This window comes from Misgurnus anguillicaudatus, chromosome 9 (assembly GCF_027580225.2).
Source record: "Misgurnus anguillicaudatus chromosome 9, ASM2758022v2, whole genome shotgun sequence".
Lineage (NCBI taxonomy): Eukaryota > Metazoa > Chordata > Actinopteri > Cypriniformes > Cobitidae > Misgurnus > Misgurnus anguillicaudatus.
The window spans coordinates 31169052-31241140 of NC_073345.2; the positions used below are offsets into that span (position 1 = coordinate 31169052).

Sequence of the window (72089 nt, forward strand, 5' to 3'; positions counted from 1 at the left end):
CCTGGGTCATCTTAGTGCAGACAAAAAAATCAGATCTGTGTTATGGAGTTGTCTTAGATGCAAACTGCATCATTGAATACTCTCACAACACCATTGAATAATCAAATCTGCATGTTTTTCCTGGAGATGCAACATCCAGTAATTATGAGTAACGCTATAGGCTAATAGTTTTCACCAGAATTAAGTTTGAAAGCCATTCGAAATACATTGTTAATCATATAAATTGCAATTACTGTCAGTAATTTAACAAATTAAAATTCATGCATGGATTTTATTCACTGAAAGTTTTATTCTCTCTGTTGGTGTGGCAAATCCCCTATTAAAGCATCTTGTTTCTTATGGGTTAAAGGAATAGTCTACTCATTTTCAATATTAAAATATGTTATTACCTTAACTAAGATTTGTTAAAACATCCCTCTATCATCTGTGTGCGTGCACGTAAGTACTTCGACTCGGCGCAGTAACACCCTCCCTCTCCCATTATGAGAGTAAGAAGGGGAGCGGACTTTTCAGGCGAGTCGAAGTACTCCCAAAAGTGCTATTACGCCATAAAATATAGTCCCTTTTTTAAATCCGCTTAGAAAAGCGCTACGTTTTATTTTGTACCACCAAACTTGCTCGTATAACTACTCGTCTTAAATAGGAAAAACGTTGATGTGTTTGGTCACTTCTAACTTTATCTCTAAATGGTACAATTGAATGAATGGGGCTAAGCTAAATGCTATCGAAGCGTCGCAGCGCACTCCAGCGCTTACGTGCACGCACACAGATGATAGAGGGATGTATCAACAATTCTTAGTTAAGGTAATAACATATTTTAATATTGAAAATGAGTAGACTATTCCTTTAATAGCACATGGATACTAAGCGTCCAGTGACGTTACCACACTTAAAATCACATCCTGCATCTTCTCACAACAGTTGCACTCAGTAAAGGAGTCAAAGAGCTTTGCACTTCTGTCTATAATCAGTTGTGATGGAGTTCAAAACTTTTTTGCTATCAGTTTTAGTTGCATGCACGTGCGCTCAAACTTTTAATGGTAAGTACATACAAATTATGCATGAAAAACTGTGACTTTGTAATTTTACTTTGTCTCGCTGGTGCATTTTAACCTCCTAAGACCCGAGCTTTGGTTTGTCTTTTTTCAGATTTCTTCTAGCTATTTGGGGGCTAGGAAGAACCAGTAAATATAATAACCAAATATTTTTCTTTGAACATGAAGCAGTGTAATTGTCCACGTTTGTGTACAACAGGTTCCAGTTACACAGATTCAAGAATTATGGTGCAAACAACAAAATGAGGGATAAAATGAATAAATGAAAATTCTGTGTTCATTTACTCTCATGTTGTTACAGAGTAAATGATGACAAAATTTTCCTTTTTAGGTGAACTATCCCTTTCAGATTGTGTTTAAAAGCAATGCTTACTTGCTGGTTAGAATGTTGGTATAAACAGCCATCAATTGTTTAAATGGTTTTAAAAAAGCAGCTTTCTCAGTTGTATATCTTGATGACTTGAATGTTTGCTATTGTAGTAGCACAATGTAACAGCTGTTGTATCAGACCGTAATAGACAAACACTCTTAGGAAAAAAATTATCAAAATTTGTACCCCGGCTGCCTGTCACTGGGGCAATTCCTTCAATAATGTACCTCTGGGGTACTAAACTCTCAAGGCCAAAGGTGTACTTTTTGAAGTGCAGCTGCACATAAAATAAGCATTTTTTCTGTTAGTGTTTCATAAAGATAAATGCATGTATGTTTTCCTGCAAGGTTGCTGTAGGGATCCACATTAAGAGTAGTACTGTTGTTTTTAACAAACCACAAGGCAATGAGCTGCTGTCCTACTCACTGATTGGTTACATTGCTCTCTGTTTACTTTCATTCGACTCAAGAAACTGGATCGCCAAATCTAACTGTAACTATTTGTGTGCATACTCAAAGCATTGTAAATTACTGAACAAAATCATGTTAGATAAGGTTTTAAGAAAAGAGGGACATTTAATAACTTATAAATTTTCATACTGTTATAAAAAATACAGTTCCTAAATTTCCAAATACTATGTCTTTCTTTTGAAGAAAAGGGCATATATGATCATAGGTAATCATATAATGCACTTTATGTTTAAATGTTTTGAATGAATGAATAAATAAATAAATAAAATATTTGATGGTGGTGAGGTTGCAACAATTTTTTTCAACCAACTGGTTATCAAAACAACAAATAAATATGCCAAACAAATGTATGAATTAATATTTCATTTCATTCATTTCATTCAACAGATTTTCTCCATGCATCACTGCAGCAAATGTAAATATATTATATATACAAAGCATACAAATCAGGCCAAATATACATGTTGTGGGCAATTCTAGTGTTATGGATGTGACATGCATTCAAAACTTATAATTTCTCAGATAATGCATAGTATTTGCCAATGTATGGTAACCCATACAGCCTGCCAACCGTGAGACTCGAACCAGCAACTCTCACGTTACAAGCCCAACTCTCTAAACCACTAGACGACTGCCTATATTCTGTTTATATTTTTTATAAACCCCTGACAAGTCCAGACAGAAAAATATCAGATTTTTTATTTTAGACGAGGGAGACTTGCATCCGTTATGCCTGTGAGAAAAAAGGACACACGTTTTTTGTGAGACAAGCATTATGTGAATTAAACTGCACAAACCGGAAACAATATTACCCAACAAATGGAGAAGGGGCAACTCTTGAAAAAACCTTTATTTATTTTATTTTAAGTTTAGTATGCACATGTGAGAAGGAAACAGAATTATAGATGTGACTAGTCTCTGTTAAGGACGTGATATTTTTGAAATTTGCACTTACTTAACTATGAAACATAATAAAAAAAATGCTTTAAAATCTTTATTAAAGACTTTGCATGGGTATTTAAACCACCAAATATTTACATCTGAGATATCAGTACAGTTAAAAACTTTGGGTAAAAACTTTTTTGGGTAATGTTACTTTGACACTTGCATAAAATTGCCAAAAGTCTTTATATTACCATGCTAAAATATAAATAATTGTATAAAAATAATACAAATATACAGATTTAAGCATTTAAGATTAGTTAAATATTACTTTTATATAGGGCTTTAATATAGGATATGTTTTGTCTTATATAAATATATGTCTTACAGATGGTTATTGTGTGCCAACAGATAGTGTTTCCCCTCCAGACAAGGAGCTCCAAACTGTTTTACAAACTGGAGGTACTGTAACCATACTTTAAGAGGTGGAAAACTTGTTGAAAAGACTGTTGAATATCATCACTTTTAGTCTATAAAGTATATATATGCATCCCTGCCTATTACTTGACTGTTTAGATGATTTTGAGTCTCTACGAGTATTCATTAATGATTGACATAAAGCACACACAAGCTTTTAAAAGACTTTTTATATTCACATTATATTTATACTGTAAAAAATTATATTCTTTTTATATTTACTGTTAAACATCTAGCTAATGTTCTTTAGTTATTGCTTTTATTTATGCCACTGCGTTCTTGTTTGATTGGTTTGATTCAACAGCGGTTGCCGTCATCCAAGAGGACTCATGGCCTGCACGTCCAACTAAAAGCAATAATGCAGTGCCATACAACCAAACTACACAGACGTTTCCAATCTCTAAGGATGCTGTGCTCTTCCTCAAAGGCCTGCTGGTCATACGTGTCATGCCTTCTTTCTACATCCTCCTCTTCCTCATTAGTTTGCCTCTTAATGCATTGGCCCTGGTGACGTTCACCTGTAGGATTAAAGCAAAGAAACCGGCTGTGATCTACATGTCAAACCTGGCGTGTGTGGATCTGCTCTTCACCCTGCTGCTTCCTCTGAAGATCCACTATCATCTGAATGAATCTGATTGGGTGTTTGGTGAGGTGGCGTGTCGTGTGCTAAGCGCTGCTTTCTACTGCTACATGTACTGCTCCATACTGCTGATGATGTGTATAAGTGTGGACAGACTGGTAGCTGTGGTTTTCCCCATCACCTCTCTGACTTGGAGGACAACGAGGAGTTCTGCTTACATTTGTGTGTTGGTCTGGTTACTGTCAATTGCTGGCACGGTCCCAATTCTCTCTATAACGCAAACGTTCAACATTAAGGATTTGGGCATCACCTGCCATGATGTGCTGTACCATATAAAGCTGTATTACTACCTGTTTTCCATTCTGTCCTGCCTTTACTTCTTCCTGCCGCTGGTCATCACTTTGGCGTGTTACTTTACTATTATATATGAACTCAGTGCCCAAACACGTCGCTTAGCAACATCATCATCAACCTCAGATAATAAAAAGAGAGCTGTGATTATGGCGATCTCCGTGCTGATAGAGTTTGTGGTTTGCTTCGCAGCATCAAATGCAATTCTGTTGTATCATTGTGTTCGTCTGGGCACAGGAGGTCACACCGATGAGGGGAAATATTACATGTTAGCTGTGTGTGCAGGAAGCTCAAGTGTTTTTCTGGATCCTCTGCTGTACTACTATGGATCGTCACAGTGCCGGGAGAAAATAAACTCTGTGTTTTGGTGGAGAAAAACAGAAACTTCATTATCAAACACTCAGTCAAGCTCAAATGTGTGAACCGTTCAGTTGATGAAATCATCATTTTCTTTCTAAGTTTGTATAGACATGATTATGTATCAGTATGCAATATGCATTAATATAATAATTCAAACAAAACTAAAATGTAAATGTATTGTCTATTTTTATGCAGGGCTTTGAACCAGATTTTTTTCCCAATTGGTTTGTTTCGAGCAGAAACAGTATTGTAACGTTTCCGGTTTTCGGTTCAACCCTAAAATGATGTTTCTGAACCGGTTAGAACAAAAAATAAAGTTCCTGAACCAATTAATAACGTTCCACGTCAGCTGTGGGACATACAAACAAGTAGGCTGATCATTAGGTCATTAAACAAAATATTAGTCTACATAATTTTCCTTAAAGCAACACTAAAGAGTTTTTGCTCTTTGCTTCCCCTACAGGTTGGAAGCGGAATTGTCCATTACCACTGTCGTAAATAATTTAGCCTACTTCAGCAAAGCTGGCTCTGATTGGATTGTAACTTGGCATAAAGCAAGTTTTTGTAGTTTTCACTCGAACTACAGGACCGCGACCCGACGGTTGGAAACTTCTTTAGTGCGGTTTTGGACGATAGAGGGCTGCAAAGCGAATGTAATAGTGCCGTTCACCCTGTTTGGAGTGGATGAACGACTGAAACTTTTTTGGAAAGGTTATTTTAAGGTTAAAAAAATCTTTGGTGTTGCTTTAAGTCTCTATCTTGTCATCAAACATTAAAAACGGCTACATTATGTAAGTAACATAACTGTAATTCTGACATATTAGACAGAAATCTTAAAATTATATTATAAAACGGTTACCATTATTTTAAATAAACATTTCTGTTCCGGATCATATATTTTTTGTTAATAAGTTTCTGGTTTTGTTTCTGTTCCTCGCAAAATATCAAAGTTTCTGGTTTTCGTTCCTTAAACCGGTTCAAAGCCTTGATTTTATGTTAAAGCTAATGTATTGTTATTATAACATATTATAACGTTAAACACTGCATAATGTATTTGTGAATAGGTTTTTAAACGTATAGTTTTAAAATGTAGATCTTTTCATCCTAATCACAATTGTAAGGTTTTTCTCCGGTGTGAAGTCACATGTGAATATCAAGTACAGACTATGAGCGAAGGTCTTCCCACCACAGACACATCTGTAAGGCTTTTCACCAGTGTATAAACGCATGTGCACATTATGGGCTCTATCTTACACCGCAGCGCAGTGCACGACGCAAGTGTCTTTTGCTAGTTTCCACCCTGCGCAATTAAAATTTTCATGTTTAGCGCCTCATTGTTTAAATAGCAAATGCATTTGCGCCCCTTTTGCGCCCATGGGCGTTCTGGTCTGAAAACGAGGTGTGTTCAGGCGCATTGTTGGCGCTTTGCTATTTTGAGGCAACTAAAATAGACTACGCCATTGACCAATAAAATCCTAGTCTAAAGTCAATGGCGCAATATGTTTTTTTGTTATTTAAAGAGCGCATTAGTAATATGCACCTATAAACGGGTTAACGCGGGTTTGCTTATCAGACACTTGAATGCTGATCAGCACAAAAACGCTTTTTAATATAATAGATTTAATGATTGAATTTAATAGATTATTATGGAGTCTCTTGGACATAAATGAGTACTAATTATGAGACGTTAGAAGGCGCGAAGAGCTGCTTCACCTGCAGCCTGGTAAGTAAATAAATGCTTTGCTTTAAACAAATGCATCATTTTTAAATGTTTTTGTAATGCTACCTCGCGGATTTATTGTATATGATGACTCTGTACCTGGTGAGATGAGAAACATTTTAAGTAATGCTTAAAAAAACTTGTGACGCTGTCCAAGTGCTGAAATGTGAAGAGAGCCGTTTGTAAATTCTCCTGTTTGTAACAAATAAAGTATTTTTAGGGTATAAACCTTTTCTTACATACTTGTAAATAATTTTTTTATGATATTGGATAGCCATACATTTAAAGCAATTAAAAGCCTGATTTTTTACTTCCATGACTAAATGAAAATGGGTTTTAAAGGTTTTAATGAAAAAATAACAATTTCTATACAAGTGAAAAACAACACAATTATTTAACATTATTCTTAAACTGGGGATCGTCTTCCTCCACTTAGTTTTTCAGTTTACAAAGTCTGTCATCTAAATAGGGATTAGACATAGCGGCAGCGCAACTGGCTTTTAAAGGGGATGAGACTCTCGTTGGTTTATTGCACGTTATGCCCAAAATACTCCCATTAATCATTAAAAAATTAGGACCAACCCTTTTAGACCATGCACTCAGCGCACAAACCATTTTTCCCGTCGTTAAATTAGCAAAAGTGGATTCGGACACACCCATATAGACGTTGTGCTGTGCGCTTTGGACAATGCGCTTAGATCGTTAAAATAGGGCCCAATATGTATTTATATGAGACTTTTTATGCAACTTACTTAAGTTTCGAAGAAAAAAATACACATTAAACGCAAACCATAAACAGACGTAACTCAGTCTGAAAACATTTTTATCATCTCAAGATTTCAAAGCATCCATTAAACAGCAAATCAAAATTACAAAGACGTTTTTTTTTTATTGAAGCTTTTACAACAAATCACCTAAAATAAAAGCATTTGCTAAACAAATAAATATTAATGTCTATGACACACTTCTTGTGGAAGCTGTGGTTTGTGTAATAGTAGCCAAATGGGTTTACTGGAGCCTAAAAGGATGAGTGATGTCACATTAACACTGTCATATTAACCCAGATCAGACTGAATACAGACTTAAACATTCACTCTGTATGTGTCTGTCTGAAGACTCTGTAGTTTCATGATTTGAAGATGTTTTTGTTAAATACTTTCTCTAGGTCACTCATGGGGTTGAAAACTCTCTTGCTTTTAATGATAGTTGTGCATACATGCACTGAAGAGAGCGGTAAGTACATCTTATGATTTTAAGAGCTGTGAATTTAATCATTTTCAGATTCATGCTGCCTGATCAGAAAGTGATTGTTTGTTTTGCTGGACTTATCAAAGCCTCAGATGTGTTTTGTTTGTCTCATATGTGTTCAGTAGGGAGAACATTCACTGATATTGTGTTTTTGTATATTTGGTTACAGGTAGTGGTTATTCTTCGACTGAGGATAGGCAAGATAATCACAATGGTAACATATATTTACATTTTTAGATTTTAAAGCAATAATGGAAAATGTTTTTACACAGTTTTGAAAAGATAAAGTCCATGTGTATGTTTTTTGAGTTTTTTCTCAAGGGGGAGATGGGAGGACAGATGATTTGCATTTCCCTTAACAAATAGCAGCTTTAGCCCTGCTTACCAGGCTGTGCAAGTTATTAATTATACCTTATCAACATTATAGTTGCATATAAATTATTTTTATACATTGCTCTTCACTCATAATTGTCTCTGTAAACATTTTCTTCAATCTCCAAACTGATGAAAGTATCAAAAAGTAACATAAAAGTAGTTCATACTATTAATTTTTACAGAATATGTTCAGTAAAATCTAAAGCTCTGTGTGTGCAGTATAATTTAATGGGAATAGAGTCCCTAAGAATGCAGGAATGTGAGTCCTCTAAAGAAGCATAAAGGCTGAAATAAAGTTCAATGATCGTTTAGAGAAGAATGTTTTTGATATTGTACTTCTGTTTATTTACAGTAAAAACAAATATCCCAACAGGAACGATAACCCCCCTCTCATTTGCTGTATATGACATCACTGATCAGGGTGCGGTGAATTGCAACCAAACTATACAGAACCCGAAGACATTTTTCATCTCAAAGGATGCTGTGCTCTTCCTCAAAGGCCTGTGGGTTACACGTGTCATGCCCTCTTTCTACATCCTCCTCTTCCTCATTAGTTTGCCCCTAAATGCATTGGCCCTGGTGACGTTCACCTGTAAGATTAAAGGAAAGAAACCGGCTGTGATCTACATGTCAAACCTGGCGTGTGTGGATCTGCTCTTCACCCTGCTGCTTCCTCTGAAGATCCACTACCATCTGAATGGATCTGTTTGGGTGTTTGGTGAGGTGGCGTGTCGCGTGCTAAGCGCTGCTTTCTACTGCTACATGTACTGCTCCATACTGCTGATGATGTGCATGAGTGTGGACAGACTGCTGGCTGTGGTTTTCCCCGTCGCCTCTCTGACCTGGAGGACAACGAGGAATTCTGCTTACATTTGTGCGCTGGTCTGGTTGCTGGCACTCGCTGGCACAGTGCCACTTCTCTCTATAACACAAACATTAAACATCAAGGATGTGGGCATCACCTGCCACGATGCATTGTGTTACAACGACCCAGATCAGATGTACATGAACCTGTTTTCCATTCTGTCCTGTCTTTACTTCTTTCTGCCGCTGGTCATCACTTTGGTGTGTTATTCTAGTTTAATATATTCACTCAGTGTCAAATCTGGTCGTTTAGCAACATCATCATCAACCTCAAACAAACGAATGAGAGCCGTGATTATGACTATTGCCACAATGATAGAGTTTGTGGTTTGCTTTGCAGCAAGTAATGCAATCCTGTTGTATCACTGTGTTGTTTTGATCACTAGAGGCATCAGCGGGGAGGCAAACGCATCATATATGGCTTACATGTTAGCTGTGTGTGCAGGGAGCTCAAGTGTTTTTCTGGATCCTCTGCTGTATTATTATGGGTCGTCTCAGTGCAGACAGCAGATCAGATCTGTCTTTTGGTGGAAGAAAACACAACTACAAAGCTACAGAACTACAAAGTTTTCAACCACTACTGAGCTTAGCCTACGTACAGAATAATGTTAAGGTCTAAAGGTATAATTACAATGTAATCCTCATTATAATGAATGCTTTCTAGCTTGATGCTAACCTGAACATCTAAAGATTGGAGCAGTTAAAAAACAGCAATTGTTATTATACTGTATGTGTACCCTGTAAAGCAAGGTTTATAAAAGATAAAGCATGTTTATAGTTATTATGCAGAATGTCAGAAAACATTCACATTGTGTAAGCCAAATAATATTTCATGTTTATTCTTTAAAAACCAAATATGACATATATCACAAAATGTAATTGTCGTTGGCCTACTTAAAGCAACAATAAAGAAATTATGTTAAAAAGGTATTGTCCCTGATTGTTGTTGTTGTTGTTAAATACGTGTCACGTAAATATTACCTCACTTGCATGGAAAAAAACTGTTATCGTGTTTCTGATTCTCAACCTGTGGATGTTTTTCATCGCTAAAAGGGAGTTTGGAAACTTACAGTACAGCACATATGATAACAGGTTTACTAGAGAGAGCGCAAGCTAGCATGAAGGTAAAGCTAATCTTTTACATTATAGCGATGACGCTGGTAGTGACAATTCTCAGACCAATCAGTGATCTACAGTGTTTTTGCATCACGTTTTGAGGATCAGCTTGGGTCGCTTGGAAACCCGACCGAGGTGGTACTAAAAAAATTATTGGGTACTACGTACTGCACCCAGTGGAAAAGACCCCAAAAGAAAGCCGACACGACCTAAACCAAACTGTGGGGTACTATGCAATGGAAAAGCGCCATAAGTCTCTGTGTCTCTTGGTTTACTTACCTAACATTTATTGTACAAAAGCTAACATTTAGTGTATTTTCATGGGTAATGTTATTTTAACTGTGTATTTCACTCATAAAACAACAGGCCTATCAGAAGAGAGGCTCATGAATATTACTTATTGCAGGCCAAAACGACCTGATGTTCTTAGCAGAGCTCCTGAAAGAGGTGATTTAAAAATATATATACTTTGGTACTTATGCTGCAAATATATGAAGAGTTTGGTTCCAAAACGCAATAAATCCATTTTGACAAATTTCGGTAAAAACGTGTTTTCTATACCAAGAACGTGACAAGATGAAAACGTCTCAGGTTACATATGTTACCCTAGTTCCCTGAGAAGGGAACGAGACGCTGCGTCGCCATAGCAACGCTTTGGGGAACGCCTCGGCGTGACTAATCTGAAGCACGTGTAAAACAGAAACAATGATAATTGTATACTGACCGTGATGCCGTGCGGACCAGGGGTAAGGCATCCTACACAAACACACTCGCTACCAAGAGCCGAAGCAAGTGCCTGCAGGGATGCAGGGAGTATGGCATGGAGACGCAGCATCTCATTCCCTTCTCCCTTCTCATTTTTCAAAAATGGCATTTATTGCGTTTTGGAACCAAACTCTTCATATATTCTTAAGGACATCATAGCCTAAAATAAAACTCTGAAATATGCGACCTTTAAATTCTCATGTATATTGTTTTTAATTTTATTGTATGTGTTCCTGTGTAGCTTAGTGGTAGAGCATTGCATTTGCAATGCAAAAGTTCATGGGTTTGAACCCAGGGAACACACATACTATTAAAACCTATAGTGTATATTGTAATGCACTGTAAGTCACTTTGGATAAAAGCATCTGCATAAATATATTGTGTACTTATTTTTACATATTTTTTTCTCTTAGATTGTTTTCTCATTTCTATGTAAATCACTTTGAATTACCTCTGGGTATGAAATGTGCAATACAAATAAACTTGCCTTGCCTATGCATTGTGACGAAAAATACAAGCAATAACAAGACTTGCAAGAACAAATAGAGTGCCACAGGGATGAAACATGTTTGTAGGCAAAACCCAAAAGCACACTTTAGCACTTTAGCACTTCATGTTCCATCGATCTGAAGTCAAGATGTTTTTGAATGAGGTTCGGGTAAAACGCCTTAAATAAGATCTTGGGTTATCACAAGCTCAAGATATTTATACGTTTCATTATACGACATAAAACACATCAGTAACACCCCCACTCATGTTTTTAAAGCTTTAACATGTCTTTAAAAGAGTGGTTGTTAACCAGTGTTGGGCGTGTTGACTTGATGCCCTCAATATTATGTTAAATGAATGAAATGGGCACTAAAGAGAAACCAATAATTGTGTGGTGGCAGGTGACGATGTGAAGTGCTTCATTAGATTATAATTACTTGCCATAGGCGTGGAGAGGCTCTTTCTTCCCAGGCATTACATAAACATTCTTGCCTTTCACCTCAATGAGGGAAAAGTGCTTAATATACTTATAGATTGTAAACTGTGCATGTGTGTGAAATACTCTGGTTGGATAACGATCATCATCAGTTATGTGGTTGTCCCACCACTTCTAACACACACACACACACACACACACACACACACACACACACACACACACACACACACACACGCACACGCACACGACTGGACTGGGACAAAAATTTGGAAATTGCCTGGTCTGCCAGATGGCCAGTCCGCCCCTGAAAATACATAACGCACTGGCCCAACCAGACCGCAGCCTACTGAGAATCTCCCAGTAGTCCCAATGGCCAGTACATGCCTGCGCACACACACCAATCATCATCAGTTATGTGTCCCACACCCCAACACAAACACACCAGAGAAAAACATTGTAAACAGCATTTTATTGTCAGAAAGGGCATTGGCATTGTAATGGGAGAAATCATTTCAATACTCGTTAATGATAAAAGCAACGGCATTAGTAACACTTTTTATTTATAATGCTGTTATTCCCATCACTGTTGCTATCAAATTGCGATATGGGACTACAGACTTAAAACATCATCACACATAAAATTCTCAAAAACAATACACCATTCCTAAGAAAGATTCATCCACAAAAAGTATTTCCTTATCAAAAAACCTGTTTTTAAATGTGTTTAATAACGTTTAAAAGAGCTGTCGGAGGCTTGGTTTTGATGACGTTGATTTTGAGAGACTGTGGTGTAGTTCACTTGTAGCCTAAGGTTAGCTTTAAATTTCTAGTAAACGCGTTTTGTGATCCTCTGTGAAGATGAACCTGTTGGACAAAACGTGAAAAAAATGTTAAAGGCGGAGTCCACGATGTTTGAAAGCCAATGTTGATATTTGAAATCACCTAAACAAACATGCCCCTACCCCAATAGAATCTGGACCTTCTTTTAAAAGACCCGCCCCACACATACGCAACCCGGCAAGGATGTCGGTTAGTAGACACGCTCCTTACTGCTGATTGGCTATAAGTGTGTTTTGGTAGTCGGCCCGTCTCCTTTTCCAAAGCGTTTTTCAAACATCGTGGACTCCGCCTTTAAATAAAGAGCGTGTTTTTGTTTACAATAATCCTGTAGTCTATGGGAAACATGTTGGGCTTTTTAGTGAGGGAACCAGTGTCCCGCCAACTTCTGGGTGGGCTTACAAAAATGTGACATCCCCTATATGATCGTCTTATACACTGTCATTTTTAAACTGGATGTGTTTGCATTTTAATGCACTGTATTGATCACTAAATATGCTCAAAATTTGAATTGTTTTCTCTCACAAATGTATTGTTTTGCTTCGAAAGACATAAAAGCCGATTAGAATTGTATGAATTAATTTTTCTGATGATGGACGGGCTACAAAATAACGTCCGCTATTCAGTGTCATTACAAGGCTAGAAAGAGACAGGATATTATTTAAAACAAATCCAATTGTGTTCAACTGAAGAAGAAAGTCATATACACCTGGCTTAAGGATTGGCTAATTTTTCAATTTAGGATGAACTGTTACTTAAATCGAACCAATTTCATTATTTGCTGTAATGGCATGTGATTTAGCTGCAAGTATCATGTCCGAAAAAAAGGTGCGTGCATGTTATTCTCAAGTTGAAGAGGGGGCAGGGCTCAGTGGCTTTTATAATTTGTACAATCAAATCCTGGAAGAGTCTTAGAAAACACACCCAAACCAAACCAACATTTATCCATCTCTCAGAATAAGCTGTTATTCTTATTGATTATTTCCTTCTTTCCTTTGGGGTCTTCATTTGCACATTGGTCTTAAAATTTTGAATGCGGGCATTGTTGGCATTATAATAACAGCCAATTTACCTAAATGGAGACTGAATGGCTGGTGATGTCACACGAGAGAGCACTCAGAGAATTAATATTACACAAAAAACACAAAAAAACAATTTATTTCCAATGGTATACAAAAGAAGGAGAATGTAGACTGATGATTTCTAAATAAAACTGCTGGTACTTATTTCATCTTTATTATTTGAGGAATTTTTTATAGTGCAGGCAGGTGATGGTGATCAGGTAACGGGGCATTAATATAGCCATAGATGCTGAAATGGCAGAAAGAATACCTCCATGTTCTCCATCCTAGGCCATGTTCATTATATGACCAGGAATTAGAGTACTATTTATTACATTTCTTAGTAAAAATAACTCCATGTAGTGCAAAATACCCCATCTTATTTTATACAAAACATCTTTTGATCCACGATCTTGGACACATCATCAGTGTTGTTATATTCAAATGTGGGCATTACCTGCCAATGATGCAGTTCAGACGTACAGGTACCTGTTCTCTGTCCTGTCTTTACTTCTTTCTGCGGCGGGTCATCACTTTGGACTGCTACTCTACACTGTAAAAAATACTTCATTTCTGCCTTAATTTTTTTGTTGAATCAACTCAGATGTACAAGTAATTTCAACTTACTATTATTTATCTTGACTAAAGATAAGTTGTTATAACTACAGATGAGTTGTTATAACTTATAAACATGAGTTGTAAATCTGAGTTGATTCAACAAGGCAGCAAAGATTTTTTTACAGTGTACTATTGTTATATGCACTCTATACAAACGCATTAAATCTTTACAAAACATTTGTTTTGACCACAATCTACACACCAGAGCTGAGTGTGGATGTGGCGCACATGCACCCATGATCTGTACCCACACATCCATCAAGTAAAACCTATCACGCTGCCATTCTCTCTGTGTTTTTGAAGCTTTGATTGTCTTTACAGTGTGCAATAAAACATGTGTTAATGTTTCATGTGTAAAAAACACAGTATTTTTCACATAATTGACTTGTCTCTGTTTTCACTGTCCTAAAAACGAGCTGATTTCTTCCTTGTTCTATGAAATCCCTCCTTCAGAAATACGTATCGAGTTCTGATTGTGTAGCTGTTTTAGTGTGTTGTGATTCGATACACTGAAAAAAATGATTCATTCAATTTACTCAATTTTTTTAAGGTAAGTGGTTGCAATCAATTTATTTAAGCTACATTTAAACAAAAAAGATAAGTAACGTAAAATAAAATATAAAACTTTTGTTTAAATGTAGCTTAAATAAATTGATTACAACCACTTACCTTAAAAAATTGAGTAAATTGAACGAATAATTTTTTTTGCAGTGTAGCGGCTTAGCTTGTCGTTAGCTTAACTGCCGATTGACGTATTCCTGTGGGTGGAGCTTAGTCAAAAAACTGTTCTACTGACGTCATTAAAGCAGGAAGTAGAGGGCTGTAGTTCAAACGGGCTGTTCACTAGGTTTTGAAAGGTGAGAAAGAAAATATATCGCCTGGCAGTGTACTTTAAATTTTTTCATTTTACAGGTATCATTTATGCTATTATAGCAACATTACACTAGATTTAAAATGTTTAAGATAGTTTTAAAATGGGATCAGAAAGAACGTGACCTTTCATAGACACTCCCAGTGAACAATAAATACAAAAGTTGTTCCAAAACAACTAGTATTATTCTGATAAAATATGAATATATATGTATAGAAACTGTTTTCGAAACAGATTACAGTACAGAATATATAAAACATACGCTAGTGACCTATGGTGACAGCTGTAATAATGAAAATACAACACCATGATTTTTTCATGAAGCTCTTTAGATAATTTGCTTTGAATAAAAGCATTTGTTTCATGAAAAAATATTTTATGTCTATTACACACTTACTTGTGTAACCTGTGGTTTGTGTAATAGTGGGAAGTGGAGGCTGAAAGGCTAAAAGTACGTCACATTAACACTGTCATATTAACCCAGATCAGACTGAATTCTGACTAAAACATTCACTCTGTGTGTGTCTGTCTGAAGACTCTGAAGTTTCATGATTTGAAGTTGTTTTTATTAAATACTTTCTCTAGGTCACTCATGGGGTTGAAAACTCTCTTGCTTTTAATGATGGTTGTGCATACATGCACTGAAGAGAGCGGTAAGTACATCTTATGATGTTGACAGCCTTTAATTTAATTGCTTTCATATTCATGCTGCATGATCAAAAAGTGTTTGTTTGTTTTGCTTATCAACTTAACTTTAACTTATCAAAGCCTCAGATTTGTTTTGTTTGTCTCATATGTGTGAAGTTAAGACTAAGTCTTAAGAACTAATCTGAACAACTTGCTATTAGTAGAAAGTGTTTGTTTGTTTGTTTGGCTGAACTTATCAAAGCCTCAGATTTGTTTTGTTCAGTAGGGAGAACATTCACTGATATTGTTTTGTTTTTGTATATTTAGTTACAGGTATCGATTACTCTTTGTTTGAGGATTGGCAAGGTAATGACACAGGTAAAATATTTAAATTTTTAAGCAATAATGGAAAATGTTTTTACACAGTTTTGAAAGAAAAAGTCCATGTGTATGTTTAGCAGCTTTAGTCCTGCTTACCAGCCTGTGCAAGTTATTAATTATATCTTATCAACATTATAGTTGCATATAAATTATTTTTATACATTGCTCTTCACTCGTATTTGTCTCTGTAAAAATTGTCTTCAATCTCCAAACTGATAAAAGTATCAAAAAGTAACATAAACATAGATCATACTATTAATTTACTATTAAATGTTCAGTAAAATCTAAAGCTCTGTGTGTGCAGTATAATTTAATGGGATTAGCGTCCCTACAGGAATGTGAGTCCTTTAAGGAAGCATAAATACTGAAATGAAGTTCAATGATCGTTTGGAGAAGTATGATATTGATGTTGTACTGATGTTTATTTACAGATACAACAAATATAACGGGGACCATAATCCCCCTCTCCTTCTCAGCTTTCGTCATCCCATATGATGCTGTGCTCTTCCTCAAAGGCCTGCTGGTCACACGTGTCATGCCCTCTTTCCAGATCCTCCTCTTCCTCATTAGTTTGCCACTAAATACATTGGCTCTGGTGGCGTTCACCTGTAAGATTAAAGAAAAGAAACCGGCTGTGATCTACATGTCAAACCTGGCGTGTGTGGATCTGCTCTTCACCCTGCTGCTTCCTCTGAATATCCACTATCATCTGAACGGATCTGATTGGGTGTTTGGTGAGGTGGCGTGTCGCGTGCTAAGCGCTGCTTTCTACTGCTACATGTACTGCTCCATACTGCTGATGATGTGCATGAGTGTGGACAGACTGCTGGCTGTGGTTTTCCCCATCGCCTCTCTGACCTGGAGGACAACGAGGAATTCTGCTTACTTTTGTGCGCTGGTCTGGTTGCTGGCACTGGCTGGCACAGTGCCACTTCTCTCTATCACACAAACATTCAACATCAATGATTTGGGTGTCACCTGCTACGATGCATTTCGTCATGACGACTCAGTATATCAGTTTCAGATATACATGAACCTGTTCTCCGTTCTGTCCTGTCTTTACTTCTTTCTGCCGCTGGTCATCACTTTGGTGTGTTACTCTAGTATTATATATGCACTTAGTGTCAAATCTGGTCGCTTAGCAACATCATCATCAACCTCAAATAAACGAAGAAGAGCCGTGATTATGACTATTGCCACAATGATAGAGTTTGTTTTCTGTTTTGCCCCAGCTAATATAATCCTGTCGTACTACTCTTTTGTTTTTGTCGAAGGAAAGGCCATCGGGGAGGGAAGCGCAGCATATAAGGCTTACATGTTAGCTGTGTGTGCAAGGAACTCCAGTGTTTTTCTGGATCCTCTGCTGTACTACTTTGGATCATCTCAGTGCAGACAACAGATCAGATCTGTGTTTTGGTGGAAGAAAACAAAAAGAGCTACAATGATATCAAACACTCCTGAGCTGTGCATACAAACATAATTGTGTTAATGTGTGAAGTGCTGATTAAACACATATAGTTTGCATTATATTCACAACTGGAAGTTTGACTTCTTTTAATATATGCCATGTAATCCTCATTGTAATGAATGCTTTCTGGCTTCACATTAACATAAGTATGTAAGAGTTATAGAAGTTAAAAACATAGCAATTGTATTATGTTGTGTGTGTAACCTGTAAAACAATGTATATAAAAAATGAAGCATGTTCAGTTATTATGCTCAATGTCAGAAACGTTCAAATTGTTATTTTTTATTTAAGTTTTATTCTTTAAAATCAAATACATGACATATATCACAAAATGTAATTGTTATTGGTCTACTTTAAGAAACATTAAAAAATAATGCCAAGTAGGTGTGGTCCCTCACTGTTGCTTTTGTTAAATACATTTCACATCAAGATTCATTGTCATGTCACTGGAAATTAATTCATTATTGTCCTAATGTGTAGATCCACAGTCCTTACCGGTGCTCAAACTCATGATATAGGCCTACTATACAGTATACTGACTAATGATCTAGGAAGCAACTGGTGGATCTAGTAGCCTACAGTATTTCCAGAATGTATGCACACATAAAATAAAGGACATACTGTAGTGTTTAGGAATATTTACAAATTATCCCATATTTTACTCTCAAGCCATCCTATGTGTATAGGATTTATTCTTTTAGCCAAATACAGTCGTAGATATATGAAATATTATCTCACAAGTTGCCATATGCATTGTGACCAAAAATGCAAACAGTCATGAGACATGCAAGAACAAACAGAGTGCCACAGAGATAACACATTGTTTTAGGCAAAACCCAGAAGTGAGTTAGCATTTTAGCACTTCCAGTTCCATCAATGCAAAGCCAATGGATTTTTTTAATGAGGTTCTGGTTAAACGCCTTAAACCACAATCTCAGTATATTTTTTACGTTTTATTCTGTAACATAAAACACATCAGTAATTCCCTAATGATTTTTAAAGCTTTAATGTGTCTTTAAAAAGGCAGTTGCTAACAAGTTGCTACATACAGACTTTGTCATGGATGAAAATCTCAAAAACAATGCAAGATTGGCACAATTCCTTACAAAGATTCATCCACGGAGTTTTATTTTAATAATGTGTTTAATAAAGTTTAAAGAGCTGTCTGAAGCTTGGTGGTGATGACGTTGATGTCGAGAGACTAGTTCAGCATAAGGTTAGCTATTCATTTCTAGTAAACGCCTTTAGGCTTCAAATTTTATAAAAGTTGTGTTCATCTGTGAAGATTATCTTGTTGGACAAAACATGTAAGTGTCATAATCTTTTGTTAAACACATAGCTTATTTTTTGCGCTAATCCTAAAGTCTATGGGGAAAATGTGCTTTCTTGCAAGGGAACCAGTGTCCTGTAACTTCCGGGTGGGCCTACAAAAATACATCACTAAATATGCTCCAATAGTGAATCGTTTTAGGAAACACAACCAAACCAAGCAAGCATTTATTAGTCTCTCAGTATAAGCCGCCATTATTGTTGATTATTCCTTCTTTCCTGTGGGGTCTTCATTTGGACGTTGGTTTGTATTAAAATTCTGAATGTGAGCTTTGTTGGCATTATAATAACAGCCAATTTACCTAAATTGAGACTGAATGGACGATGATGTCGAAATTTTAAGTCACATGAGTGATCGAGCATTCAGAGAATCAATATTACAAACCCACTAATGATATCCATGTAATATCACTCATTTACAGTCATTAAAGGGTCTTGCTCATGTGATACTGCTTTGCACCATCATCTGTGAAGACAAAACGTGCAAGTGTCATAAACTTTGTTAAACACAGAATCCTAAAGTCTATGGAAAAAATGTATGGGCTTTTTGGCGAGGGAACCAGTGTCCAACTTCCATGTTGGCCTACAAAAATTAGGACGATTCTAAGGGCCAAGGACTGTGCCGCACACGCAACCCCCTTAAGCTGGACCCTCTAGCTCCGTCCCAAGCTCTGCCCCATCTTAACTCTGTGTTTTTAGCTCCTTCTTTAATCCACGGTCTCACAGTGAACTTCAAAAGAGAACAAGGTGCCATTTCGCCCACCTCTCTCAACATTCATTTCACTTGCACTACACTCAAAATCATGTCCACGCTCTTCCCTTGCATGTCCTTTTGTAAGAGCAAAAGATGTGACTGTTGTGGCCTCAGAACACGTGTCTACACTACTGTAGCATAGAGACAGAGCGCAGTTATGCAAATTTGAAAACCACACCCACCAGGGGGGAAAACAATCCAACCGTCTCCATTGACTTTGTATTGCGAGAGGCCGCCTCCTTGTCATTTCTGGCTTATAACAAAAAACTGAATAATGCCTTAAAGCTGCTGTGTGACAATATGTACAGCTAACAAGCCAAATAACCCAGAAATAAGTTTTTATAAGCTGTCAAGCCGTAAAACCCAGCCTTTAAGGAGAAAAAAGTGGATCGCTGACTACATTTCCCCCTAGTGGACGCAGTTCTACTAATAGGAGTATTATGAAAAGTTTTCCACTTTTGTGTCTTTAAAAGCTCGTTTTTTGAGGTCGACAGCTTATAAAAACTTATTTCTGGGTTCTTTGGCTTGTTAGCTGTACATATTGTCACACAGCAGCTTTTAGGCATTATTCTGTTTTTTGTTAAAAGCCAGAAATTGGATTGTTTTCCCCCCCGGTGGGCGTGGTTTTCAGGTTATGACGCGCTGCGCTCTGTCTCTATTGCCACTCTGTGCTCCATTGCTATGGCTGAAGAAAAACACGCCCCCTACTCATTAACATATTAGACACAGAAATGTAGAAATAAACGTGTGGAAATAAATGCATGTATAAAAATACATGTGGAAATAAATAAATGTAGAACTAAATAAACGTGGAAATAAATAAATGTAGAAATAAATAAATAAAAAAATATTTAAATTGTCACATAAATAAATACATAAATGTGGAAATTAATAAAATAATAAATAAAAATGTATAATTAAACACAGTAATAAATAAAAGTTTTTAAAATATTTTAATACAAAAATAAAGAAATCAAAGTTGCAAAGCTCATTTATGTTTGTTTTTTATATTTCTCTGCATATTTATTTTTGTATTTATTTATTTATTTGTCATTTTTGCACTATTAGTATTAGTTGATTAAAAAACAGTCTGAAGAATCATTTACGTTAAAGGTATAGTTGTTTTCGCAAGTCCACTGTTTTATAACGTGTCATTATTTTTGCTTTACTGAAGCTGCTGTTGTGTGAAACCTGTTCTTAATCTTATAAAGAATGCTAACAATAATAATACAAGCTTTGGTCAAGCATTTTGACCCAGTATTATTTAAGGCAGAAGGCCAATTTCTAGAAAAGATGCATTGTGGCTTTTTGACATTTTTAAATATTACAATTTTATTGATGTGTGTAAGTATACTAGCCTGGCTAACACCAGACCAGTCTCATAGAGAATAAGATGTGGTCTGGGAACCACATGCTAATTTTCTCGTTTTTTTTATGGCGTGGTTTATGAATGAGCCATTTATTGGGCGCTACAAATGCATCTGTACGTAGCTCATAGCCAATCGTTTCAATTATACCAGATGACGTACTAGAGCGACATAAATTCAAGCGTCAACAACTTTTATCGGGTATGTGTGCACACAGCTGAAAGCTATGCAACTAAACAGGTAGCTGTATATTGATATTGAAAAGCAACACATTTTAGTGGCACTGTGACAACCACAATAGGTAGGCTACAGGCATAATATGATAGTAATAAATACCACTTACCATTTATAAGTTAAATGGACGAAATGCCTAGCAGGTTGGTCCTATAAAACTACGTGGCTATCATGTCTTGCCATATCCAAACATCCTTCTTGGAAATGAAATTGTTTAACGCCAAAAGTTGCTCTTTTTTAAATAAACTTGCATTCAAAACTACTTCGAACACTATCTAAGGCTGCATCGAAAAGTAACTTCAAGTCTGCTGCCATGTTGGATAAACAAAACTGCTTTGGTGTGTCGCATAGACGTCATCATCATCTTGCTACCCCTCCCCGTCCTGTGATTGGTTCCCTGTTTCAGGGGAAAAATAGGTCCATGGTTTCCATGCTAGACTTGCAGTGTGAATAAATTTGCGCGCAAGGCAACATGGTAAAACCCAGGCTATAAGTTTCCAGTATGTCATTGGGATTCTGCCTGTGAAAATCAGACTAAAGTCTTAAAACTTATTGTGAGATAAAAAGCATTAATTTCACTATAAATTCAATCGCTGACATGACATTACTCAGTCAATATAAAAGATATCAAGTTTATATTTTCACAAAATGTTTGGTGTGAAATGGGTATGGTAGGGGTCCCGACCTCCTATTCTTTCTTGGAGCCCAAAATTGCTAGCGGCGCACCGGTCTCCACACCCATGACAAGAACAAGGAATTCTGCAGAACTGTGTCATGTATTTATTTACAAGGAGGTGCAAAAGTGTCACTGTGGTATACGCCAGTGACAGCGTGATCTACGGTGACAGTTGTAGAAATGAAAACACAAAGCCATCATATGAGTAAGCGTGTTCTTGCTTTCCATGAAGCTCTTTAGATAATTTGTTTTGGATTAAAGCATCGGTTTCATTAATAAATATTTTATTGTCTGTCTCACACTTTTTGTGGCATCTGTGGCTTGTATTACAGCAGCCAAATGAGTTCAATGGAAGCTAAAAGGTTGAGTGACGTCACACAAACGCTGTCATATTAACCCAGATCAGACTGAATACTGACTAAAACAATTACTCTGTGTGTGTCTGTCTGAAGCTTGATGATTTGCAGTTGTTTTGTTAATTACTTCCTCTTGGTCATGGGGTTGAATACTATTTTGCTTTTAATGATAGTTGTGCATACATGCACTGGAGAGAGCGGTAAGTACATCTTATGATTTTAAGAGCTGTGAATTTAATCGTTTTCAGATTCATGCGCGTGATCAGGTAGTGTTTGTTTATTTGTTTTGCTGGACTTATCAAAGCCTGAGATGTGTTCTGAATGTCTTATATCATCAGTAGGGAGAGCATTCACTGATATTGTTGTGTTTTTGTATTTTTTTTGTTACAGGTAGTGGTTATCCTCCATATGAGGACTGGCAAGTAAACCACAATGGTAAAAAACAGTTTTATTTTTTAGATTTTAAAGCAATAATTGACAGTGCATTTGTTTTTACATATATTTTGAGATATATGTCAATTTTTTCTAGTTAACCAATAAACCACTGAGAGCAAAAGTAAATAGTAAATATCTCATTGACATTTTAAAGCCCATATGTAAGTTTCATAAATATTTTCTAAATGGGGAGATGGGGTCACATGGGATTTGCATATCCTTCAACTAATACATGACAGTTTCACCCCTGCTTACTAGGGTTTGCAACCAGACTACACCAGTTATTAATAACCCCACATTATTTACATTTGGCAGATGCTTTACTCTACAATCTGCTAGTTATTTTTAAATCAATGATGGGTAAATATTGGATATAACAAATGTTGGGTTAATTAATAATCCTATGCTGGGTTGTTTCAATGCAATGCTGGATTGTTTCAACTCAAGGTTGGGTTAACAAACCAGCATAAGTTTATTTATAACCACCAAACATGTTTTCAGTCCATTATTTACCCAGCATTGGGTCAAAAATAACCCAGCAGAATTTAAAGGGCCCTATTTTAACGATCTAAGCGCATTGTCTAAATCGCACAGCGTAACATCTAAATGGGCGTGTCCAAATCCACTTTTGCTAATTTAACGACGGAAAAAATGGTTTGTGCGCCAAGCGCACGGTCGAAAAGGGTTGGTCCTATTTTAATGAGTAATGGGAGTATTTTTGGCACAACGTGCAATAAACCAATGAGAGTCCTGGTTTTTTTTAGTCATGGCAGTAAAAAATCAGGCTTTTAATTGCTTTAAATGTATGGCTATCCAATATCATCAAAAAATAATTTACAAGTATGTAAGAAAAGGTTTGTACTCTAAAAATACTTTATTTGTAACAAACAAGAGATAACGAATTTATAAACGGCTCTCTGCACGTTTCAGCACTTGGACAGCGTCACAAGTTTTTTTAAGCATTACTTAAAAATGTTTCTCATCTCAGCATATCCACAGGTACAGAGTCATCATATACAATACATTTGTGAGGTAGCATTTAAAAAAACATTTAAAAACAGATACATTTGTTTAAAGCAAAGTATTTATTTACTTGGTTGCCGGTAGATTGTCATTGTCATTACTTCCATGTCTGTTTCTGTTCACGTTGGATGTTCCTGTGTTACTTACATGCCTGTTATTTTACTCCTCGTGTTTTGTTTCCAGTTTTATTATTAAATGTTATTTATTGGTTCGAACTCTGCGTTTGCGTCCTGTCTCTCCAACCCTGTCGTGACAGAATCTACCGGCCAGCACTGGACGCAGCGGTTCATGGAGGGCGGCTCCCCCAGGAGTTTCGTCGAGGGGGAGTAGTGACATCGGGTTGTATTCCCCATCAGCCCCGATGTCTCTTGGGGACCACCGTGAGCGATCGCTCGCTCCAGCGAGCATGCGGGAGGAGGATCGGCCCAGGCGGTCCCCCAACGGTTGAGTCGTCGTCGACGGTCCCTCGGAGGACCACCATCCTGCTCGCAGGGGGATCCGGAACGGACCACGCCCGATCATTTCCCCGGGGTGGCTACCGAGAGAGGGTCTCCGTTTCCGCGAGGGGATGGGAGATGACTTCCGGGGGCAGCTGATCGTCGACGATTCCCAGGAGGGGGGTAATTTGTCTGCCTCGGTTCTCGGAGCGATCGCTCCGGTTCTCCTGGCGCAGTCCGGCCAACCGTTCCTGTTGGTCTCGTCCCGGCGGCTGCAGGCTTCGCCAGGGTCCCCAAGCCCTCCACCCCTCCCTTGGACTCTTGCTACCAGACTTTGTTTTTGTTTTGTGTTTATTTGAGTGTCTGGTAGCCACTCGTAGAGGGAGGGGTTATGTCACGGCTAGTCCGTGTCATGTTTTGTGTATTGCACTGATCCGTCTCACCTGGACTCTCATTGACTCATTAAGCCAATACACCACACCTGTCTTATGTTTAATTGTCTTTGTATTTATATGCCTTGTTTCTGTCACACCGGGTGCCGGTAGATTGTCATTGTCATTACTTCCATGTCTGTTCCTGTTAACGTTAGATGTTCCTGTGTTATTTACATGCCTGTTATTTTACTCCTCATGTTTTGTTTCCATTTTTATTATTAAATGTTATTTATTGGTTCGAACTCTGCGTTTGCGTCCTGTCTCTCCAACCCTGTCGTGACACTATGTGTGTACCTGCTATGCTGAGCTATACAGGAGCATGTATGTAACATTATAGTTACAGTAAATATATATACATTATTGTTATAAATTTGTACTCTTAATTAATTTAAATTAACTACACAATGAAATTTGGGGTATTTTGTATTTCCAGTTTTAATATGACTTTTTCTTGTAGAGTTTTGCAAACTTTTACTAAAGATGTTCTTAATTTATATCTGTTTTTTATAGGAAATGTTGGTGGAAAATCGACTGATGGGCGGACAGTTTTGAATGATACCCAGGGCCAGACATCGTCCAAATGTTTCGATGGGGAACCATGCCCAAGCAACTGTACCAAACACACAATTAGTTATAATAAGCACACCTGATGGACAATCAAGTTCACATGACTTGTACAATATATTCTTTATTATTAAGAAGCTATCCGGTGTCTTTGTGTGCACTGATATTTTATTGGTACCTAAATGTCACATAGGTTTAAAAGTCCATTGTTAGTGTTTCTTGACTCTTGTTACAGACCTCAGCAGTTTAAATGTTTGATAGTGTCATGAAATTGTTATCCATATATAACTAAACTCTTATATCTTTCTGTACTTTTCTCTAAAATACCATTATTTGAAGTTAACTTGAATTAATTAATAGATTTACTCTGCAGAGACTCCTAAGAAAAATTATGCTCGATCAGCATCCAACTAGGTTGTACTCTTACTAAATCATAAACCCTGTGTTTTAAGGCCTTTCTGCCGGTGAAATTATTTATTTTAAGGGGGAAATATCACAGGAGGAGCAAACAGGCCTGGAGTTTCCCAACAACTTCTCAAAGTTCATAGGTAATTAAACTCATACAATATTTTTGTATATTTTTCTAAAACAAAATCTATCAATGCATCTTTTCTAAAGTCATGTCTTATTTTTTTTAAGCTCAACACTGATGAAAATCAATATAAGATTATATTTCATAAAATCTAAAGCTGTGTGTGTTCACTCCATTCACTTGTCTATTATAAACATGTATATTTATATATTTGCATGTATGTATTTTTATCAGCAGATGCTTTTAGTCAAATCATGCAGCTTAATATTAAAGATAACTTAATCTGAGTCCTAAGGAGGCGATAACAAATGTTGAAATAGAAAAAAATAAGGAACAATCAGAGGTGAATATGATATTGATGTTGTACTTCTGTTAATTTACAGCTAAAAAATCTATCAGCAAGACACAACCAAGCCCCATATCATTTCCTTGTGAAATGGAAAATCTCAACACTGCATATCCGTGTAACAGCACTGATCTGGGTGCAGATAAATTAAACAAAACTACACAGAATGTGATCACATTCTCCATCTCAAAGAAAGCTGTGCATTTCCTCAAAGGCCTGCTGGTCACACGTGTCATGCCCTCTTTCTACATCCTCCTTTTCCTCATTAGCTTGCCACTAAATGCATTGGCCCTGGTGACGTTCACCTGTAAGATTAAAGAAAAGAAACCGGCTGTGATCTACATGTCAAACCTGGCGTGTGTGGATCTGCTCTTCACCCTGCTGCTTCCTCTGAAGATCCACTATCATCTGAACGGATCTGATTGGGTGTTTGGTGAGGTGGCGTGTCGTGTGCTAAGCGCTGCTTTCTACTGCTACATGTACTGCTCCATACTGCTGATGATGTGTATAAGTGTGGACAGACTGCTGGCTGTGGTTTTCCCCATCGCCTCTCTGACCTGGAGGACAACGAGGAATTCTGCTTACGTTTGTGCGCTGGTCTGGTTGCTGGCACTTATTGGCACAGTGCCACTTCTCCTAATAACACAAACATTAAACATCAAGGATTTGGGCATCACCTGCCACGATGCATTGCATCATGAAGACCCAGCAGATCAGACGTACATGAACCTGTTCTCCATTCTGTCCTGTCTCTACTTCTTCCTGCCGCTGGTCATCACTTTGGCGTGTTACTCTAGTATTATATATGCACTCAGTGCCAAATCTGGTCGATTAGGAACATCGTCATCATCCTCAAATAAACGAAGGAGAGCTGTGATTATGACTACTGCCACAATGCTAGAGTTTGTGGTTTGCTTTGCAGCAAGTAATGCTATCTTGTTGTATCACTGTGTTGTTTTGGTCACAGGAGGCATCAGCGGGGAGGGAAACACATCATATATGGCTTACATGTTAGCTGTGTGTGCAGGGAGCTCAAGTGTTTTTCTGGATCCTCTGCTGTATTATTATGGGTCGTCTCAGTGCAGACAGCAGATCAAATCTGTGTTTTGGTGGAAGAAAACAAAAAGAGATACAAAGTTATTAAACACTCCTGAGCTGTGCATACAAACATAGTCGTATTAATGTGTGAAGTGCTGATTAAACACAGTTTTGGCCCCTATTGACCAGTATTTCCGTCTTTCCGCAATACCGCTATTATCCACCAGGTGGTGCCCTTCTGCAACTTTTTAAACCCGGAATTATCTCTGCTTTTTGCTCAAAATGTGGTGTTTTTGCAGAAACCTACCCATATTCAAAATCTGATTACAAAAGAACTACTGAAGGTAGGATGAAACTTTTTTTTTTTTTGAGAGCAGAGGGTATGTTCTTTCATTTGATATATTGTATGTTTATATATTTAAAGAAGAACATTTTCTGGAAGGCATTAAACCTTTGTGAAAATCATGAAAAACGCTGGCGCTGGCTGGCAACTTTTTTTAAAAACGCTGGCGGCGAAAGAGTTAATATATGCCATGTAATCCTCATTGAAATAAATGCTTTCTGGCTTCACAATGACATATATCTAAAACACATCAATTAGTATTAGCCTACTGTGTGTGTACCCTGTAAAACAAGGTCTATAAAAAATGAAGCATGTTCAGTTATTATGCTCAATGTCAGAAACGTTCAAATTGTTTTTTTTTTAAGTTTTATTCTTTAAAATCAAATCCTTATGACATATATCAGAAAATGTAACTGTTGTTGGTCTACTTTAAGAAACATTAAAAAATAATGCCAGATAGGTGTGGTCCCTCACTGTTGCTGTTGTTAAATACGTTTCACATCAAGATTCAGTGTCATGTCACTGGAAATGAATGAATTATTGTCCTAATTTGTAGATCCACAGTCTTTTAAACTTTTAAATGTGTTAAATAAAGTTTAAAAAGCTGCCGGAAGCTTGGTGGTGATGACATTGATGTCGAGAGACTTTGGTGTAGTTCACATTTCTAGTAAACGCATTCAAAGTCTTAAAAGTTATTTTGTAAATGATCTTGTTGGACAAAAGGTGTAAGTGTCATAAACTTCTGTTAAACACAGAGCTTATTTTTTGCAGTCTTTGGGAAAAATGAATGTGCTTTCTGGGAAGAGAACCAGTGTCCGGCTAAATTCAAGGTTGGCTTACAAAAATACGTCATCCCTGTGGCACTCTATGATTGTCTTATTGAATGTGAAGGTGCAATATGTGTTTGCATTTAAATGCACCATATTGATCACTGAACATCTCAAATGTCAATTTATGAATTGTTTTCTTTCACAAATGTATCGTTTTGCTTTTAAAAGACATAATAACCCATGCGTATGGATTTCTTTTTCTGATAATAGAAGGGCTACAAAACAACGGCCGCTATTCAGTGTCATTCCAAGGCTAGAAAGAGCCAGGATATTATTTAATACAACTCTGATTGTGTTCGGCTGAAGAAGAAAATCATATACACCTGGCTTACGCCCCATTCAGACAGCCAGCGACCAGCAGTAGCAGAGCGACGCGATCTCATTCATTTCAATGGAAACCGGGCGACTTTCGGCGACACAAGCGAAAGTGATCGTTGGAAAGCCAGCGACATAAGAAAGTTAAGAAAAGTTCAACTTTATGCAAATGTCGAGTGAATTTCGGGAGCGACTACCAATGAGAACGAAGCAGTGGAGTTCACGTCATCCTTCTCTCATCAGTTACTGCGTGCATGGAACTCATTGGTATGAATGTCTGAACGAGGGGTTAAGGATGATTAAAATAATGGCTAGTTTTCAATTTAGGGTAAACTTAATAATTTGTGTACTGAAATTATGGAAAAGTGTTAGGAAACACACCCAACCCAACATTTATCCGCCTCTCAGTATAAGCTGTTATTCGTGTGGATTATTTCTTTCTTTCCTGTGGGTTTTCATTTGCACGTTGGTTTGTATTAAAATTCTGAATGTGGGCTTTGTTGGCATTATAATAACAGCTAATTTTCCTCAATGGAGGAATTTTAAACCGCATGAGAGATCGAGCACTTAGAGAATCAATATTACAAACTCCCATAAAAACTGATGCAGCTAATGATATCCAAGTAATATCACTTATTTACAGCCATTATAGGGTCTTGCTCCTTTGTTAACGTAATCTGCAGATTATCTTGTTGGACAAAATATGTCATAAACTTTTGTTAAACACAGAACTTAATCCTAAAGTCTATAGAATAAAAATAAATGTTTTTTTTTTGGCGAGGGAACCAGTGTCCCATTAACTTCCGTGTTGTCCTACAATCTCTGCAGCACACTATGATCCTCTTATATACTGAAGTGAAGGTGCCTACTTTCCCCTGCTACATGTTCTGCTCTATACTGCTGATGATGTGCATGAGTGTGGACAGACCGCTGGCTGTGGTTTTCCCCATCACCTCTCTGACCTGGCGAACAATAAGGAATTCTGCAGAACTCTGATACGTCTTTACTTTAAGTACAAGAAGGTACAAAAGTGTCACTGGGCCGACAGTTTTCTGAGAGTGTGAGATAGTGAAGCGTGATATACGGTGATAGTAGCCATGATATAAGCAAGCATGTTCTTGCTTTCCGTGAAGCTCTTTAGATAATTTCCTAAATAAATATTTTAGTGTCTATTTCACGCTTTCTTGTGGCATCTGTGGCTTAAATTAGTTTAATGGAAGCTAAAAGGTTGAGTGACGTCACATAAACGCTGTCATATTAACCCTGATCAGACTGAATACTGAATTAAACAATCAGTCTCTGTGTGTCTGTCTAAAGACTTCTTGATTTGAAGTTGTTTTTGTTAAATATTTTCTCTAGGTCACTCATGGGGTTGAAAACTATCTTTTTTTTAATGATAGTTGTGCATACATGCACTGGAGATAACGGTGAGTAGATTTTATGATTTTAAGAGCTGTGAATTAAATCGCTTTCAGATTCATGCTGCATGATCAGGGAGTGTTTGTTTGTTTTGCTGGACTTATCAAAGCCTTAGATGTGTTTTTGTTTTTTGCCGTATATGGTCAGTAGGGAGAGCATTCACTGATATTGTTGTGTTTCTGTATTTGTTGTTACAGGTAGTGGTTATCCTTGGAATGAGGACGGGCAAGTAAAACACTTTGGTAAAAAATATTTTTAGATTTTAAAGCAATAATTGACAGTGCATTTGTGTTTTTACATATATTTTCACATAGACTCATAGATGTTAATTTTTCTTGTTAACCAATAAACCACAGAGAGCAAAAGTAAATAGTAAATATCTCAGGGACATTTTAAAGCCCATATGTAAATTTTCTAAAGGGGGAGATGGGGTCACATGGGATTTGCATATCCTTCAACTAATACATGACAGTTTCGCCCCTGCTTACTAGGCTTTGCCACCTGACTACACCAGTTATTAATAACACCTTATAATCAGTATTTACATTTGGGAAATACTTTACTCTAAAATCTGCTGGTTATTTTTAAATCAATGATGGGTAAATATTGGATATAACAAATGTTGGGTTAATTAATAATCCTATGCTGGGTTGTTTCAATGCAATGCTGGATTGTTTCAACTCATGGTTGGGTTAACAACCCAGCATAAGTTTATTTATAACCAAACATGTTTTCTGTCCATTACTTACCCAGCATTGGGTCAAAAATAACCCAGCAGAATTTAAAGTGTTTTATACAAAGTGACTTACATTGCATTACAACACATACATTTTTATCACTATGTGTGTACTCGGGTTATGCTGTACCACTGAGCTATAAAGGAGCATGTACATTATTGTACTCTTAATTTAAATTAACTACACAATGAAATTTTGGGTATTCTGTGTTTCCATATTTAATAATGACTTTTTCTTTTTTCTTTTGCAAACTTTTACTTAAGATGTTTTTATATGTTTGCTAAACTAATGTTTCTGTGCTTTGCTCTAAAATAGCAAATGTGGGAATACAGGGATCAGGGAGATTTCCGAAAGGTAACTAAACTGATACAATAACTTACTTGCATTTTTTTTCCTATACAAAATATTTAAATGCATCTTTTCTAACTTGTTACAGACCAGCAGTTTAAATGTTTGATAGTGTCATGAAATTGTTATTGAAGATAAGAACTAAACTCTTATATGTTTCTGTAATTTGCTTTAAAATACCATTTTTTGAAGTAAATGTGGGATACATTAATAGATTTTGCAAAGACGTCTAGGAACATAGAAAACTGATGCTGAGTGTCCAAATAGGTTGTATTACTACTAATGCAAAATCCCCTGTGTTAAAGTCATTGGTGGTAGTTTTTATGTTGAGAAGAAGTCAAGAGACAAGATGTCACCCAACTTTTCCTCACAAGTTAAAGGTAACTGAACTCAAGAAGATACTTGCATTTTTTTCTATACAAAATATCAATCGTCTTTTCTAAAGTAATTTCCAAATCTGTCTATACACACAGTTACTGTAGCATTAAGCTCCACACTAATGAAAATATAATACAATACAAAATTAACATTAAAAATATATTTTCATATGATTTATTTTTGAAGAATTTGTTCCATAAAATTTAAATATATGTGTGTGTGCAATAAAAACCTTGACATTCACTCTATTCACTTGTCATTTATAAAAGTTTATATTAATGTATTTTTATATTTGCATGTATATATATTTATCAGCCGATACCTTTAGTCAAACCAGCTTAAAATTGAAGGGGACATTCCATAAGACGTTTTTAAGATATTACATAAATCGTTGATGTCCCCAGAGTACATTATGTGAAGTTTTAGCTCAAAATACCATATAGGTATTTTAATGTGGCGTGTTAAAATAGGCACTTTATGGGTCTGAGCAAAAATGCACCGTTTTTGTGTGTATCCCTTTAAATCCAAATGAGCTCACAATGTAGACAAGACAGAGCATCAAGAGGGAGATTCTCTCACGAAAGAAGTTAGTAAGCTATGTTCAGCATTATATATTTGAACAAGTTTAAAAATTCAATCATCTGTTATATGCATACTAAATACATGTTTATCAGAAGATGGGGATCATTGTGGAATAAAAATTATGGGCCCTTTCTTGCACCCAGCGCAATTGACTTTGTCAGTGACTCATGTATCATTTCGTATTTTGCACCGGTGCACAGCGGGTTTTTCCCTCTACAGACGCACGTCGGCAAACTAGGGAATGAACTTGCGGTGCCTGGGCGGTTCAGCGCAAAAAAGGAGGCGTGTTCCGGCGCAAACCATCTCTTATGCTATTTTGCCATTTCAAAAAACAATTGCGCTCCTAACCAAAAAAAAATAGTTTAGAGTCAGTGGCGCGTTGCGCGTAGTTCATTATGCTATTTTAAGGGCGCATGCTTGACCATAATGTATAACATGCACAACCTGCATTGCTTATCTAATCTACACAGATGCAACAGTAATTTTGCTAATCATAAATTGTTACAATAAAAAATATTAACACATGAGATAAGGGAAATCATTGTGATGAGCATTGTGGTGATAGTTTTTATGTATTGTGTGGCTGCGTTAAAAAATTCTCATGCAAATGACGATTAGAATATTTTCATAAGTTTGTTGTGTGGCTGTATTACGTTTATTTTATGTAAATAATAATTAAAATATTTTCATAAGAAACCTTAATGTATATGAACTTGATTTGTAAGTGTACTTTGGGGTTGGACCTTGCTTGCGTTTCCGATTTCAAAGCCCCCAAACCCTTTCAGCGGTGAGGGTGGACGCAGTGATGTCCTCTGCTGGCGTCAGGTCATGTGTAGAGGCAGATCCACCTCCCGTTACACAGCGTGCCCGATTTATGCTGGCAAGCTTGAGATTCCCCCGTCTCCTGATATCATTGTAGCGGATGCCAGCTGATGAGACAATTGTGGCTATATTTCCTCTCACGCCTGTTTAACCGACGCTGATTTGTGCGGGTTTCTCCCAAGTCCCATCCCCATACAAAACAACTTCTCTGTCTTTGACTGCTCTTACAAGAACGTTGGTCTCCTCGGCTGTGAACCGCTCCTGGCGTGCGCCTGGTAAATCCGTCATTATAATAGCAACCCGCCATGGAACTTGCACCCTTGCGTTTAAAGGGAATGTTGGATAGCGTTCTGATTGGTTTATTTGACGTTACGCCCAAACCACACCTATGAATAATGAACCTACAGACCAACCCCTTATTGATTTGCGCCTCGCGCAAGAGTCATTTCTCCCGCCGGGAAAATAGCAAATGCGCCCAAGATCCGCCCACAAAGTCACTTGCGCTTTGCGCTTCGCGCTTGCGTTTCAGATCGTTAAAATAGGGCCCAAAGACTTTTAGGTCTCATGCTGCCAGTGTTTTAAAGGACAAGTTGGGTATTTTACACTTAAAGCCCTGTTTTCAGATTGTTTATGATGAAATAGAATGGTTTTGAAGGAAATTTCGACATATGCGGCTGCCCTGAGAATTTTAGGGTGTTTGTGTTTCACCTCCCACCTCTACAATGTGTTTATAGGTGCACAGGAACAATCCTTCCTAAAATGCATTAAACTTTCGTTTACAAAGACATGAAACTCACCGAGTGGTCAGGGGTGTTCACTGATATGCTCTTGCAAAATAGCTGCAGAATACGCATTCTAACAGGTTTTATCGTAGTTTTTGCCAACTCCATTGACTTGTAGATGTGCTGTGAGGTACGGTATTACTCCGCGCCGGGAACTTTGTTTATATTCTTGCGATTGGCAATGGCGGATTAGCACGACCACCTGGGCTGGAGTGTCTATTATTCAAGCTGTAAGCGGAAGAATGTACGGGTAAGAGGCGTTTGTAAAAATAGGTCCACAAGTTAACAATGAATGCTAAAACACCTGTTGGAAAGCGATTTTTGTGTGAGCATATCAGTGAACACCCCTGACCACTCGGTGAGATTCACGTCTTTGTAAACTAAAGTTTAATGCATTTTAGAAAGGATTGTTGCAGTGCACCTATACACCCATTGTAGAGGTGGGAGGTGAAACACAAACACCCGAAAATTCTCGGGCCAGCCACATATGTCCAAATTTCAGTCAAAACCGTTCTATTTCATCATAAACAATCTGAAAACAGGGCTTTAAATGTAAAATACCGAATGATTTTCAGCATGTTACAATAAAATACACTTCCACAAACACTCAGAAGTTTACTTTTTGACCAAACCACACAAGCACATGTGATCTGTAATAAAACAACACGTTTAATGCTTGAACTTTAGAGAAACACACAACAAGCATAAACATGTCATTTGATCTATGATAGTGAATACGCGTTGTTCTCTCACTCTGTCTTGTGCAGTGCATTTATCCTTGTGTTCATTCATATAAACTTCAGAGAAACATATTAAACAACATACTTGTATTGAAGAAAGTGAACCGTCGCGTTGCATTCTCTCTCTCTCTCTCTCTCTCTCTCTCTCTCTCTCTCTCTCCTTTAGAAAGACCATTAAAACTTCAACTTATAAGATTGTAGGCTACTGTTTGTGTTTGAGCGAATACAAACGCGTCGTGCTGTCAGTCATTCTTTCTCTCTGTCTCTCGCACTCGTGAGGCAGCATCATGATTGGATAGCGCAGATGAAGGGGCGGTATCATTATAATAAGATCCCCTTACTATGTCATGGGGGAGCGTAATTCGAATGTATTCACATGCTTGCAGAGAGAGCCTTACCAAAACAAAGTTACAGGGTTGCTATTTTTCATGTTTTCTGGGTTGGTAGAAGCACTGGGGACCCGATTATAGCACTTAAACATGGACAAAGTCTAATATTCATGGAATGTCCCCTTTAAAGATACAGTAAAGTGATTCTTAAGGAGGCAGTTACATAAATGTTGAAATAGTAAATTCAAGGATCATTATTAAGAGTTGTATGATATTGATGTTGTGCTGCTATTTATTTACAGGTAAAGAACAACTAGAAATAGAAAGGCAATGGTCCGTCTTAAATTCTTCTGAAGAGGAATTTCTCAACAATACAGATCCGTGTAACAGCACTGATCTGGATGCAGTTAAATTCATCAAAATTGCACAGAATGTGATCACATTCTCCATCTCAAAGAAAGCTGTGCTCTTCCTCAAAAGCGTGCTGGTAACACGTGTCATGCCCTCTTTCTACATCCTCCTCTTCCTCATTAGTTTGCCATTAAACGCATTGGCTCTGGTGACGTTCACCAGTAAGATTAAAGAAAAGAAACCGGCTGTGATCTACATGTCAAACCTGGCATGTGTGGATCTGCTCTTCACCCTGCTGCTTCCTCTAAAGATCCACTATCATCTGAACGGATCTGATTGGGTGTTTGGTGAGGTAGCGTGTCGCGTGCTAAGCGCTGCTTTCTACTGCTACATGTACTGCTCCATACTGCTGATGATGTGCATGAGTGTGGACAGACTGCTGGCTGTGGTTTTCCCCATCGTCTCTCTGACCTGGAGGACAACGAGGAATTCTGCTTACGTTTGTGTGCTGGTCTGGTTGCTGGCACTCTCTGGCACGGTCCCACTTCTATCTATAACGCAAACGTTCGACATCGAGCATGTGGGCATGACCTGCCACGATGCATTGCGTCACGACGACCCAGCAGATCAGACGTACATGTACCTGTTCTCCATTCTGTCCTGTCTTTACTTCTTCCTGCCGCTGGTCATCACTTTGGTGTGTTACTTTACTATTATTTATGCACTCAGTGTCAAATCTGGTCGCTTAGCAACATCATCATCAACCTCAGAGAAAAGAAGGAGAGCCGCGATTATGACTATTGCCACAATGATAGAGTTTGTGATTTGCTTTGCAGCAACTAATGCAATCTTGTTGTATCACTGTGTTGTTTTGATCACAGGAGGCACCAGCGAGGAGGGAAACGCATCATATGCGGCTTACATGTTAGCTGTGTGTGCAGGGAGCTCAAGTGTTTTTTTGGATCCTCTGCTGTATTATTATGGGTCGTCTCAGTGCAGACAGCAGATCAGATCTGTGTTTTGGTGGAAGAAAACAAAAAGAGCTACAAAGTTATCAAACACTCCTGAGCTGTGCATATAAAGAGAATCTGGTTCATGTGTGAAGCGCTGATTAAACACAGTTTGCATTATATTCATAATTGGATGTTCATTTGAGTATATGTTAATGTAATCCTCACTGTAATGAATGCTGTCTGACTTCATGCTAACATAAGTATCTAAAAGTTAAAGCAGTTATGAAACATAGCAATTGTTCTTATATTGTGTGTGTACCCTGTAAAACAAAGAATTATAAAATATAAAGCATGTTCACTTATTCAACTTATGCTCAATGTCAGAAACGTTCAAATTGTGTAAACCAAATAATATTTTGAGATTATTCTTTAAAATCAAATAGTTATGACATATATCACAAAATGTAATTGTTGTTGGTCTACTTAAAAAATAAAAATAAAAACATTAAAAAATAATGCCAAATAGGTGTGGTCCCTCACTGTTGTTGCTGTTGTTAAATATGTTTCACATCAAGATTCAGTGTCATCTCACTGGAAATTAATGAATTATTGTCCTAATTTGTAGATCCACGGTCCTTACCAGAGCTCAAACTCATGATATAGGCCTACTATACAGTATACTGACTAAAAATGTATGCACACATATAGAAGATACTGTATACTCTCTAGGAATATTTCCAAATAAGTCCATATTTTACTCACCCTCAAGCCATCCTATGTGTATATTAATTTGTTATTTTAGCCAAACACTGTCGTAGATATATTAAAAAATTATCTCACAAGTTGCCATATGCATTGTGATACATTTTTGTAGGCAAAACCTAGAAGTGAGTTACTGTAGCATTTAAGCACTTCCAGTTCTACCAGAAAGACTCGAAGATAGGTTAAGACTTGATATATGAGTTTATTTAACAGTAGTTAGCAACCAAGGTTAGAATGTAACACAGTATAGTTCTTTGGCATAGGCCCCGACCATAGTTCAAATCCGGGGGTCACGGATTCTTGCGGTTCCTGTCTGAAGATGAAGACAGGCCAGAATCTAATCCCCCTTGAGTATGGACGGAACCAACCTGGTGATGGTGGTAGGGAGGGTGGGTTTGTAAATGCTGGCATCAGTATCTGCGAACGCAAAGACAGGTGAGTACGAGGTTTATATACTCTCAGTATCAGGGGTGATTGATTGCACCTTGTGAAATGAATGACGTAACATTCGAGTTTCCTGGTAGAACTTGCGCACCGCTACGCTAATGCTATCATTTCTACCAGAAAGACTCGAAGATAGGTTAAGACTTGATATATGAGTTTATTTAACAGTAGTTAGCAACCAAGGTTAGAATGTAACACAGTATAGTTCTTTGGCATAGGCCCCGACCATAGTTCAAATCCGGGGGTCACGGATTCTTGCGGTTCCTGTCTGAAGATGAAGACAGGCCAGAATCTAATCCCCAAAAATTGATCGCAATGATCGGTACCCACCAGTGTTTCTTTGAGGTTCCTGAAACAGATAAGAGAAATTGTTATCTACTGACATTGAAGGATGCCATAAGAGGCCATAGGATTACCGCTTAGGCCATAGAAGGCAGCGATATGCCCCAGAGAGATAGGCTGGAGAGATAGGCCGCATAGGCCGTAGAAGGCAACGATATGCCTAGTGGGAAAAGCCACATAGGCTTTAGAAGGCAACGATATGCCAGACAGAGATAGGCCGCACAGGCCACAGAAAGCAACGATATGCCTAGTGGGAAAAGGCCGCGTAGGCCTTTGGAAGGCAACGATATGCCAGAGAAATAGGCCGCGTAGGCCATAGCAGGCAGCGATATGCCATATAGATATAGGCCGCGTAGGCCGTAGAAGGCAACAATATGCCTAGTAGAAAAATGCCGCTTAGGCTTTTGAAGGCAACGATATGCCAGAGAGATAGGCCGCGTAGGCCATAGCAGGCAACGATATGCCAGACAGAGATTGGCCGCGTAGGCCATAGAAAGCAACGATATGCCTAATGAGAAAAGGCCGCGTAGACCTTTGAAAGGCAACGATATGCCAGAGTAAGAAATTATATAAATGGCAAAGGCCATGATTTAGCAAGGTTAAATACACCACCATCACCAGTAATTTGCTTAAACATACCTTGATTATTGCTTACCATAATTGAATTGAATGTAATAGTGTTTTCCTGCATACGGTAAAATTAGGAGCGCGGCTCCTGATGAAGAGAGACAATTGACGTATACATGCTTTTATATTGTCATTATAAAAGTAGGGAGAAGATTAGAAGGTTACAAACAAATCTGACTGATGCTAAAGATTGCACAGTGTCTGTCGTGACTTGGGTTTCCCCAGTCTTGTACTCTTTATTTGAAGTTCTGTAATGTCATCCATGACTGTAGTTCTTGTAGTTATTTGGTCCTTGTTCTAGATTGTTTTCCAGGTGTGTCTTGATATCTTGTTTACCCAACGTGAATATATACAGTCCTTGTGTTTCAGTTGTCCTTTGTCGATTATGTTAGCTGTCAATCACTTTTAGGTCCTGTATTCTGGTCTTCATTCTGGTTCTGCTTTGTGCACTTTTGGTTTTAAGAAATAACCCATTGCCTTGTCTTGCTTGCTTCGCCATGACACACAGATGATTATATACAATTCTCCGTTTACGATATAAATTAAGACCCCCCAAAAACTGAGGCGCGGTACCAGTAGGGTTGTGCAGTTGATAGATGGACGTACTCCGAACGTAATAGCCTTCTAGATGAAAGTTTACAGCTTAAATTTTGACTAACCATAATAGCATGATTAAACGTAACAATTTTGTGCAAATAGTCTTACATGATATGCACTTAAGAAGTTCTAAATTATTTGTTGAAAGATCCTCCGCCACACTGGCAATCCAGCAACGATCGAAGCCGCACCATACACGACTGCGGACGTGAAACGTGACAACCTGCGTGCACGCGGCAAGTGTGCACGGCCAAATACTAACGAAAGCAAATTTCTTGTACATGTAGCAATTATGCATGCCAAATCCTTGCAGCCGTTTGTAATAAGAGTTCCTGGAAGTCGATAAGGAGGCCTGATGGTAATGCAGGCACTGAAAATAAAGCACTTATAGAACTGCATGTCCGTAGTCTGAGTAAAAACATGTATATAGTTTTAAAATAGCTTGCCTCATGTATTCAGCCGCGCTGTTAAAATGTTTTAAATCCTAGCAGCCGGTGTAATGTGGTTATGGAAAGTTGATGCATGTTTCGCTATTTACTTGAGGATGCAGAGTAGGTGGATTGTACGCACCTAATTCCAGACAAAAGTTCCTTGTAAAGTTATCATTTAGAATCATAACTGCATGATTTTTTGCTTTCCCAGACGAAGATTTGCATCGTGAAACAATCATCACGATTTCTATGATCGTGGCTCTTCGGTGGTAAAGTGTCGTACGGTGCATGGGAGAAGTTCACAGATGGACGTTTTCGTGGTCTTGTGTCCAAGATATGCTACAATAGTTTTCTGACAGTGTCAGAAATTCAGCATGATCACCGCACAATGCATTTGCTGTTACAATCTTGTCGGAGTGCAAAAATCCTGTAGTGTATTCCAGGCTTTAAACAGAACATAGAATTAAATTAGAAACAAGTTATTTCAGATGCATTCCAATTCTCCAGTCATGTTGGACGTCATTAAAACAGCATGATACAATTGAAATTCAATAGTTGAAACACATAAGATAATCGAACACCACCATATTCAAACATAACACCACTTGAAGAAATATTTAGACATTATTTCCATTGGGTTCCATATTAAAACAAGGAAATTGTGTTTGTATTCTGTGTTTATAGCTGGTGGCACCACCATTTCGGGCGAAACATACGTTACCAACGTTCAACAGCACTTTAAATTGGGATTACGTGCTGTGATATAAAAGCTAGCAGTCACATTATTACATCTTCAAACCAGTGTCCAGACATCCGCTGTAGCTTACCCATGCGCATGCTCTGGGTGCCTGCATCGCAAACAAAGCACAATTCGCTTAAATGGTTCAAACTGAAGCAAGCTGTTGTGTTCTTAAAGCAGCAAGGCGCGCGTTTTTCAACTGAAGTCTACTGCCTAACAAACACACTCAACATGGTGTACAGGCTCAACTTTTGTTGAGACATCCGCAGAATGCAGTGCACACCGATCAAAACAACGGCAAGCCCTCAGGAATAACACAAATGCACGTTTTAATTGTATTAAATACACCACACAACCTCAGCTCCGTCTCCATATTGCCTGTAACATAGTCATCTTTCGGTTGTAAAAGCACTGTGCACTATCAGCCAATCCAGTATAATGAATAAGATAACTTACCGTAGGAGAAGATAATCCAGATAAATAGATGGGATGTTCAACGCAACCGAGCTCGGATAAGAATTTGACTGAGATCTGGAATAAAGTCTCATTTGAAAAGTACAATTAAAAGTTGATGCATTCTCGTACTTTATACATGTGCATAACTGAAGATCTTAAAGCACAAAGCTTTAGATGGAAACATTTATGCTGAACCCCGTGCTCAATAAAATTGACAGTAGGCCTATGCATTATTATTGCCATTCGACCACACACACACTTACGATTTGCTCAGCAACAAAATGTGTGCTTGAAAACTATTACCATAAGATTTAAAGTTCGAAAATAGCGTATCCCCGTATCCTTAAAGTCTGTAATTAGGATCAGGTGAGTGAAGATCTAACGTGAATATTTGCATTTGATATAAACAGTTTGCATGAATACTGTTAAGCATTAAGCAACTTGCAATTGCATTGTAGTACCGTAGCAGGTAGGACGTTGCAAGACCTGTTACATGAATAAATAGTACCTTATATTATTGATGTTTTAGGGAAACACTGAAAGGGACAGTTCAGATGAAGCTCGTATACTTTGCGCATTCCTTATTCCAATGAAACACACGAACATTAGACCGCGTCATTTGCCTGTTTGCAGCATGTCATGCACTGCATACACTAGTGATAGGTCGCTCGCGACGAGCGGCTCTAAGAGCTGATTCTTTGTAGCGAACGAGCAGAGCCGAATCTTCAGACGCATGCAGGGGAGCCGGCTCTTCTAAGGGAGCCGAGCCAGAAGAACCGAATCTATGAAAAGAGCCGGACTGCCATCACTAAAATGTAGAGCCAGCGCTTGAGCCGAAAGAACCGAATCAATGGAAAGAGCCTGACTGCCCATAACTAGCATACAACGCCGTATTTAATGTGTTAAAGTTTCGCGAGCAATAGTCGTTCATCCAAGTCGATTCCATGTCTTTGCTTCACAAAACATTCGCGTACGGTTTAAAACCAGTGATAAGCGGAGCATTTGGTATTGTAGACGAAAGACAAAGATCCTGTGATGAGGGAGATAACAAGCTTCGGCATTCTTCCAAACCCGTGCAGGTGCAGCGCTTCGCCAATCAATGATGATTACTGACATCTGCTGCGGGCGTTCAGAGTGTGCGACAGTCAATATTAATATTACACTTTACAGATCATCCAAATGTTCCTGCACTGTTCATAAAAGAAACGCATGTGGTATCCTTCTCTGTGTACTGCAGGGTTACACACTTAAGGAAGCTTGCAGACTTCCCTTTTTAAGTCTTTAACCTTTTGTGAGAGCTCCTCGCGATGTTGCAGGTGAAACGAAACGAGATAATAAAATCCCAGGAAACCAGTTCGAATGCCCGATAAAATCACTCAACATTTGAATCGGCGTAATTCGGGTAACTAACGCTTTAGTTAGCATTAGCATATTCACTGGACATCGAGCGTGTAAATGCTGGCATCAGTATCTGCGAACGCAAAGACAGGTGAGTACGAGGTTTATATACTCTCAGTATCAGGGGTGATTGATTGCACCTTGTGAAATGAATGACGTAACATTCGAGTTTCCTGGTAGAACTTGCGCACCGCTACGCTAATGCTATCATTTCCATCGATGCAAATTCAATAGATTTTTTTATTAGGTTTCGGTTAAACACCTTAAACCACAAGCTCAGTATATTTGTATATTTTATTATATGACATAAAACACATCAGTAATTTCCCCACTAATGATTTTTAAAGCTTTAACGTGTCTTTAAACGTGCAGTTGCTTACAAGTTGCTACATGTGACTACAGACTTTGTCAGAGACTTAAAACATCATCACGCATTAAAATCTCAAAAACAATGCAACATTGGCACAATTCCTAACAAAGATTTATCCACATATCCTTTCCTTAACAGGAAACTATTTTAAATGTGTTTAATAAAGTTTGAAAAAACTGTCAGAAGCTTGGTAGTGATGACATTGATGTCGAGAGACTGTGGTGTGGTTTACATGTAGCCTAACGTTGCTTTTTCATTCTTGTTGGAAAACTTTTGTTAAACACAGAGTGTGACGATAGTCATCATGGCTCTCTCCTTCAGAGGCTTCACCCATACAACACTCTCTGTATTCCATTATCCCTTGGACTAGTCTGATCATTACCACACATGTTTACTTTTTGCCTATTATCTGGACTATTTAATCCATGCTTACATTCACACAAGGCGAAGTATTGTTACGCCCTGTCCCAAACGGCGCACTTCATGTGGACTTTCGGTCTCGTTGCCTTAAATTGCGCATGCTCGCTTAGTCTACGAGCCCGTAGGGTGTCCCATCTGAAATTTTCATGCCCCGAAGTGTGCTCATCAGCGCCCCCTTTGCACCCTTGATGTGTTTTTGGTGAAGCCCGCATTGCAGCAGGCTTCACGCACTTTACCAACCCAGAAGTCCTTGCGAAAGAGCAATCAGACCAATCAGACGACGAAAGGGAGGAGTTCACACTGATGGGCAATTTATCTTCCTATTTCCGGCGTGACATTCAAGTCTGACTCCGGTGCGCCCTCTTGGACTCACGTTAAAGGTCCATAAAGTCTGCACTACATGATGTCATCAAAGTGTGGACTCTGAGGAGGTCCACAAGTCCAAAGTGTACCATGTGGGACAGGGCCTTAGCACTGTCTGGACTACCGAGCATTGTCCTGTCGTGTCTATTTGTTTTTGAACCATGCCTGTTTATCGTTTTTGATTGTTTGCTGCCTGCCCTGACCTACGCTTGGATATTTGATTACTGATTTGGATTACCTTTGCTGTTTACTTTTTCCCTGGCTGTTGGCCTGTGCCTGTCTGTGGATTACTCTAATACAGTAATTCTCAAAGTGTGGTCCGCGGACCACTGGTGGTCCGCCAAACCCCCCCAGTGGTCCGCCAAAAGATGACCTAAACTAGGCAAGTGTTTATACCAGGGGTTCTCAAAGTCCGAACTTCGGTCCGGATCCGGACCCGACGGGAACTTGATCCGGACCCGCGTCCACTTCATATTACAAGTGCATTAATTTCTATGTGATTGCTAAATGTGTGCATTTGCTACTTTGGTCCGAAAATAAAACGAGTTATTAAAAAATTTCCTGTGTGAAGCTGTAGCCATCAAAGCCCAGATATTATGCACAGCTACTTCATGCACTATGGCTTTTGATATCAATCTGAAATCACTGTTGGTTTGAGTCGTTTAAAACATGCATTTGAAAAAGCAACACTCGTCAAACATAATCACTATACATATTCTTTATTATCATGAAAATACCTGAAAATGTTTAAAGGACAGCAATATAAATATATCCTTAAGACATTTCCTGGAGCTGCGTGTGTCTGGTTCTTCGTTTGCAGCGCATATTAAGTTTCTGCATGAGAGCGCCCCCTGGCTTATGGATGTAGCGTCATTTCATCGTAATTCATTGAGACATTGAGAAGCATAGTAAGCGTTATTTCTTGTGTTTATGTTTAAAAAAATATTTTTAGTTTAAATACACTTATGTTTTTCCCAAACTATTTGTGTTGATTTGTTATATAAACAAACGATTTACATAAAGTTTTTCCGGACCTATGTAAATGATGAAAATTCAGATTTGGACCTTTGAATGTAAACTTTGAGAACCCCTGGTTTATACAATTGTCACTTATTTAAGTAGATTTTTAATGCACTTGCGAAACTGTGATATCAGTTCTTGCCTTTCTGTTTTAATAACATAAAAATGGATCGGTTGGCTAAACCAAAGAGGAGTCAAAATAAAAGATCAAGCATCAACTGAAAGCAGTTAAAATCCACAGATCTATTAGTTTTGTAAAGTACTAGTTTTTGTTCATGTGTAAAATCCCTGTAACTTCAGTGATTTTGGACATTAAGGGGAACATTTTTTCCAGTATTTTATTGTTACCATAGACTTCATATACCCACCACCTCAGTTTTAGTATGTTTAATTGCATTTTTTTCCACACATGTGCAGTTTGTTGTTCATATTAAGCTGCAACTCATTTCACATTTACTTTTTCAAATGAAATAAAATTCATATAATAATTTCTGAACATAGCATTGCATTTGTTTAAAAAAAAATAGTTTTTGACTTGAAACAGTTGCATATTAAACTTAAACTTAGCTTATCCTTCCTATTTTGTTGTTTTTTGGGGGAGTGTTAGAGTGAGATTCTGTTAGGTGGTCCTCATAAAAAAATTGGAAGATAAAGTGGTCCTTGGGCTGAAAAAGTTTGAGAAACACTGCTCTAATAAAACCTGCATTTAGATCTAACCTGTGTCTCACAGAGCTTATTTTTTATTAAGTCTATGGGAAAAATAAATGTGCTTTCTGGCAAGAAAACCAGTGTCCCGCTAACTTCCAGGTTGGCCTACAAAAAGACATCACTCTATGATCGTCTTATATACAGTACTGATGTGAAGATGCCATTTTTTATCTGGATGTGTTTGCATTTAAAGCACTGTATTGAACACTAAATATGCTCAAATTTTGAATTGTTTTCTCTTAAAAATTGTTTTGCATCAAAAGACATAATAACCCACCAGATTCATATTGATTTCTTTTTCTGATGATGGAGGGGCTACAAGACAACAGCCACTATTCAGTGCCATTACAAGGCTAGAAAGAGCCAGGATATTATTTAATACAATTCTGATTGTGTTCAGCTGAAGAAGAAAATCATATAAACCTGGCTTAAGGATGAGTAAAATATGGGCTAGTTTTCAGTTTAGGGTGAACTGTTCCTTATTGAATCCATTTCAGTATTTGCTGTCATGGCCCCTGATTTCAGATGCAAGGGTCATGTCCAAAAAAGGAGGTGTGGTATCCTCAAGATGAAGAGGGGGCAGAGCTCAGTGGCTTTAATAGTTTGTGTAATGAAATTATTGAAGAGTTTTAGGAAAACCCCCAACCCAAACCAACATTAATCATTTATCTCTCAGTATAAGCTGTTATCCTTGTGGATTATTTCCTGCTTTCCTGTGGGGTATTCATTTGCACGTTGGTTTGTATTAAAATTCTGAATGTGGGCTTTGTTGGTATTATAATAACAGCCAATTTTCCTCAATGGAGACTGAATGGGTGTTAATGTCAAAAATTTAAGCCACATGAGAGATCGAGCACTTAGAGAATCAATATTACAAACTCCCAAAAAACTGGTGCAGCTAATGAAATCCGAGTAATATCACTCATTTACAGCCATTAAAGGGTCTTGCTCATGTGATACTGCTTTGCTACTATAATCTGTGAAAATTATCTTTTTGGACAAAACGTGCAAGTGTCATAAACTTTTGTTAAACACAGAACTTAATCTTAAAGTCTATGGAAAAATAAATGTTTTTTTTTTGGCGAGGGAACCAGTGTCCCACTAACCGAGTTTTCAGTGACAGCTACAGTGATAGTTGTAGAAATGAAAACACAAAGCCATGATATAAGCAAGCGTGTTCTTGCTTTCCGTGAAGCTCTTTAGATAATTTGTTTTGGATTAAAGCATCTGTTTCATTTATAAATATTTTATTGTCTATTTCACACTTTCTTGTGGAACCTGTGGTTTGTGTAATAGCGGCCAAATGAGTTCAATGGAGGCTAAAAGGTTGAGTGACGTCACACAAACGCTGTCATATTAACCCAGATCAGACTGAATACTGAATAAAACATTCACTCTGTGTGTGTCTGTCTGAAGACTCTGAAGTTTCATGATTTGAAGTTGTTTTTATTAAATACTTTCTCTAGGTCACTCATGGGGTTGAAAACTATCTTGCTTTTAATGATAGTTGTGCATACATGCACTGGAGAGAGCGGTAAGTACATCTTATGATTTTAAGAGCTGTGAATAGTTTTCAGATTCATGCTGCATGATCAGAAATTGTATGTTTGTTTTGCTGAACTTATCAAAGCCTCAGATGTGTTTTGTTTGTTTTTCAGCAGGGAGAGCATTCACTGATATTGTGTTTTGTATTTTTGGTTACAGGAAGCGGTTATCCTCCGTATCAGTACGAGAAAGTTAAACACGAAGGTAAAAAACTACATTTTTATATTTTTTTAGATTTTAAAGCAATAATGGACAGTGCATACATACACTCTTAGAACGGATGTGTTAAAAACAACACATTAGTGTTGATTTTGGGACAACACACTAAATGCGTTGCCCCGAATCCACCCATCTCTAAAAATACTTTTAACACAACTTGTGTTTTATTTTACACAAAACAACACAAAATTACACATACTGTGTTAAAAGCTTAACACAAAGACATACACATCCTATCTAAAAGTGTATATTTTTAAATAGATTCATGTTAATTTTTTTCTAGTTAATCAATAACTAATTTATGGGTGAGAGCAAAAGTAAATTGTGACATTTCAAAGCCCATATGTAAGTTTCTTAAGTATTTTCTGAAACTACACCAATTAATAATAACACATTATCAACATTATTTACACTTGGCATATGCTTTACTCTAAAATCTGCTGGGGTAAATATTGAACATAACACATGTTGGACTCTTGTTCAGCAGGGAGAGCATTCACTGATATTGTGTTTTGTATTTTTTGTTACAGGAAGCGGTTATTTTCCGTATCAGTACGAGAAAGTTAAACACGAAGGTAAAAAACTACATTTTTATATTTTTTTAGATTTTAAAGCAATAATGGACAGTGCATACATACACTCGTAGAATGGATGTGTTAAAAACAACACATTAGTGTTGATTTTGGGACAACACACTAAATGCGTTGCCCCGAATCCACCCATCTCTAAAAATACTTTTAACACAACTTGTGTTTTATTTTACACAAAACAACACAAAATTACACATACTGTGTTAAAAGCTTAACACAAAGACATACACATCCTATCTAAAAGTGTATATTTTTAAATAGATTCATGTTACTTTTTTTCTAGTTCATCAATAACTAATTTATGGGTGCGAGCAAAAGTAAATTGTGACATTTCAAAGCCCATATGTAAGTTTCTTGAGTATTTTCTGAAACTACACCAATTAATAAATATAGCTGCAAGCAGCAATTACCGGGGTCAAGTCAAAAAGGGCACAGAAGAAAGTAAAGTTGAGTTCGGATGAGCGGTTTGAAGAACATAGGATATTCTCTTGATTTTAGACAAAATATTATAACAGTTATCAGGAAAAAAGCTGTGTTCTCATTCAGTGAAATCTCTCACTCTCGTCCCGAGGAGCATTGACAACTAGAACACTAAAAGAAATGTGAGTGGTGCTTGCAGTGGCAATTCTCAGCTCACAAAATGTTACAGTGGTGTTAATGAGTAAAAAGAGCCCACCCCCATGTCTCTACAATGTTCTGATGCAGAGATATAGCTCTTGTAAAAATGGTTGGTAAGGTATTCTAATTGGTTGCTAGGGAGTTAATTGGCAACCACCAATGATTATACTCCAAGCCATGAAAGGAATAATCCATGATTACTCAAGGTTTTAGATGTACTGTTGGAGTAGTTTTAGGCTACATACCATATTTCCATATTTCTATTTCAAAAGCACTAGGTGGCGCAATGCCAAACTTGCGCATGCAACATCAGGTCATCAATGTGTTACATCTAGCTAGTTTAATGACTATACATTTTAGTTTAGTGAAGAAACAGTTGTATGACCATAGGATTGGCTTGATATCACAGGTATTGTTCAATTATAACGCCAACTAGTGGTGCAAGCATACAATTTTTTTTGTGTAGCCTCAGACTGTGGTTGTACATCAGCTTATCAAGTATGGTGAAAAAATCTCTTTTCGTTGCGAAGTTACAACCATTTATGTGTAAAAAACACAAAATTTAAAGGTAATTTTTAGTTTTTTGCAATTTTCGGCCATTTCTGATGGAAATTTTAATATAACGTCAATAGAACTTTTTGTTCAGAAGGTAAGGTTAGTTTCTTCCTATGGTGTTTTCGAGTCGATCGGAAAAACGCTTGCGGAGATATTCACGCGTGTTTTTTAAGCGCTATTTTGCTGCGCAGGGTTAAAGGATTAGTCCATTTTCTTAAAAGAAAAATCCAGATAATTTACTCACCACCATGTCATCCGGGATGTTGATGTCTTTCTTTGTTCGGTCCAGAGGAAGTTGTGTTTTTTGAAGAAAACATAGCAAAATTTTTCTAATTTTAATGGACTTTAATAGAACCCAACATTTAATACTTAATTCAACACTTAACAGTTTTTTTCAACGGAGTTTCAAAGGACTATAAACAATCCCAAACGAGGCATAAGGGTCTTATCTAGCGAAACGATTGTCATTTTTGACAATAAAAATAACAAATGTACACTTTTAAAGCACAACTTCTCGTCGTGTAGATCCGGTCGTGATGCGCCAGCTGACCCCACTACGTCACCGCAATACGTCATCACGTCAAGAGGTCACAGACGACGAACGCGAAACTCCGCCCCAGTGTTTACATGTGTTGAGAAAGAGGACCGTTCCTACGTTGTTGTATGTCAACTGATACTAATTAATGTCTTTGTGGCAGTTTATTGTTTAAAATGGTCCGCAAATGTGCGTTTTATATATGTAACACGTGACCTCCCTACGTCACTACGCATTTACGTTAGATACCGCTGAACCGGACCTTGACGAAAAGTTGTGGTTTAAAAGTATATATTTTTTATTTTTCTTGTCAAAAATGACAATCGTTTCGCTAGATGAGACCCTTATGCCTCGTTTGGGATTGTTTGTGGTCCTTTGAATCTCCGTTGAAAAGAACTGTTGCGTGTTGAGTTGGGTGTTGAGTGTTGGGTTCTATTGAAGTCCATTGAAGTTGGAAAAATTCTGCAATGTTTTCTTCGGGGAACGTGGTTTCTTCTGGACTGGGCGGGGAGGGACATCGGCATTTTGGATGACATGGTGGTGGGTGGATTGTCTGGATTTTTCTTTTAAGAAAATGGACTATTCCTTTAACTGTAAGGCGAATTCTGGCATGTTTGGTATCGTTGGACTCGGCATTCAGAACTCCAAAGAAACAAGTCCCATGAAAATACGTCAATCACAGCCAAAGTTATAGGCGTATAAAACATTCGTCTGGCCACTAGGTGGCGCTGCAACGAAACTGTGCATGCACCCTCAGTTCCTGACTGGCATCACAAGTACCAAGTGTCGTGTCAATAGGCTTAAGTTTGGCGAAGATACAGCCTAACAAGTGTTTTTTTGCACTCTACGTAAAATTTGTTGACGCGCTATACGACAACGGATTGGTTTATCGAAATTCTTGAGTATCTCTAGATGCTGCATACCGATTTTCGGGGCAATCGGGTAAAAACTCTAGGACGAGTTCGCAAAAGTAGGTTTTACGTATAATTCATGACGGAAAATGACGTCATAGGGTCCAATCGAATCGTCTTGAGCCAAGGAATCAGAGGAAACAGGAATTTTGTTTCTAGAACATACGGATCAGAAGTTATAAGCAAAAACATAAGTGCAATTTTGGACTGTTAGTGGCGCTAGCGGGTTAGAGATAGAGACTCCAAATTGCTGTGGATATTATTTGGACTGTCCGCCAAATTTCATAACTTTCCTACGTACGGTTCTATGGGCTGCCATAGACCGCAATGGAACAGGAAGAAGAATAATATATAAGAAAAAGAAAAAGAAGAAAACGCTTAGGTTACTCATGTAACCCCGGTTCCCTGAAGGAACGAAGCATTGCGTCAGTTAGCTGACGCTATGGGGGAAACTCCTGTTTACTCCGTGACTGAAGCCTATTGGTTAACGTCTGTACAAAGTCAATCAACATAATAAAAATTTGCATTACACTGTCGGCGCTGTAATAAATGCAAGTCTGTACAAAGTACAGACCAATGACGTTTGAACCCGCGCGCGGGATGCACACGTCCTTATATAAGCGCGGTTCAAGCGTCAGGAGCTCATTATTATTCGACTGAAGCGCGCAGCCGAATACACTCGCTGCGTAGACGTTTGTAGCACGGCAAGTGACGCAATGCTTCGTTCCCGTTATTTCAGGGAACCGGAGTTACGTGAGTAACCTAAGCGTTCCCTTTCAATACGGTTCACTTCGCATTGCGTCAGTTAGCTGACGCTATGGGGGAACGTAATCCCATCACGCCGTGCATACACAACGTACAGAAGTGCCTTACCGGAGAGACACTGCGTGTGGCCCTATACCCGGCATATTCACAGCTTTAAAGCAATGTGTAAGCACCATATAAAATGTTGACGCGCACACGATGGGGTTTTAAACGCACCGGGGGCACATAACATAGCACAAGACGGCGAGATACCGAGCGCGCTACGGGTGTGCGAGATAAGTAAATTCAGAGTCACGTTGGTGAGCTCGCTGAGCGCACCGTGGTGTACACATAAAACGCATGATCGTGCATGATTGAGCCGAGAGAACCTGCGCTCGTAGGGCAGGGACGTCTAAGCTGTACAATCTGACAACGTAGACGGCGAAGACCAGCCGGCCGTGTAGCAGATATCAAATATAGATACCCCTAGACCAAGTCCATGAAAAAGCCAAACTCTCACAGAGTGGGCTCTATATAGGACATAGCTCATAGAGGGGTGTGAGCAAGTGCAATGGTTTCAACGATCCATCTAAATAACCACTGTAAGCAACAGACATACATAGTGAGTGATCTGCGAAGCTCACGAACGGCCGATCTGACTATAATATGCGGCAGAACAGTTCGTAACGTGGGATTATACAGATACCACAATAGTGTGAACCCAGGTGCGCCCTCGAGCGCATCGGGATGCATATAGGTAGTATTATAGTGCACAGATCTGTGAGCTGTCCAAGCGCGCCGTAAATGTGTATTGACTATAAATTGCACGGGCACAGGTGAACACTTGAATACATCGTGAATGCATATAGATGAATCAGAGTGTTATAATGCACAGGCCGGCAAGATTCTCAAGCGCGCCGTCATGTGTTCTGAACCCTTCAGTGCACCGTGAATGCATATAGATAAATCAATGCACAGAACGCACCGTGAATGTGTACAGATATGATTGATGAACGTACGGTGGGCACTCAACGCACCGTGAACGTACACAGATGAACAACAATGTATGTATGTGTCACAGCCGTGTATACAGATGAGCTTTTCCGAGCACATCTTTAGTGTATACCGAAATGTTATAGCGTGCATATGTGAGCTTCTCTAAGCGCACGGTGGACGCATATAATTAAAACCCATATCGTGCATACAGGTGAGCTTACGCGGCGCACCTTTAATGCAACAAACCTCAGTAGTGCGCGAAGCAGGGATGTCGAAGCTGTAAACTGACAACGTGGACGGCGGGGACCAGCCGGCCGTGTCACAAATGTCAAATTCAATAGATGAATTCAATACCGTTCGCCACTATAGTGAGGTCGCATAACCAACAGTATTACACAGTATGTTTTGGATAAACAGCACACAGAAAACATTTCAGGGCAGTCCAGCCGAGGCGCGACTTAACCCCTCTTCCCCCAGACAGTTCTATGTCGATGCAGCTGTGCTGCGAAGACCAGAGCTCGGCCGTTCAGGTGCACGAGCCTCAGTAGTGACGGTGACCCGAACGGCTCACGGAGCAGAGCAGTATGTCTAGGTGGTTTAATGTCAGACTGAACCCATCGCAGAGAGGAAGTCTGCCGTGAGGCCCGCGGTTTTGCCGTTTATTAAAAAGGGCAGAAAAACCGGGTATATAAGAATGTACCAATATTCAGCGCACTGATATAGGACGGGACTGAATAAAGGGAGGTATTCGGGCCTCAGTATGTTTAACAAATTCGTTCTGCCTCTGATTCCGTCTAAACCAGAGAGAAATGACAGGGCAGACGAGTAGTGAGCTTTCCGAAGTGAGATAGACTCAGGCCGGTTAAGCTCTATAATAAGTGTTTTAGCGCTCAAATAGAGGCGTGTCCGCCTTATCGAGCAGACGAATGAGATCGCGCCGCTCCAGGGGGGAGGGGCATGAAGCTCTGTATAGACGAATAGTGAGCCGGTTAGCTCTTATAATGAGTGTTCTTGATGCTCCAATAGCGGCGAATCCGCCCTATCGAGCAGACGAATGAGATCGCGCCGCTCCAGGAGGGGAGGGGCATGAAGCTCTGTAATTGTTGAACACTAGACAGCTGCATTTAGAGGCAGCGAGCCGTAAGACCGCGTGCTAACTACGCCGTTAAGAGACCTCACCACTGCGGGGAAAGGAGCGAGGGACTCCGCGAGCGTGGAGCACGAGTGGCTGTGCTATGACAGGGAACAGGGGCAGATCCGCCTGTGTTTGCTTGTCGTATGCATCTTTCTAGTTTTACGGTTCCCCCGCTTGTTCATCTCAACAAGAGAGGAACGGCAGAGGGGAGCAGCAACACAGACAGAACAGCCATGCGTCATATAAACGGTATCCCCCGATGCACTCGGGGATTCATATATGTGTCAGAGATCTCGCCACTGAATGTGAGAGTAGCGAAGGGACTCCGTAAGCATTGAACGGTTGCGATGTGACAGAACACAGGGGGGTTAGTCCGTGTGTGCCTGTCTATGCATCCATCTAGTCTCATGGCTCGCCGTGTGTTCATCCCAGGGAGAGAGGAACAGCAGGGGGAGCACAAAACATGGATAAGACAACCGAAGCATATAAGCCCGTTCCTGGCGTGGGAGGTGCCAGACCGGTGACGCGCTCGGGGAAATTCATAGCAGGGAGGCTCACTCAAGCCGCTGTGCTGGACGCTATTACAACAGCGCCTGCTCTTTTAGCTTACAGCTTTATATTAAAAATATTGATCTTACCGGGCGGCCGCAGGGGAGACCTCGTCAGGCATGTGTCCGCTGCACAGGGCTCGTACCACGGCAAGCGAAGGCTATCTTCGGTTCTCGGCCGGAAAGCGGCAGGGGAAGACGCTAGACCTGGATTCTGCTGTCTTCGGTTCTCAGCCGGAAAGGGCAGGGAAGACGCTAGGCCTGGACTCCGCTGCAGGGCTTTTGTCGACGGCGAGGTAAGGCTTCTTCTTCTTCGGAGCAGCGAGAGGTTCGCGCTGAAGGAGAAATTAATGAGCTCCTGACGCTTGAACCGCGCTTATATAAGGACGTGTGCATCCCGCGCGCGGGTTCAAACGTCATTGGTCTGTACTTTGTACAGACGTTAACCAATAGGCTTCAGTCACGGAGTAAACAGGAGTTTCCCCCATAGCGTCAGCTAACTGACACAATGCGAAGTAAACCGTATTGAAAGGGAACTAACAGATACAATAGGGGTCTTCGCCCATTCTGGGCTTGACCCCTAATAACACATTATCAACATTATTTACCAGGGCTCGAAATTGCGACCATTTTGGTCGCATATGCGACCGAAATTTAATCTGTGCGACCTTAAAATATATTTGGGAGCATTTGTGCGACTGCCCATTTTGTTGTGATGCGAGTTGATTGTGATCCTGCGTGCTGGCGCTGTTCCAGGTTCAGTGTTCTCTCCAACGATACATAACCAATCAAATTTCACCATTCAGTTCAGCGTTTAATGAAGACCGCAGATTGGCTAATATGAGCGTCAGTCATTCCTTGTTGCCGTGAAGCGCGGAAATGTGAAAAGACGAACGCGTCGCGAGCATGACGAGAGCGAGCCGATTACAGCCAAGGTTATTACTGTATTTTTTGACGACGATCCGGATTCAAATGTAACTCCACCACCGGAAAATACGAGTTGACGTTAAACCTTTCAGAGAGAGTGGCTTAAAGATTTCAAGTGTCTCCGCTATGAAAATGTAACTTACTGTGTTTACTGTAAATCCTGTAAAACGGCGTTAATGGCGGAATCAAAACATTTTAAGCGCCAGACGTACCTTGCTTAAACAAAGTGCCAAAAACACAAGACGTGTCATGACAAATGTGTTTATTATTGATGGAGACACCGAGCTGTCTGTCAAAGTGTGTTTGATGGTGTATGTGCGCATGCGCTGGTGAATGGACATTCGACAAACATCCTTGTGGTCCATGTTGCTGTGGAATACGACAATGCTGATGGTATGTTTTTGTTGTATTTTTTAAAACATTGCCTATTTAGTAGTAAAAGCATCCTGGTAATGCAGTTATCAATACCAATATATATTAGCCTTCTATATTAAGGTCACTTTTGTAATGTCACAATTAATCAGTGTTTTACGTGTTTGCTAGATTTTCTATGTAATCTTAATCATGTTACCTGTAATTGTTAAATTATTATTGCTGCAATACTATTTCAACAGCATTTGGGTATTAATTTAGGAATTTATGCAGCAAAAAATAAAATAAAATAAAATAGAAGACCAACTTTTAAATGCTGGCCATAGGACGTGTAAAACCCGGTGGTGGTGTTTTATTTTTAATAAAATAAATCTATTAACATTTACATTGTAGTTGTGGTGCTTTTAAATTTTTTGATGGATGCGCCTAAATTTTTGCTGGTGCTCCTAACTCTTTAAAGTTGGGAGCACCAGTGCTACCAAATAAAAAAGTTAATTTTGATCCCTGTTTACACTTGGCATATGCTTTACTCTAAAATCTGCTGGGGTAAATATTGAACATAACACATTTTGGGTTAATAAATAAACCTATGCTGGGTTGTTGCTAATCCGACCATGTTTATTTATTAACCCAACATGTGTTATGTCCAATATTAACCCGGCATATTAATATTAACCCGTATATGGATTCATTTGCAATTAGTTATAATAAACACACTCAATGGCTAAATAAGTTCACATGACTTGTACAATATATTCCATATTATTGTGAACTATTCAATGTCTTTGTGTGCATTGAGATTTGATTGATATCTACATGTAATAGCATTTCTTGACTCTTTTTCAGCAGGGAGAGCATTCACTGGCATTGCTGTGTTTTGTATTTTTGGTTACAGGTAGCGGTTATCCTCCGTATCAGTACGAGAAAGTTAAACACGAAGGTAAAAAACTACATTTTTATTTTTTTAGATTTTAAAGCAATAATGGACGGTGCATGCATGCACTCTTAGAATGGATGTGTCAAAAGCTTTACACAAAGATACAATTAAAGGGGCCGTGAATTGGTCGATTTTATTGCTTTATGACGTTGATTGATGTCTACTTATGCATTTCGCGTTGTTTTTACATTCAAAAACATCAAAAGCAATAAGTAATACGCTATTTTGTAACATGGATTAGTGGCTGTCTTGAGAAATGGTTCGTTTGAAGGGGCGGGCCGCATTGAAGACCTGAACGTAAACACCCACTGCTATGATTGGACAGCTTCGTTCCCCATCATTACATGTAGGGAAATGTTTTAAAAACATTAATGTGATAAAAATAGCAGCCAAACACAAATATGTTTGAGACACAAAAGATTCTGGGTGCTAAAGATGATACACATAAATGACAATACGTATATTAAAGTAGAAACAAAACTCGACGTGACTAAATTACCGTATAAAACACAGTAAGCGTGCATCCGAATCTAAACTGCGTCTAATAAATCCTTATCAATAACTTTGTATATTTCTATTGTGCTTGTGAGGTTGCTTTTACATTCACGTAATGTTAAATACCACAGTTATATGATAAAAAATAAGCTTTGTTGAGTGTTTGACCTTTTAAACGCAACTTGCCTAAATTACCGTATACAACACAGTAAACGGGCATCAGAATCTAAACTGCGGTTGATAAATCCTTCCTTATAACTAACTTTGTATATTTCTACCTTTAAATTACAGTCGTATTGTTAAGTGTTGTACCTTTATTAATCGTTTAATGTTTTTAGTAAATTAAAACAGTCAACAAACGTATTTAGACACGGATGTTACAACAGGACATATCAAGCAATCTCTTTTAACAAAGCAATAGCGAAACGCAGTAACTTATATAAAGTAAAATGTCTTACTGTGAATTATACTGCTATGTCATTGTTGTCAGATCCAATATAAGTGGTGCTTCTGAGTCTCTCTGCAAATCCAGCATCGACTTCTTTACAAATGAATCCATGTCCACAACGTTAACAAACGCTCCCCACACGAGCTGGAACTTCTTCAAAAGCAAACTTTATCCACGCATATTGCTAATGTTAAGTTCCAAGCCTCCGAATTGAAGTATTTAGCTTCTGTGTTGTTCCCATGGTTGTTCCCACGCGGTTGTGAAAATGCGTTTCCATGGTATCATAACAGATCACCGCGTCAAAATAAAAGTCTCTCAGAAAAAAATGTATTTAAAAAGTCATTTTGGTTAAATTTGTCAATTTTTAAAGACATGTTTACTTACTGAGACACACGTGTCACGCGAAGCTGTGGGCGGGGCTACAAAAGTAGACTTGTCCTTTTGGTTATGGGGAGGTGTTTCAATTCTACTTTGACGTCATAGATTTCCGAATTTTTCACTGGAGTGTTTAGCTGGCTTGGTGCCAAAGACGGTTATATTTCAGTAGCACGGACGTTTTCAGTTCTGAAACTTGCAGGATGTTCATTTAAGTATGATGACCTCTTATATAACAAATTATCAAGTTAAAATTGAGTTTTTGATTCACCGCTCCTTTAAGGTTCTATATTGCTGCAGTGGCCAGGCCTAGTGATAGTTTTGGTTTTATCCTTTAGTTTAGTTTATCCTATTTTATCCTACAGTAAGAAGGGATTTTGAATTTGAAAGTGAGATAAACGGGTCCAAAACGGACCCGGTCCTGATAGCAATAAGCTCCGGAGCGGATTCGTAACGGAACCGCTCCGGAGTCAGTAGCTCCGGTCTGCATCCGTTGCGGATCCGTCCCGGAGCTTATTTCAGACTTTTAATGAGTCAGTTGCGGGTCCGCGGCGGATATATGAATGAATTTGCGCCACGGATGCGGAGCGGATACAGCGCGAGGCCACGGCGGGGCCGCGATCCGCCTTCATTGCGGATCAGTCACTGCGCGCAAGTGAACGCCGACACGGGTCCGTTTCGCGGGTCCGTTCCGGAAGCCGCGATACATCCGCTACTGATCCGCCACGTAGTCCTTTTGCTGTGTGGGTTTTGATGTCGAATGGAGCATGTGACACAATCTCCAGGGGCCTCATTTATAAAACTTTGCGTAGGATTTGCGTCAGAAGTGGCGTACGGATGAAACATAGGACGTGCGTACGCACAGAAATATTCGGATTTATAAAACCGTGCGCACGCACATCCTACGCATTTTTCCCTTAATAAATCACAATCAATTCTAAATGTAGCGCAGCTTTTGCGGCTTCATGACAGGCCCATAGTTGCCCATAAATAGTCCGTGAAACGCCCACAAGTTAATATGCATTGATTGCGAAATCATGGCGAACACATAGAGGAAATAAAAAAAAACGTAAATTCACTCAATGTGAAGTAGAAGTTATCGTTGGCGAGGTGGAAAAGAGGAGAAAAACGTTGTTTGGAGGGCACAGTGTGGGCATTACGCATTGTGATGGGGCATTTTATTTCCATTCATTTAATTGCATCTGACAAGCTACAGATGTCGGTAATAATCGACGTGGAAATGGGACATTGTTCAGCGCAAATGTAATTTTTTGTTGCTTCCTGAATGGTTGAGACATACGCTATACATTGTTTTATCAAAAATAAACACACTAAAGGCATATGGATGAATACCATAATTCCGTAGATTATGAAGATATGGTTTACTATGAAAACAACTTTCCCCAGTGGACAATTAATACATCTATCTATTTATTTATCTATCTATCTAACTATATATCTCCTTAATTATCTATCTATCTGTCTATGTAATTGCATCTATATATGCTCCGCCAGACGGACACATTGACAAGAATATCAGTTTTGTACATTATTTCGTTCTGTTAACTATATTCTTTATGAGGATGAATTGCACAACATGCCAATATTATTGCAGAACATATTTCACTTTTCTTTTAGCAAATATGTGTTCATTTGAATTTCTGTTGTAATTTTCGATTTCTTTATTTTTTTGTTTCACTGCTGATCGATCAAACGGGTGTTCGTGTAGGCTGTTAATTGTAAGACTTGCTTTGTGAAGTGTTGTGTCGAACTCAGTTCCCCCCATGTTTCCCTTCAGTGTAGTGCTTTTATAGCGTTTTCATCACGTTACATTTAGAAAGATTAAAGATTTTAATTGGTTATACTAAAAAGGCATAATATCATGTATTTTATAATACAATTTATTAAATATTTCATACATTTGACAGTTTTCTATTAGGGTATTTCTTTTAAAATATAGCCTGTCTTTTTCTTTTTTTTCCTTTACTGGTCGTTTTAAAAATGTAATGTTTGCATACATAGTTAAATAAATATTATACATATAATATGATTCATACTGTAAAAATAATTGACTTACCATTAAGAACAATACAGATACATTACAGAAATGCACACATATACATCTCAGTAGCCATTAAAACTTTAAATATATAAATAATAAAACCTATAACGTGATAAAAACGCCATAAAAACACTACACTGAAGGGAAAAATAGGGGGAACATAGTGGCAACAGACTTCGACACAACAGAAGTCTTCATGTTATTTATGAGAGGTAGTGTTGTCATTTTTACTTTCACTTTCACGTGTTCCTTCCATCTGCCGTCGGTGTAGCCATTTCTCATTTCACCAGTTTTTGTGCGTACGCCTGGGTCCGAGCTTGCGTGACGGACCGCACATTTTCCCGTCAAGTTTGCTTTTTATAAATAAGAACTATTGCGTCGAGAGTGGCGTACGCCGACTTTTGTGCGTACGCAACGTTTATAAATGAGGCCCCAGGACTTTTAGATTTCTGTCTATCACCTGTATTGGCAAGTTCCATGATTGTGATAAAGTAAATATTTTTATGACTGGAGCAAGCATGGGGCACCCAGACTTAAAAGTATTAGTTTACCCGGCAACCTCTGACTAAGATTAGACTGACAATTGTGTGTCCGTGAGATATTTGCAACGGCCGACCGATATCGGGTCCCTAATGAAAGAATAAAAAAATCAAAATGATGATAAACAGATAATTGGTATAATGCACAAAAACTGCTTTTAACACATTATCTGTAATTTTAACACATTAAGTGTCATTTTGTGCTGATTTTGTGTTAAAATAAAACACAAGTTGTGTTAAAAGTAATTCAAAATGTGTTGTTTTTAATAATAACACAGAGATGGGTGGATTCGGGGACAACGCATTTAGTGTGTTGTCCCAGAATCAACACTAATATGTTGTTTTTAAAGGAGCGGTGAATCAAAAACTCAATTTTAACTTGATAATTTGTTATATAAGAGGTCATCATACTTAAATGAACATCCTGCAAGTTTCAGAACTGAAAACGTCCATGCTACTGAAATATAACCGTCTTTGGCACCAAGCCAGCTAAACACTCCAGTGAAAAATTCGGAAATCTATGACGTCAAAGTAGAATTGAAACACCTCCCCATAACCAAAAGGACAAGTCTACTTTTGTAGCCCCGCTCGCGTGACACGTGTGTCTCAGTAAGTAAACATGTCTTTAAAAATTGACAAATTTAACCAAAATGACTTTTTAAATACATTTTTTTCTGAGAGACTTTTATTTTGACGCGGTGATCTGTTATGATACCATGGAAACGCATTTTCACAACCGCGTGGGAACAACCATGGGAACAACACAGAAGCTAAATCAGTGGCGCCCCCAGGATTGTTTTCATGGGGGGGCACAAAGGGGCCAGTACAAATCTTAGGGTGGCACAATTAAAAAAATTATTATGCCTGAATCTAATGGTCAACAGTTTTCCCATTGCTTTTAATGCTACTTGTATCGTTGTTCTTATTTATTACTAGTATATGATTTACTAGAGACAAATAAAAATTGCAAATAATTTCAAGATCAGATGGTGGAATAGTATTAATCTATCAAAGATGAGTATCGACCGATCATCGTTTGATTTGTGTATTTAAAATACATTATTTTATTACAATGAGTTATATCCAGTGTTATCCAGTTAACATACTGTAATTAAACGAGTGACATACTTTAGTCCTTAACACGTCTCTAGTCTTCTATAAAGTTTTCTCGACGTGGGCACCAATCTTACCTCTCTCTCTGTCTCTCTCTCTCTCACACACACACACACACACACACACACACATACACATACACACAAAGACGCGTTTGAAGGGAAAAGCGTGTGTTTTCGGCAATTGCGCAGCCCAATTCGCATCATTGGCATTTCGCATCGCCCCTTGCGAGGACGCGTCTGTCTGATTGCGTCTTTGCATTGACTTTGTATGTAATCTACTCGTTTGGTGAGTATGCCCCATAATGAATGGAAACACATTATTCCCTTCGCGGCACCGCAGGCAGTGAGTGCACATGCACAAGCGCAGCGGGTACACTGGCAAGAGTAGAGCGAGACCTTCAGCCTATGTGCCGGGCACGGGCGTCATGCACCATTTTATTAAGGGGCACAGTGTGCACAGCTCACAGAAATGTGTGCATACACAGACATCAAACGAAATATTATAGATTCTTCAGTCTTTTCTATGGCACTTACATTTGTAACAAGCTGAGCGCCCCAGCCTTCATGCAAAAACCTCCAAAACAAAAGTGTTGACTAACTTTTATATCAAATACTATTCAATCGTATTAATGACATATTGGCGTCATATTTACATCTGAAACGGCATGTTTTGTTTATTTACGTTTTGTTTAATGACTTCTAATTGTGTCATTAATGCATTTTGCAAAACAACTGCATTATCCTATGAAATTAATGTAATTTTAAATCCATAAAGTACATAAACAACGAAAATGACATAAGCTATAGCCACGTGATTGATTTTAATGTTCAATAACGATTTGAAACAATATGTTTAGATAAAATTATTAGAGTAACGGACTTTTGCATTAAATGTACCTCGTATGTGAGCATGTGTGATTCTGCGTCCCTGTGAACTCTGGCGAACTTTGGCGTTGTGCCAAGAAGATAAATCTAGAAATCTCTACTAATATAACGTCCAGACGGTCATATTTTAAACTATACATTTTCTACACAGAGGAGGTTAACTGCACATTACTGTCCTGGGGTTTGGAAATGTTCTGAGCGTTTCTTAGACGTTTTAATTCCTCAGATAGCCAAATGCAACAGCAAAGCTTGTGAGCGCGCTCCGATGCTGATGACGCCAGAATAAAGAAATTTAACACGATCAAAGCGGCAAAAATGACAAGTGAAAGTGACAATGATGCAGCACAGAATTGATAATATTGCGCATATTAAACAGATTAAAAGACAAGTAACAGATTAATGGATGCTTCTTTGATTTTGAGGTTGCATGCAAAATCCAGTTGGCTCAAAAACCAAGGGTCAGTTTGAATGGGCATGACGTCTCTGGTGCCGGGGTTTAGCCCCGAGTGGCCCCAGCCCAATTTAAACCCTGACAGTGATTATCTAAGTTGAAACAATATGCTTTATATAACCTAGAATTAACTGAGTTTTACTAGTTTGTGAGTTTCTTCTGTAATGCATGCTTTTTTGTTTTTTTTTTTTTTTTTTTTTTTTTTTTTTTCTGTAATGCATGCAATGGCTGAACAGGAGCGAACAGGACGTCACGTGTACGTCACATGGATGATAGTGCGGCTGCGCGTGCGGGTAAAGGAGAGGGGAGGGGTTAAGGTTGTATTCTATTAAACACATTATACAAATGTATTTTATTTTTTTACATAGCTTTTAGTGTACATTTTAATGAATACATATTACTACTATTATTTCAATCTAAAAATCACAAAAAAAAAAAAAAAAAAAAAAAAATTTAAATCTCATTCTGTTTGGGGGCGCCACTGGGGGCGCCACTGAGCTAAATACTTCAATTCGGAGGCTTGGAACTTAACATTAGCAATATGCTTGGATAAAGTTTGCTTTTGAAGAAGTTCCAGCTCGTGTGGGGAGCGTTTGTTAACGTTGTGGACATGGATTCATTTGTAAAGAAGTCGATGCTGGATTTGCAGAGAGACTCAGAAGCACCACTTATATTGGATCTGACAACAATGACACAGCAGTATAATTCACAGTAAGACATTTTACTTTATATAAGTTTCTGCGTTTCACTATTGCTTTGTTAAAAGAGATTGCTTGATATGTCCTGTTGTAACATCCGTGTCTAAATACGTTTGTTGACTGTTTTAATTTACTAAAAACATTAAACGATTAATAAAGGTACAACACTTAACAATACGACTGTAATTTAAAGGTAGAAATATACAAAGTTAGTTATAAGGAAGGATTTATCAACCGCAGTTTAGATTCTGATGCCCGTTTACTGTGTTGTATACGGTAATTTAGGCAAGTTGCGTTTGAAAGGTCAAACACTCAACAAAGCTTATTTTTTATCATATAACTGTGGTATTTAACATTACGTGAATGTAAAAGCAACCTCACAAGCACAATAGAAATATACAAAGTTATTGATAAGGATTTATTAGACGCAGTTTAGATTCGGATGCACGCTTACTGTGTTTTATACGGTAATTTAGTCACGTCAAGTTTTGTTTCTACTTTAATATACGTATTGTCATTTATGTGTATCATCTTTAGCACCCAGAATCTTTTGTGTCTCAAACATATTTGTGTTCGGCTGCTATTTTTATCACATTAATGTTTTTAAAACATTTCCCTACATGTAATGACGGGGAATGAAGCTGTCCAATCATAGCAGTGGGTGTTTACGTTCAGGTCTTCAATGCAGCCCGCCCCTTCAAACGAACCATTTCTCAAGACAGCCACTAATCCATGTTACAAAATAGCGTATTACTTATTGCTTTTGATGTTTTTGAATGTAAAAACAACGCGAAATGCATAAGTAGACATCAATCAACGTCATAAAGCAATAAAATCGACCAATTCACGGCCCCTTTAAATCTGCATTGTCTTGTATTTTTAACCTAACAATATTGTAAATAGGTCTAACAGAAAAGTTTCACTAAAATATATCAATTTAATGTACCAAAGTAATTAATACTCAATGGAAACATAAAATTGCCATTTACATTTATGGACAGTTATAGCATATTCTGTTTTTGTTTAAAAATATTATTTTTGTGGTCAAAACTAGGGGTGCACCGAAATTTCGGTCGCCGAAAATTTCGGCCGAAAATGCCATTATCGGTTTCGGGCCGAAATAAAAAATCCAGCCGAAAATGTAAACCGAAAATGAATGTCAACCGCGCCCCTTTCATCTGTGCGCTAGCGCTTGGGTTTCACTCAGCCTCACGGTGATCACTCGTCACACACCCCTCCCCTTCGTGCTCAAGCAGGTTTCACTCAGGGTCCAGCTGTTTGCACGCGTCTGCAAAGATTAAGAATGTCTTGATGTGTAAACTTTAGAAAGAGTCGCGCTATGTGTCTCTTACTGTAATCCATTAACGTACATTTGGCGAATAAAGCAATGAAACACAACGTAACGTTTTTATGTGGAGCGACTGTTGCGCTGTTTGGGATTCACCATCAGTCTCTGTATATGCATGCGTTTAAGTGCCCTTAAAGCCGAAAGTATACTAGGGACGTCCGCGTATGCGCGCCATCATTTTCGTCATCAGTGCAGCCCAAAATTTGAGACCGCACGGACAGTGCGCGTACAGTCCGCGTACAACATCGCATGCGCGTGAAAATATTTAGACAGGACACTCCACTACAAACAATTATACAAAGGAAATAGACAGAATTCGCACACATACTATCGTTTTTCTTCTTTAATTTTATTTCATCCATAAACAGAAAGCTGTGGAGCATGTTTGTTACCATATTGTTTGATTCCTGTTCTTTGTTGTCTTCTTGTTTGTTCTAAACTGTGTTTGCAATGGTGGATCGGTTTCTTTTCTTCACCTATCCTAATGTTTTAATGTACTGTAAATGTCGCCAAATCAGTGCTGCACTAGAGTAATAATTTGAATAGAGACGCGTTAAAAAAAAAACAAGCAAACATAAAATCTCTCTGTTATTGACAGGGCACATATAAACAAAATTCTCTCCACAGTATTCTTTTTCTAATAAAAACATTTGTTTATGTCTGTATAGATTACAGTCAGATTAACCTACTGAAGTCTGTGTCATTAATGTTGATCAAACAACCCATGACAAAGAGACAAATAGCTTTAAAAAATAATAATATATTTAATTTATTGTGTTATGATTAATTTAATTTGATTTCTGTACCTAATGCTAATTTCAGACCTTATTAATGTACAACTTTGTTCTCTTTTATAAATGTTTGCAATTTCTTTATTGTTTATTAGATTTTTCCCACCTGCTTTTTGCTGATCCGAAAAATAATCTGATCTGTGCCTCAAAAACTGTAATGTGATCCGAACTGTGAGTTTTTTATCCGTCACACACCCCTAGTAAAGTTAGCAAACAGTGATAGCCATAAATGCAATTGTACTAATAATTGGCATAATAACTTATTTCGGTGTTTCGGTTTCGGTTTTTCGGCCTTGGTTTCCTTTTTTCGGTTTCGGCCAAGAATTTTCATTTTGGTGCATCACTAGTCAAAACCTAATTTAGTGCTTTATAGGCCAATGCAAACATAAAATACTTGATCTATTAGGCTACAACTTCAATGAAATGCTGCACTATGCACAGCTAAAACATCTGACAATGAATAACTGGAGAAAGACAAGTTGTTCAACAAAAATGTTTTTTTTAATTATTTAATAATTTCTCCCATTACACGTCTCCTCGTCGTTGCCCGATTGAACACAGCACCTGTAATCAAACAGACAGATATGGTATGTAGCATCCAAAGTCAAGTATGCTTATCATAATAACACCACCGAATGAAGTAAAAGTACAGTTTTTCACTAGAAATGTACTTGAGTAAATGTATCCTTAAAAATCACTTTAAAAGTACTAGTTACCCAAAACTGTAAATGGAATTCGTTACACACCTCTGGTTAAATCACCCTGTTAACAGCCGCTCAAAATAACAGACGAGAAGATTGTCTTTACCAACCACACAGTCGCTTTGACTGACACCTGCATTCATTAAGTCAATGACTGACACCTGCATTCATTTAGTCACTGATTAGGTCACATGGCATCTTGCAGTGTGACCGTGAGTCTGAACCGAGGCTATGTTTACACGTGGGCGGTTATTTTCATAAACGGACATATCAACCTCTCCGGTTTCAAAAAATAATATCGTGCACACATGTCAGTTTTGAGAAAAGTGTTTATTTACACGTACCCGTGCATATATGCCATCAAGAGAAGGTCAAGCCCACGTAAGCCAATCACCGCCAGCGCTGGTGGTGACGCGAACTGGTTCTTCATGTTGGAGGGAGGAGTTGTTGCAGTAGGTGATAGGTGACGTCAAAGTACAGCGAGATCGAGTTGAGGAATCACACGTAGAGGTCTAATTTTGAATCGCTCTCGCGGTACTTTGACATCATCCGTCTGTCGGTTCTTGCAGCGCCGCATGAAGTCAAACATGCGCAAGATTGCTGACCTCCGAGCACTCGTCTCTGCTCCTCGACATAATGGAGTAGCTGTATGTGCAAATACAAACACACGAAACGAGTTTGCACGAACATAAATGTGATCTTGGAAGCATTCAGAGTAACAGTCACATGTAAACATAGGTCGCACTTTTGACGTAGGTGCGAGCTCTGGCGCATACTCTGTGACGTTGCCTGCTTAAACATCCGTTTGTCTCAGTTTACGTGCAACCGAAGATTTTGAAGATCCCCACTCTGGCCGGAGTTTTTAGAAACAATCGGTTTCAGAGGCGAGTTCTCCGTTTGCGTGTAAACGAGGGGCACAAACGAAGGTAAATCTCTCAGTTTTTAAAAATAACCATGTACGTGTAAACAGAGCCCGAGTCAAACAATGAGTAAATTGCCAAAGATTAATTTTCATTATAAAGAAGATGGCAGATACACAACACCAAAATTGCCAACATGTAAACTTAATAATGCACAGCTAGGGCTAAACCATTATCCACGAGTAGGGGTGTAACGGTACGTGTATTCGAACCGGACCGTTTCGGTTCAGGGCTTTCGGCACGGTGCACGCGTGCACCGAAAGGCCGAATGCATTTTGTGTGCGCCTGTGCGGAACATAATACGTGCGTTTCCGCACGAACATATTAAGTGGCGGAAGTCTCCGCGTTCAGCGCAAGTCTTCTGTCAAACATATAACATAATTCGGCCCGCAGAAAGATTTTTATTTACTTAGTTGTATGTCCGTTTGATTATTGATGTAAACGTTTACGTGTCGTATCTAAAAGCGCATGTTAAACGCGTGTCAACGCGCTGCTTTGTTCTTTCAAAAGTGCGTGAGAGGATGCACGTCTTTCGTTGCTACGCATTCATGAGACGCGCTTTCTGTGACAGCGAGAATAAGGAATGCGTGATCAGATTTTTCATCTGCACCTCACGTCAATCATATCATTGTCACAATGCGATCAGCTGGTCTGGACACGGAAGAGTTGTAACCCGGGCTTACTCAGCTGTTACTCAGCTGCGGAGGGCTTCGTTAGTCACAGGCAGCTTACATTGACAACACAAGCAAAGAATAGGAGAAACGTGCAAAAGATCATGGCTATGCATGCAACTCACTAATCTCAAAATGAGTGTATAATAAGTATATCATCATGTTGCTTGCTATGCAGTTACACATAGAGCAGTAATATTATTTTTATACAGAGATGGTACATAGCCAATTCAATACTGTGAGGTAAACAATCCAAAATAAATCAAAACAGAACATTTTTGGTGGCAAAAATGTAGGCTAATTGTTCATAAATGTATTCAGGAATTGAATTTGTTAGTTCAAGGTTTTAGTAGAAAAAGTTTAAGAGAAGGTTAAGAAAAGAGTTACCTTCTGTTATAAAATAATGTAAAAAAAAGAACTTTGCAGTAGTATTTTATTTATTATTTTTTCATTTTATATATATTTTATATGTTATATTTAATAAAAAGTGTTTAAAAAAGTGTAAACAAATTGTAAAAAAAGTTTATAGTAATAAACAACCTGCAGTTTAATGTTTGCATTTTTCCCTTACTGTACCGAAAATGAACCGAACCGTGGCTTCAAAACCGGGGTTCGCACCGAACCGTGATTTTTGCGTACCGTTACACCCCTATCCACGAGTGAACATGCTAAAGTTTTCCTAATATCAACGTCATTCCAATCATTAGTATGATTAAAAAACAATGTTTACTGGCACAATTATATCAATAAATCAATACTTACTCAAAAGAGGGTTCAGCTGAACCGTGTCCCAGCAAGAAAATCTCGATTGACAGGTGTGCATCATTTAACCGTTCAGTAAAGGCGCGTCCGAGGATCCGACATGGGTCCGTTCAGGATCCGCTGTATGACAGTAGAATTTACCGCGCTACCGGAGGCGGAGCTGATCCTCTGCGCGGCTCCAAAACGAATGTGACAGTCACGCGGGTTTGGCGACTTGAACGCGGATCCGCATAGGAGTCTCCTGCTGTGTGGGAACTCTAGTATGATCTTATCCTGACATACTTATTTTGTGGTAATACCAGACTCCTTCTAATCTACTGAAAATAAAAATTTCTGAAGAATTTAAATCAATCAAATGTAACAATTTATTATACCAGACAGGTTCCAGATATAAACATCAATTAAAAAATACAATACAAAATATGATTCAATTCCAGTTATAAAAAAATGATCAACAGTTGCAAAAGTTACAAAGTCATACCCGGCAATAGACACTCTGGCTAAAGAGTACTTCCATAATGAATATAATACACATAATGCATTCTTTATACATGTCGTCAACTTGCTGTCGGCCGCTTACCACTAGTTATCATAAAAACTTTAACAAACAAAAACTGCTCTAAAATGTAAATAAAAAAGAAATATATCTATTTTGCAATTTAAAACAAAACTGAACTGCTTTAATTGCTGCAAGAGTACAGCTGTACAAGCTGTGTAAGCAGTTATTTTTTGCTGTTTCTGCTGATTTCTTTTGCAAAATCTATGCGGAATTTTGCAGAATGATTTAAAATGTTTTAAAACGATCCGAGAGAATGTGCGCTGTGAATATTACAAAAAAATAAAATACTTCATAACATATTATACATTTTATTAAAGGATTACCCTGAATTAAACTAGACCAACATGAACCAACAGATAATGGATAATGTGTTTTCACAACCATAGAGTTTTATATAATATACATATATTACTGTCTACAGTGTAACAGTAAAAAGAAAAGGCTTCTCATAATGAATGTAGCATGTATAGCAAGATAATTTCATCAGTTTAACAACACAATGTATAAATGTTTATCTTGTAAACGGATTTGAAATAATAAATAATTGTCGCGTCACGTAGCAAGAGAGACGATAGAGATCTCATTAACTTCTCCGCAGTAAGTTTTATTTCAAATTCAAGTTTTACATATTAAATAGACTATTAAAAAGTTTGTGCTGCTCTCATAAAAACCTCACAGCAGACAGCACAGACTTCTACTCACAAACATACGCGATGCAGTAACTATATCTGCGGAAACAGATTCCTAATGGGGAGAATTAAAAAGTTCGGACTCGGGTCGGACTCGGGCTGAGAATTCTGGGCTCTACTACTTTTGGGTCAACTTGATTTTAATAATTTAATTGAGGAATTATATTTAAAGAAGAACAGACAGAAGCACTTTTAGTTGTGAGTTGCATTTAATAAATGTTATTTTCTGGGCTGTTTCTGATTGTAAAATTATTACTTGATAATATTGTTTAATTTATTTAAATAATTTCAGCCTACTTTTGCATCAACTTGATTTTAATGGTTTAATTGAAGAATTCTCTTTAAAGAAGAGCAGAAAGAAGCACTTTTTGTTGTAAGTTTTATTAAATAAATGTTATTTTCTGGGCTATTTCTGATTGTAAAATTATTTGATAATATTGTTTAATTTATTTAAATAATTTTAGCCATTTAATGTTGCACATACGCTGTAAAAAAATACTGGATTTACTAAAAAATATAGACAGTTAGACGGTGGGCCGAGGCTCCGTATCTGCTTTACTTTTCGAAATGGATGATCCCCATGGAGGGAGAACCTGAATTTGTAAAGTTTGGACGGTTGTTTTATTCTCAACGATATGAAAAGTGTTGCCACTCGCATTTATTGCACATTTTCCTCCGAAATGATAAAATGCCCCCGTAAATATGCAGGCAAACGCTTTTGCCTACTATATCAGTCGAACCAATAGAGCGGCAAGATACTGACATAGGATTATTATTAACCAATCAGATTTAAGTTAGTAGAACAGCTGTTACGGATTCATAAACGAGCTGCAGCGGAATTGACCATCGCCAAGGACATTCTTTGTGTGATTGTAAGTATTCATTTGATTTAATTGATATCTATTTAAAATGTTTGTTGTGTACACTGGTTTGTTCAAACGTATGTATGCTTCTCGTTAGTGTCGTTTTACGTAGGCGTAGACTAACGTTAACCGTTCAGTACAACAACGATGTTCCGTGCAGATTCACTTTTACCGCCGATCGATCATACACAAAATATGTATATGTGTCGTCTTCATTTCTCTTACATCTCCGTTTAAGAGAGACACACCCCAGTCGAATGTTCTAGTAATATTTCATAAAGTTTGCGCCCACTGCGCTTTAAAATGACCGGTGGGCAAGCCACACTTCGACAGCTGCTTGGGTGTAGACAACTAGAGCAGCGAAAATGTACATTACGATATATTTTATGCTTTTCACAGTATTATAGTTTTTATAAGCTGCAATGTTTACTCCCTCTGTTTCTTCCACAGTTTTTTTAAAAAGTAAATGTAGCTTTGACAGTCAAAGTTCACGTTGTTAACAGCCTCTCGTCAATGACTGTTTTGCAGAAGTGCTTATACCCATTTAGTTAATGTTCTCGTGTTTTTGTGTGGTGAGGTACCGGGTATAATCTCGATAGCACCCTTACGAAAATTAACCATGGTTTTATTGTGGTAAAAGTGTAGTAACCAAGGTATTTTGTTGTATTGATAACTATCAGCAAAACTATGGTTTTACTACACTAACCACGACAACCATAGTTGTCAAAAGAATAGTTATTTTGTGGTTACCATGGTTTTACTACAGTAACCATTTTTTAACTGTAGAAAAACAATGGTTAATTTTTGTAAGGGCAGGTGAAGTGATACCTTGTTTTTATACTGTTAATTTTATTTGAACCCCTTTACTGCTGTTTTTCTCAACCTTATACTTCTTATGTTTGCAGATAATGCAAGGTGTGGGGCCTGCTTGGATGTGTAAGACCATGGGCTTAAGACCTTAGAGCCTGTGTTTTTACTGGCGCTGCCTCTCCATCCTCTGCCTCTACCACTAAAAAAGTCCTAAACAATATGTTTAGGTTCTGCACATCACTGATTGAAGAAAAATTATTTGTAAAGCCCTTTTCCCACAGATATTCCGTAAGATACACGGCACAAGCATCCTGGAATTTTACGGGACCGCTTGATATTTTATTCATTCACACTGCCAATTTAACCCGGCATATGTGATGGTCCCGGAAAGACACTTGACCTGTTGAAAGTCCCGCCCTCTCTTCTACGCAGCGTCTGAAGTTTGCATATTATTTATTATTTCTCTCTCCAGAAACAACTCGCGTGCATTTTTGTTTATGATAAGACTACAAAGGAGCGCGTGAACGCACAGTTCTATTCTGGTGAATGATCTCAGCTTCAGAGTGGATATTTGACGAGCTCCCTGATTTCTGCTTTGATACAGTTTTCAGACATTTCTCATCGTGATTGTTTATATGCATTTAAAACCTGCATTTAGAGGAGCTGAACGATATTATCTTGTTGGGTTGACGTGCGGGTATTTTCGTTTATTATAGCTCAAATGAGCACGTGACGCGATATTCTTTTATGCTGCTAAATGATCTCCGTTTCAACGCAGTAAGTAACGAGCTAACTTACCTTATATCTGCTTCAGTCCAGTTTGCTGCCATTTCTCGTCGTGAATGTTGTAAATCCCTCATTTTAAAGAGTTGAACCAACTTCATGTTGCCATGACACGTGCGTCATTGTTTATGCGTCTCATTTATCATTTCCTGATAACTGCTTAGTTTGCAACATTTCTCGTGGTGAATGTTTACAGTATATGCATGTTATCTCTCGTTGTAAGGAGCTGAACCATAACTTGTGTTGTGATGATGACGCGCGCGTCCTCACTTCGACACGCCCATTACGGCATTCTTGCGGCTTCTTGTTCACACAGAGGGTTACCCGCGTATCTTACTAGGTCCTCTTTCCGGCAACGATCCCAGAAGATTAACGGAACCAGTTTTTGTTCACACAGACGCTTGTCTGGCAATTTTACGGGTATTTTCTGGGACCAGAGGTCTGTGTGAATGGGGTTTAACTTTCATCAGGGAAAAACTCATGCTACATATATTGGTTCCACCTGTTCCCTTAACATGGGTAATAAACCAATTTCGCATCGTTTAGGGGTCTTATTTATAAAACTGTGCGTAGGATCCTTACTAAAAGTCTACGTACACACAAAAGCCAAAAATGGCATACACCAAACAATTATTAATACTTATAAAACAAAGCACTGTTCCCTTTATAAATCACAGATCACCTGCAAGTGTTCATACATGAATCATCCTCGGGTCCCGCCCTGCAGGCCCATCTCCCATTGGGTTTTTTTTTTTTGTGGATCACAGCCTTTGTGTGGGAACTGCCGTACGCACAAAACGGGGCTGGAAATGTGCGTACACCAGTTCCCAAGGTTGTGATCTATTAAAAAAAAAAAAACTTAATGGGAGGTGGGCTTGCAAGGTGGGACTTGAGGATGATTCATGTATGAACACTTGCAGGTGATCTGTGATTTATA

The 72089-nt window shown here is 38.3% G+C and overlaps 5 protein-coding genes and 1 long non-coding RNA gene across 6 annotated transcripts; all 6 read left to right on the top strand.

Moving 5' to 3' along the window:
• The first annotated feature begins 919 nt into the window (after nt 1–919).
• LOC129423761 (proteinase-activated receptor 1-like) lies at nt 920–6124 on the top strand. The gene is made up of 3 exons (XM_073871483.1): nt 920–1040; nt 3189–3239; nt 3559–6124. The coding sequence occupies exons 1-3, from the start codon at nt 977–979 to the stop codon at nt 4605–4607; spliced, it is 1164 nt and encodes a 387-aa protein (XP_073727584.1). The 5' UTR covers nt 920–976; the 3' UTR covers nt 4608–6124.
• Nucleotides 6125–7532: 1408 nt separating this feature from the next.
• On the top strand, nt 7533–9674 carry LOC141349145 (proteinase-activated receptor 1-like). Its single transcript, XM_073871484.1, has one exon. The coding sequence runs from the start codon at nt 8207–8209 to the stop codon at nt 9356–9358; it is 1152 nt and encodes a 383-aa protein (XP_073727585.1). The 5' UTR covers nt 7533–8206; the 3' UTR covers nt 9359–9674.
• A 6595-nt stretch (nt 9675–16269) lies between these two features.
• LOC129423352 (proteinase-activated receptor 1-like) lies at nt 16270–17760 on the top strand. Its single transcript, XM_073870996.1, has 2 exons — nt 16270–16294; nt 16388–17760. The coding sequence occupies exons 1-2, from the start codon at nt 16270–16272 to the stop codon at nt 17434–17436; spliced, it is 1074 nt and encodes a 357-aa protein (XP_073727097.1). The 3' UTR covers nt 17437–17760.
• A 7724-nt stretch (nt 17761–25484) lies between these two features.
• LOC129423762 (proteinase-activated receptor 1-like) lies at nt 25485–27192 on the top strand. The gene has a single exon (XM_055180221.2). It carries the CDS (start codon nt 26002–26004, stop codon nt 27082–27084), a length of 1083 nt encoding a protein of 360 aa, XP_055036196.2. The 5' UTR covers nt 25485–26001; the 3' UTR covers nt 27085–27192.
• A 7400-nt stretch (nt 27193–34592) lies between these two features.
• Nucleotides 34593–36274, top strand: LOC129423354 (proteinase-activated receptor 1-like). The gene is made up of 2 exons (XM_055179593.2): nt 34593–34602; nt 34877–36274. Exons 1-2 carry the CDS (start codon nt 34593–34595, stop codon nt 36004–36006), a joined length of 1140 nt encoding a protein of 379 aa, XP_055035568.2. The 3' UTR covers nt 36007–36274.
• Nucleotides 36275–45949: 9675 nt separating this feature from the next.
• On the top strand, nt 45950–55193 carry LOC141366241 (uncharacterized). Its single transcript, XR_012371344.1, has 3 exons — nt 45950–46089; nt 46260–46304; nt 55146–55193. It is a non-coding gene; the product is annotated as an uncharacterized lncRNA (long non-coding RNA).
• Nucleotides 55194–72089: the final 16896 nt, after the last annotated feature.

Coding starts and splice junctions, on each gene's coding strand:
- LOC129423761 (XM_073871483.1), top strand. CDS start 977: ATGGAGTTCAAAACTTTTTTGCTATCAGTTTTAGTTGCATGCACGTGC. Junction 1,041..3,188: donor GTGCGCTCAAACTTTTAATG/GTAAGTACATAC, acceptor GTGTGCCAACAG/ATAGTGTTTCCCCTCCAGAC. Junction 3,240..3,558: donor AACTGTTTTACAAACTGGAG/GTACTGTAACCA, acceptor TTGATTCAACAG/CGGTTGCCGTCATCCAAGAG.
- LOC141349145 (XM_073871484.1), top strand. CDS start 8,207: ATGTTTTTGATATTGTACTTCTGTTTATTTACAGTAAAAACAAATATC.
- LOC129423352 (XM_073870996.1), top strand. CDS start 16,270: ATGGGATTAGCGTCCCTACAGGAAT. Junction 16,295..16,387: donor ATTAGCGTCCCTACAGGAAT/GTGAGTCCTTTA, acceptor GTTTATTTACAG/ATACAACAAATATAACGGGG.
- LOC129423762 (XM_055180221.2), top strand. CDS start 26,002: ATGGAAAATCTCAACACTGCATATCCGTGTAACAGCACTGATCTGGGT.